General features: G+C 42.1%; 1 pseudogene; it reads left to right on the top strand.

Moving 5' to 3' along the window:
- The first annotated feature begins 19,582 nt into the window (after positions 1-19,582).
- On the top strand, positions 19,583-36,599 carry LOC118663256 (annotated as a pseudogene).
- The last annotated feature ends 35,490 nt before the right edge of the window (positions 36,600-72,089 follow it).

Below are 72,089 nucleotides of genomic sequence, written 5' to 3' on the forward strand. Positions count from 1 at the left end.
GAGAACTCTAAATTTACTTATGTTTCTATAAAAACATCAAAAGAGAACCAATGAATAATATACAACACGACTCAAATTCCTTTTCTTTTCCCCTTAATGCTCTTCCATGCAGCTTCTCACATCCTAAAATCCATAACCGCCCCACGGTCCCAGCTACGATGATATCCTCCCTATGTCCCCATATTCTTCCATGTTAATAGTGAATCAGCACAGTTTCTCTCGCTGTGTTCTTGTTCACTCTCTGGGCCTCTGTGGCCTTATCTTTCTCCTAACTCAACATCAGAGAAGACCTGGGGACCAGGCTAGAACAGCTTCTCCTTTAGTGGGAGGAAGGGGAAGGGGGAGGTACAGAAGACTTAACCATTAAAAATAATTACATCCCTATCACACCAACTTCAATGTAAGCGAATTCAGCAGCTTCGCAGATTTGAGCTACATGTGGCAAAAAAATCAAGGTCTTAACAACGCAACAACTCAATTATTTGATACTTCAGTGATATTGATATTATTACCTTAGTTCCCCAACTCCAATCAATAATGTGACCTATCCCTAAATAGCTTAACTCAACATGAATACCTCACAAATCTTTGTCCCCGGGGTCAGCAAATGACAGTGTACCTCATGTTTTGTGTGGCTCACAAGCAAGAATTGCATTTTACACTTTCACATGGGTGGAAAAATCAGAAGAAGAATGTTTTTGGCAAATGAAAATTAGACATAATTCAAATTTTGGTGTCCATACGTGAAGGCTAACATAGGACAACAGCCACACCCATTCACCCACAGGTTGTCTCTGGGCTGCTGCACCTGGCTGCAGAGGTGACGATTTGGCAGGAAATGGGGTGGTCCACAAAGCCAAAAATATTTACTACATGCCTTTTCACAGACAAAGCTTGCTGGCCCCCCTTATCTCATCACATTCTGGTCTTATTTGGTTTAGGAAGGTACCCTAATGTCTGCTTAATATTTAGACAGCAGAAGGTCATTGTATATATATCATCCAAGAACTTTTTCATCCTATAAAAAATAGAGCACCACAGAATCATTTGCCCTAAAACATGTTACGCCTTCAAGTGGCTAGGTCTCTGAGAAAGTGCAGATTTATAGGAGAAATAGAGCCTTTGGTGCTTTGGATCCTGTTTTCATTTTTATTCAAACACGACCAAGGACTTTTTAAGTGGTTGTTGCTCTCCCAAATTAGTTAGTTGCTAAGCAAGAGTTTACTTGCATGAAGAACTGCCTTTACTACTTCAGTTGGGTCCCTAGTAGCTTACTTTCTGCTCCCCATTGAAGAAGGTATTCAATTATTTTCCATGAAACGGTGTTCTGTTCTCCCCTGGAGATGGCTGCACCACGTGGAGAGGTAACATTTGTGGGAAAGAAAAGGACACATGGAACATCATCCACACTTTTCCAGAAGAAAAGCACTATGTAGCTGTGACTATATTAGAAAAATGAGAGGTTCTCTTGGTGTTCTAAGTATTGAAATGCTCCATCATGGGCATCTTAAACTATTAAGTTATTCCACACCGTTTTATTCACCCGCCTCACTTCTGCTTACTTCTTTTAATTTGAGTTTTGTATAACTCAAGCCCTGTCCTTGTTTCACGTAAAAGCCAAGCTCACTCTCTATGCACAACGTCCCTGTTCTCCTTGTCTCGGTAAGTCACTTGCAAACATTCACTTACTCAGCCTTGCTCTGAGACCTTCAAGGTTATGGAATGCAAAAGCTGTCTTTTATTTGTTTCACAGGCAGCACACTGAGAGCACAGAATGGAAATTTCAATTGTACAGATCTGCCTGTGCTGAGAGGAAGCACACAAAAAAGAAATAGAATTTTTTAAGACATTTAAAAAATGGTATTTTATTAATAGCCTTGTTTACACTACCAAAGCAGTCAGAAATGCACAGGTAAAACTGATTTAAAAACAATAAACAAAATAAGTCATTATAATTAATGTGTTTGGAAAGCTAAACCACTGGTGAGCAGTCAGTTGTTGGTGTTGATGGGGAAATACTTGAAGTTATCAAAGGAAAAGTCTTTTTTTTTTTAGTTGTTTTGTTGCTTAAAGTATTACAAAGAGGATTACATATGTCTCCTTTTTTTCCCACTCTTGACAATCCCCTGGCTTCCCCTACCCACCAGTGTCTTATGTCCATTGGTTATGCTTATATGCATGCATACAAGCCTTTGGTTGATCTCTTACCCCCCAACCCTGCCGCCCCCCAACCCTCCCCGGCCTTCCCGCTGTAGTTTGACAGTCTGTTTGAGGTTGCTCTGACTCTGTATCTATTTTTGTTCATAAGTTTATAATGGTCTTTATTATCCATAAATGAGTGAGATCATGTGGTATTTTTCTTTCATTGACTTGCTTATTTCACTTAGCATAATGCTCTCCAGTTCCGTCCATGCTGTTGCAAATGCTAAGAGTTCCTTCTTTTTTACAGCAGCATAGTATTCCATTGTGTAGATGCACCACAGTTTTCTAATCCAATCATCTACTGATGGGCACTTAGGCTGTTTCCAGATCTTAGCTATGGTGAATTGTGCTGCTATGAACATATGGGTGCATATATCCTTTCTGATTGGTGTTTCTGGTTTCTTGGGATATATTCCTAGAAGTGGGATCACTAGGTCAAAAGGGAATTCCATTTTTAGTTTTTTGAGGAAACTCCATACTGTCTTCCATAGTGGCTGCACCAGCCTGCATTCCCACCAGCAGTGCACAAGTGTTCCTTTTTCTCCACATCCTCTCCAGCAATTGTCATTTGTGGATTTGTTGATGATAGCCATTCTGACAGGTATGAGATGGTACCTCATTGTTGTTTTGATTTGCATTTCTCGGATGATTAGTGATTTTGAGCATATTTTCATATGTCTCTTGGCTTTCTGAATGTCCTCTTTTGAAAAGTGTCTATTTAGGTCCTTTGCCCATTTTTTGACTAGATTGTTCATCTTCCTTTTGTTAAGTTGTATGAGTTCCCTATAAGTGTTGGAGATTAGGCCCTTATCAGATATGACATTGGCAAATATGTTTTCCCATGCAGTGGGATTTCTTGTTGTTTTGTTGATGGTTTCTTTTGCTGTGCAGAAGCTTTTTATTTTGATGTAGTCCCATTTGTTCATTTTCTCTTTAGTTTCAAGTGCCTTAGGAGCTGTATCAGTGAAGAAATTGCTTCGGCATATGTCTGAGATTTTGTTGCCTTTGGATTCTTCTAGTATTTTTATGGTTTCCCGTCGTACATTTAAATCCTTTATCCATTTTGAGTTTATTTTTGTATATGGTGTAAGTTGGTGGTCTAGGTTTATTTTTTTGCATGTATCTGTCCAATTTTCCCAACACCATTTATTGAAGAGACTATCTTGACTCCATTGTATGTTCTTGCCTCCTTTGTCAAATATTAATTGAGCATATTGGTTTGGGCCAATTTCTGGGCTCTCTATTCTATTCCATTGATCTATATGTCTGTTTTTGTGCCAGTACCAGGCAGTTTTGAGAACAGTGGCTTTGTAATACAGCTTGATATCTGGTATTGAGATCCCACCTACTTTGTTCTTTCTCAGGATCGCTGCAGCTATTCGGGGTCTTTTTTTATTCCAGATGAATTTTTGGAGAGTTCGTTCTAGGTCTGTGAAATATGCTGTTGGTATTTTAATGGGAAGTGTGTTGAATTTATAGATTGCTTTGGGTAGTATGGACATTTTAATGATGTTGATTCTACCAATCCAAGAACATGGTATGTTCTTCCATCTGTTTATGTCTTCCTCTATCTCTTTTTTCAACGTCCTGTAGTTTTATTTGATATCCAATACTGTGTAAGGTTAAGGTGTAAACGTGTTGATTTGATACATGTATATGTTGCAGTATGATTACCACCAAAGCATTAGATGACACCTCTATGCCATCACTTAATGACCACTTCTTTTTTTGTGGTTGGAGCAATTAAGATCTAGTCTCTTAGCAACTTTGAAGTTTCTAATACAGTATTGTTGCCTATAATCACTCTTCTCTTGGGACTTATTTATCTACCCATCCCAAGTTTGTACACTTAACATCTTCCCAATCCCCCCACCCCCTTATTCCCCAACCTCTGATAACCACTGATCTACTTTATCCATAGCAGTCACAACATTAAAGATTATATTCCTGAAGTCCTTTATTCATATTTTCTTTTCCAGATGGAAAGTCCTAATCTTTTTTGCATTAATTCAGGGAGGGTACTGTGGCTTCTGACATTTCTTGAGTAGTTGGAACATTGGGGAAATAAAGATTTGGAAACTATTTTTGCATGATGGAGGTCTTAGCTTTAAGAGAAGGCCAATAGGTGCTGTTTGCCTGGTAGTTTGATCAGTACCAGGTTAATATTTATAAAGCCACGTAGTGCAAGCCTTGCTTCTGGGCAGGCCTGGATTCGAATCCTGGTTCTGCCACGGTGTACTCTGGGGAGTAGCTTAACCCTGCCCTTCTTCCAATTCCTCATGTACAAAACGAAGCTATTTGCCCCATAAACGAGGTTTTCATTGGGTAGGATGCGAACAACCCTGGCCATAGCAATTGGTCACTCAACGAATGACAGCCCTGTGGTCCTGGGCTAAAGTGATGTGACCACTCCAGGGGGACAGAGCAGCACACAGCAAACAGGGTGGCCTCTCCTTCCCAAGTGCAGTTCTGAGCAGACTAGTTCAGAAAGCGATGGCTGGATGGCTATAGAGTCCTTGGGGTTTTGCCTAGTTGAGACAGTCTGTGGCCTTTTTACATGAAGAACACTTGGCTTCTTATACAATGCTGGTGCCATGCTCTCTCTCCTTCAGAATGCCACTGGCATTGCCCATAGAGTCTGACACCGACGGTGGAGGACACATCAATGCCAGCCTGGTCTTCTTCCCTTCCCTCCCCTCCCCTATGTAACATATTTTCTTCTTCTGCCCGGATCCCTATATGATTCTTTAGCTGAAATTGAGGTCCTGTAAATTTACCCAAGTGTGTCTTGGTGTTGACCATTCTCTATCACACATTTTTTGCATGATGGAGGTCTCAGTGTTAAATGTTGTATTGAATGATTGAATTCATTCAGCAAATATATATTAAGTACCTACCAAGTGCCAGGCAGTATTCTGGGTGCTGTGGATATGTCAGTGAACAAAACAGACAAAAGCCTTGCCCTTACAGGCATTATATTCTCATGGAGGGAGATGATCAGAAAACATAATATAAAGAATGAGTTATAAAGTGTAAGGAGAGATAATCAGTGTTCTAGAAGGGGGTAAAGCACCTGTAGAATAGAGGTGGGTTGCAACTTTAAATAGGCTGCTTTGGTTAAGGCCTGAATTGGAAGAGACCTATGAGCAGAGTTGAAGGAGGAGGGAGGGTCTAGCAGAAGGAGGCTGGTGTGGTGGGGCCTGCTGAGTGAGAGGGGAGAGGAGAAGTGAGGCTGGAGAATGCCGGGGGGCCAGATCTTGCAGGACCCTGGAAACACGGGGGGCCTTTGGCTGCTCTCTGCGTGACGTGGGAGCCAATGCAGGGTTTTGAGCGAAGAAGAGACCTGACCTGACTTATGCTGTGAGAGGAACATTCTGGCAGCTATATTAAGAACAGACCAGGGTGGAGGAAAATTCTGTTTTTTCCTTCAGAAACACTTTAAAAATATACAAGTCCATCTATCTTTGGTTGCTTTTGTTCAATTTATCCTGGTGTTTTCTTCAGAAATAAGAGTTGCACATATCTTGGACCTCTGGCTCGGTACCTCACATGTACCATCTATCACTTTTACAGATCTCTGCTTCCCAACATTTTGGTAAGAGTTCCTCAAATGTGTTCTCTGTTTACTTATTCAACAGAGAGTTATTAAGTGTTTTGAGTGTGTTAATCACTGTTCCACAACTGAAGGTACAGAGGTGAGCAGATGGCAAAAGCCCCTGCTTCACAGACACTGACAGACTAGGGAGGAGACAGACAGCACACCACATACACAAATAAACACATGTGGTGATTTCATACAGCAACAGTGTTATAAAAAGCATAACAGGGGAGTGTTCGAGAGCGGGTGGAAAGGGGCACTAGCTACTTGGGTCAAAGGAGGTCTCCCTGAAGTGAACTCTGAACTGAGACCTGAGTGATAAAGAGTAACCAGCCAGGTTCCCAGTCAGGCAGAGATCCACATAGAAAGCAGCAAGTGCCAGGACCTGAGAGATGGGAGTGAGCTCCGCATGTCTGAGGAAGGAAGAGAAGGTGGCCCGGAGAGAGCGAGGGAGCAGGTGGGCAGTAAGGTCAGAGCCGTAGGCAAGGAAGGCAATTGGATTTCATATTCCGGGCAGAGAGGCTTTGGAGCAGGACATGGATGTGTCTGATTTACATTGCTCAAAGGCCAGGGTAGGGCAGGATTTCTCAAACAAGACAAAAAGAAAATCACAAAGGAGATATATAAATCTTCTACTGAAACAAAAATTCTATTATCAAAAAAAACATGATTTAAAAAGTGAAGCAACAAACAAGCATAAAACCAGCCAATGATTTGTATCCAGAAGGTATAATTTTTTCCCCCTATAAACCAATAGGAAGGGAAAAAGCCAATAGAAAAATGAATGGAAGTGATGAATGGGAAAATAGAAATCAAACATGTAACATGTGCTCACTATAACTGGTATTCAGATTTAAAGAGTTACAAGTACTATTTCACATTCATCAGATTGGTAAAAATGATTAGATTTACAATGTAAAGTGTTGGAAAGTATATAGAGCAATAGGAGCTCTCACATTGTGGGGGGATGGTGAATTGGTAAAAAGTTTTGGCGAATGGTTTGGTAATATCAAGAAAAGTTAAAGATGCTCATCTCTTTTTTTCAATATATTTTATTGATTTTTTTACAGAGAGAAAGGGAGAGGGATAGAGAGTTAGAAACGTCGATGAGAGAGAAACATCCATCAGCTGCCTCCTGCACACTCCCCACTGGGGACATGCCCGCAACCAAGGTACGTGCCCTTGACCGGAATTGAACCTGGGACCCTTGAGTCCGCAGGCTGACGCTCTATCCACTGAGCCAAACCGGTCAGGGCAAGATGCTCATCTCTTCAACCCAGAAATTTCACCACAGAATGTACACCTTAGATAAATTCTTGCACATGTATGCAAGGAAATGTCTCTGAGACATTTGTAGGAGTTAGCTGATATGATATAGTAGTTCGGGCTGCTATAACAAAGTGCCATAGACTACATGGCTTGTAGAGGACAGGCATTTATTTCTCACAGTTCTGGAAGCTGCAGTCAGAGACCAGGGTGCCAGCATGCTCAGGTTCTGGTGAGAGCCCTGTTCTAGGTTGCAGGCTGCTGACTTGTTGCTATATCTTCACATAGCAGAAGGGACAGGGGAACTCACTGGGGTCTGATTTATAAGAACAATAATCACATTCATGAGGGCTCCACCCTCATGATTCAATCACTTCCCAAAGGCCCCACCTCCAAATACTATCACATTGGGGAGTAGGTTTCAACATATGACTTTTGCCATACGTTGACACAAACATTTATTTAATAGCAGTAAGAACACAAACATTTAATAGCAGTAAGAACACAAACATTTATTTAATAGCAGTAAGTAGCATTGTTTGTAATAACAAAATGAAACAAACTAAATATCAACAGGAAAATGAATAAATTTTTTATATATTCAGAATACCATACACTGGTAAAAATGAGGGAGTATGAATCATAGATATTAAAATGGATTAATCTTACAAACAGTGTGGAGTGAAAGAAAATTGTAGAAAATATTCTTAATATGATACTCATAAATAAATGTTTAAAACACAAAAATTACATATCGTTTAAAAAATTGGACAAAAGGTTAAAAATATATAGAAACACATTTTAATGACAAACAAAATTCAATTAATACTTACCTTTGATAGGAAGGAAATGAAACATAATGAGGGAAGACTACCCAAGGGCTTTCACTAGTTTGTAATACGTTATTTCTTAAACTGCATTGTGAGTATATGGTTATAGAATTGGGTTTTTTTGTCACTGTTGTTTTCACATTACAAAATATTATTATGAAATATTTAAGATTTAGAAACAGGCATTAAAAAGATCCCTTAATCTGCTTATGGAAAATGACAAACAAAAATGAAGGCAGAGCTCCCCAGTGGAGGGTTGACTAAGGCATTGATCCAGACAAAAGATGGTGGAGGTGGAAAAGTCATGTGGTGGTGTCAACCAGACTTGGAGACAAATCCATGGCGTGAGTTGAAGAGAGGAATCAAGTTTGACTCCTGGAATACTGACTTGAGGAATATAATGAATGTAGGGCTATTTGTGAGATGAAGAAGACCATGAAATAAATATGTTTGGGAGTGTGAGGAGGTCATGAAGGTTAGTTCAGAATATATTAATTTGAGATTATTAGACGTCCAAGTCAAAATGTCAAGTTGACAGATATGAGTAAAGCACTCAAGGAAAGTGATATGAATTTGAAGCGCCAATAACAGGTAAATGGCATGAGAATATCTGGAGAAAGAAGGTAGGTAAAATAGACAAAACCCAGGATGTTCCAAGGGGCATTCTGCTATTGGCTGAGGAGTAACTAAGACAGAAACCTCAAAAGGAGTCAAGTGACATCAGAAGCCAAGTGACAGAATGAGTTCAATAAGAAGAGAGGGCTTGTTCCTGCTGAAATCAAGTAAGCTGTGGATGGAAGAGTGTCAGTACAGAAATTGTTGGATATCATAACATCTCTTGTCATGAGCGTTGTAGTTAGGGCAAAATACACATTGGATTAAGCTCACAAGTAAATGGGAGGAAATGGGAATGGATTAGTGAACCTATAAAAATTAGATAAAATACAAATACAACCGAAGCCCTTTTTTATTGTTGACAGTATTACAAATTACCCCCAACCTTCCTTATTTCCCTCCCATCTCAGAGTGAATCACAGTTTTGACGTTGGTAAATATCCTCTCCATCATGTTTATATTTCCACTACATATGCATATGTGCCTAATTAAAATGCTTTATGTTTTTAAAATTTGCACAAATGCTGTCATGTTTGACATGCCAATGGTTTGGGAATGACACAGATGACATAGAGCAAGAGATCTCCAGAAGCAGAGAAAAACAGTAACAGTGGGATGCAGCGTGTCCATCTTCAAGAAGATGAGGCAGGAAAGTCAATGGCATTAGGCAGGTCTGTGGAGAGAGCACAGTGAAGCTCCAGAGACTCAGGCCTTGGGAATGGAGGAGGAAAATAAGCTAGAGCTCTAGAACTCAGAGGAGCTGAGGCAGCTTCCCAGGGCCCCAGTGCTAAGTTTAAGAGTAAGAGGCACAGGGAGATCGCTGGGCTGGGCCAAGATCGACCTCAGTACATATTAGAGCCAGAGCACCCTGGCAGCAGAGTGACTCAGGTGTAGCCCCCCAAGTCTAACCTATAACCTTTTTGGATTTGGACGGGTCCTGGGAAGATGAGGATGGCCTTTCTTTCAGGTGGGAATCCGCAGGTCACAGCTGTGTCCGGGAAGGGATGCCATGGCTGACAGGGGTCAGGTGGAGAATGACTCAGCTTCAGGGCCCCCCAGACCTGCATCCCAATCCTCCATCCTGCCCATGAAAGAAGGCATTTTTGGAGTTGAGAGAAGCAGTAAAAGGAGACAAATGTGAGTAAGAAGAGCAAATACGTTGGTATCTATGATTGAAGATAGCTAAGTAGAAAATGTTGGAAAGCAAATTATTTTTAAAAACAGTTTGCAATGTTTATATATGCTGCCACATCTTGTGGTTGTTTCCAAATATTGTGCATTGGCCAATGTAGATCTAAGTATGAATCAGATGTCAAACTTCTTAAAATATAAAAAGAGGGACATTATGTAGGATCTGTTGACAATTGCACAAATGTAGTGAAATACTGACAAGTTCTTTGTTCATGTCAGCACGCCATGCTGCCTTGCATAGTCATTTCAAGATTTTAATTGACCTTAGAGTAAACTAATAAAAGCTTACTAAAGGAATACCGTCTATGGGTTGTATCAGCCACAGACTTCTTAGAGGTCCTGGCAGCTTCTTTTACCAGCACCCCATAAAGGCTGGAATAGATGCCATATCAAATGGGGAATGTTTGCTGGGGAGTATAATAGGGCTTTTAGCATATGTGAGCCCTTTTGCTTCTTTCTGCAGTTCAGGCATTTCAATGACTTTAAATAATAATAGTAATTATAGTCTATGTCTAGACAGCAACTTTCCCCCTTTGTGTGATGATAGCTATAAAAGTCTTTTGGCTCACAATTTTTCCAGAAATAAGAGGAAATGTTGGTTGCCATGCAGAGGTTCTCGTGTCCCTGGGCGGAGGAGGGGGAGGCAAAGAGGCAGCTTGTCTCCCGATTGGACAGCTGTGTTGGGGTCTGGATGTCCTGTACCAGTGATGTGAGACACTGCCCCTTTACCCACGCACTTCTTTGCATCTGCAAAGTTGCTTAAGATGCTACCAACTGTAGAATGCACTGTTATTTTATGCACCAGCTTAAAAAGTTGCTGTCAGTTCTAATTGAAACAATCTATTGACACTAAAGCACGCCCTGCTTTCAGAGATGTGACCATGTGAAAATGGGAAGAAGTGAAAATGCATCTTAGAGCAGATAAAAAATAGTACTTATGTTATTCTACGGCGCCTCTGGAAGAAAATGGGCAGGGACTTTAGCACAGCATGAGCAATCAAAAACAAAAATAAAAATTGATGGAAAAGGCACATTTCTGTAAAAGCCCATAAGAGCCCCAAGGAAGGAGGACTCACCAGGTGGGTGGAGGAATCTGGAGAAATGCCCTAAGAAGGCTCCAGGGTCAGCACAGGGGCCTGGTGCCTTCCGGTGCACATGGGCAGATAAACCTGCATGAACTGGAAGGGATGCAGTGCTGGGGCTGGGGCTGGCCAGCGTGCCCCTGTTTCTCTTCAGGACCTTCATAGGCTGGGTGGGGCGGGAGCTCAACCACATGGGCTGGTGGCACGGCTTGTCACTTCCTAGGCATGGCGGGGGGGGGGGGGTGCGGGGGAGGCCACATGTTTGAGAACCTTGGATTTATTTGGCTGGATTATTCCCTACTCCAGGAAAAGCTGGGATTCTTGCTTAAGGGCGGGTACAGACCTGGCCATTTGAAGACACATGGAAATCCATCTTCATCTATGCTTATGTGAGATGAGGAAGAAACCAACTAGTCACATTCTGATAAAGGAGGAGCCATAGAGATGTTGGAACAAACCCAAGTGCATCGACAATGATATTAGTAACAGAATTTGGCCAGGAGCAACAGTCTACCCAGGATTCTGATTGCTGAGATAGGACAATGGGAAAGCACTCCACGTTTTGTCCCCCAGCTAGTGGCAGAGTTCATTAGGCAAGGGGGAGTCTTCTCACTCAAGGACAGTGTTCAGAGGTGGTCTGGCTCCCTCAGTGGCTCACCATGCTGTCTAATCCTGGTTAGCTATGATTCGTTTGCACTCATGCTTGTGTGGCGAGAACAGAGATCTACAGACATGGCAAGTATGCCTCTTTCTTGGGGGCAGTGATGACTAGTGGGTTTTCTTAGTAAAATTGGGGTCTGTTGGTAGAATTCAAGAGATACTAAGGGGAGAGGAAGAAGTCTGATATACCTCTCAGTGAAATTCCAAAGGAGTTATTGGAGAAAATGGGGGAAAGGAAATATCTGAAAAATCATTGATGGATAATTTTTCAAAAGCTATAAAGCTGCATATAAATTAGAAGGTGCAATATGTAAACTAATAGAAAAACTAAAATGAAGGGGAAGGGAGAATACTCCCTAACAATGCAAAAGCCAGAAAGGGGGAAAAAAGCAATCTAGAAAGTTAAGACAAACAGAATGTACAAAATAAAATGGTAGCAATGGATTCAACTATATAAGCATTCACCATCGATGAGAATGTACTACGTTTCTGCCAGATTAAGATTTTAAAATCCCCAGCTATAGGTTACTTATAGGTCCATATCTATTAGACAGGCCTTCAGAAAGGTTAATTGAACCAGGGCATTTCACACAGATCTGAACAAAACATAGATGAGGGAAACAATGTGCATGGTTTGGGGAAGTACATTGCACTTTGGTATCACTTTGCAGGAAGTGCAGAGGGATGTCTGAGAACTGGTTTTGCAGTCAGAGTACCCTAGTGTGCCAGGTTTTAATGAGTAAACCTTGTTACATTGGAATTACGTTTCCCAGAAGACTCTCTTTATCCTAGAGACCTAGACTATGGCTTTGAATTTTTAGATACCCTATCTTTTCTGTAGTCCTGTGTTAATATTCTCCACTAACTTGCATTAATAGCTGAGCAGCGTGAGCTCTCAGGTTTCTAATTCCTAGACAGCACTGTGTTCTGCCTGAGATTTCTGCTCCCCACAAAGGACCTGGGCAAGCAAGCCTCCCACCACCAGAGAGAAGGAGGGAAAGATGTGCAACTTCCCAAGATTAAGCCTGGAGTTTAAGGCAAATGGTTAGCCCACTGATTTCCTTTGATCTTTCAGCCTAGGAAGGTAACCTCAATGCTCAAGGGCTCCTTCATGCTACTCATATCATTGGCAATCTTATTCCGGAAGTCTGTCTGCGTATTTCATCTGTCTGGCCCCAGGTACTCACCTCCACATGCAACTCCTGAAGCTGTTACCCTAGCTTTCTTCTTTTATTTACTCACCTTTGTTTTCTCCCTCAAGTTTGGGCAAGAGGTAAACTGGTTAAAGGGGTAAACTCCAAATACCTCATAATTTTTCTTAAGGAGACAGCATTTCTCCAACTGCCAAACAACAATTCAATCAATTTTGGTTGGGAATCTACTGTGTAGAAAACAACATACCAGATGTTGCTGATTGAAAGATAAACGAGACGCTAGCCTCTGTTGTTGAGGCCCTGGAGCCTAGTGGATGAGATAAATAAGTAAACACATGATTTCACCATCATCCTGTTATCCTAACAGTAAAGCAGACACAGGCATTCCTGACACTGCAGGGTCAGGGAAGGTTTCTGGGAGAAATCATCCTGAGAAGGATTCTGAGGGATGAGTAGGAATTAATTGGAGATGAAGGGCATTTCACACAGATCTGAACAAAACACAGATGAGGAAAACAATGTGCCTGGTTTGCGGAAGTGCCTGCACTTTGGTATCACTTTGCACGAAGCCCAGAGGAAGTGTCTGAGAACTGGTTATGAAGCCCTTGAATGTCTTGAGAATGTAGAAAGTTGGGGTAAAATAACCAAGAGCTGGCAATTGAAGAGAGATTCTCTTCTGAGGATGTTGAGGTGTCCTGAGTCCTTCAGACACCCTTCAAAAGGACACGAGGTGCTTGCTCCTCACTTCAAACCCAGAGGGCAATGCTACATTGGAACCCTCTAGAGAACTTGCATGACAGTGGAACTTGAATGTTTAGTCCACTGGTTTCTGACTCAGGCCTGAAAAACCCAAAGGATGAGAGACTGGCTGGCCAGCTGCCATGAGAGCAGAGCCAAGTGGTGTGAGTTCACTGGCTCTGTCCCTATGTGGCTGCAAGTCCAGAGTTTGTCAGGGTTGGGGGGGCTCATGAGAGTTTTCCTGGGGTCAGTTGTGGGGAGAAAGAGAGAGAGAGAGAGAGAGAGAGAGAGAGAGAGAGAGAGAGAGAGAGAGAGAGATTGAGAGACAGAGAGAGCACTAAATTGGGTTTGTCAGTTTCAGATCCTGTCCTGAGTGCTTCCTGGAGAGGTGACGTCAGGCCAGCAGAGAAGCTGACGATGGCTGAGAGATTCCCCAGCAATGCTGGGGGAGGAGACAGGTTCTCTGAAGAACCCATAAAAATGCCCCATGAAAAAGAGTCAAGCCAGAGCAGCAAGGATACCGGCCCATCCTAGTAGTCATCAGATAAGACCTCTTTTGCAACTTTCTTTATGGCCTTTTTGGCACAGTGGCTGTGTGCTCTCATTAGCACGAGGCCTGGGCAAGGCGATGGCTCACTACTAAGTGAAGGTGAAAACAAACATCAAACCCCAAACAACAGACCCTTTATCCCCAAATGAAAACCCCTGGGCTCTATCTCCATGAGGTTCCATTAGTTCTTTCTCAGGGAGTCAGTGCTCTGAGCCTGGGAAGGAGCTGCATGGACTCCTGGGAAAAGAATGAGAAAGGGCCATAGCCATAGCCTGCAGAGAGCCAGGCGGGGGCCCCATAGTTTGAGTGGTGATTTTGAGGTCAGAAAGGTTTGGCTTCAGATCTGAACTCTGCTGCCTCCTGCCTGAGAAGTGCTTGGCAAGCTACTTTAATCTCTCTGAACCTTGGTTTCCCCTACTGTAGGGGTTGTATTAGATAGCTTCCTCTGAGAGCTGACTGTAGCCAGGTGTTATGCTGCAATATAAGTATTATCACTGCTCTCATTTCACAAGGAGGGTCTGAGGCACAGGGAAGGTCAATAGCTGTCCTAGTCACTACTTCTCTGACTTGGTTACTGGACAGGGACTGGGCCTGGAGCAGGTCTGCCTCAGGCCGGCCTGTGGTGTGTGGGTTCTCAACTTTGTGCAGGAAGGACTTCACAATACGAGTCCAGGTGATTTTGAGGGTATGCTTGTTAAAGTTGGAGACAGTGAAATAAGGGATGGATTTAGGGTAGAAGGAGCAATAGGAGAGCGCCTAGGCGGTGCTGCCTTGGCTCCTAGAAATGATAGAGGAGAGAAGTGAGCCACGTGGGGCTGCTGGTAGCTCACTGGGCAGTCAGAGAAAAAGAGGGCCTTGGAAATAGGATTGGGTTAGCTCCAGACAAGGTGACACTGCCTGATGCTCCCCTGGTTGTAAGTCTCATGGGGACCCTTAGAGTTTAGGAAGAAGTAAAAAGTTCATGCCTGAGAAGGGGCATGGGTGTGCTCTAGCGCATGCCCACCCCAGGTCTTTGTCATGAGGGTTTTTATCTTTCTTCTGTGGGTGAGAATCTTATGGAGGGTTTCAATAGAATATTCATTAGATGTGTTTTTAATATGTTGATGCATCAAAATGAGCATATAGGGGAGTTTGGGATTATTATTTGGTCTGCTTTACTGTTTTACTTTTATCTTGGGTCTTTTTGGCTCTAATTAGATTTTTTTGTTATTTATTCCCCTGGCTTCATCTGCCCTTAGGTTTGGCTAGCACAAATGGCATTAACTGGATCTCTGCCCTCTATCTCCCTGAGCAGGGTGATTTAAGCTATACAGTCTCTGGTTAGGAAGGAGAGGTATAAACCATTTGCTCTCAAGTGTCCTTAGTTAGGGAAGATAACGTTTTGTGATTCACTAGCTGGCTTTAAGTTGTTCAAATTGTTTGGCCTTGTTTAATTATTTTGTCTCAGTTTCCCCATTCTACTTGCCCAGGAATTTTCTTAGTCCTTACTATCCTGCCTCATCCAGTCTGTGCTTTGGAAAAGTATAGCACCCACCACATAGGGCGGCAGTGAAACGGATACCAGCAGGTAACCGAGAGAGGGTGGCTATGACCCATACCACAAGCTGTCCCCACCCCCACCAGTGGCCAGTCCCTTCTTCTGACCGGTGGCGGTGTTTGAGGGAAGCAAGGAGCTGTTAGCACTGGACGTCAGAAGAGCGTCCTCTTGATTATCTGAAATGAATCAAAGGTGCCACTGAGCTATGGCGTGCAGTGTAGATTCCACTTACACTGCTGAAAAACGACGCATTGAGAAGCTGCTCACAGTCACATTCTCTCCTGTATGGATAAGGAGTTATTAATTTCCTTATCCTGTCTGGTACTCGCACACTGGATGTAGCTACTTCGGCCCTATAGAAAGCATCTTTGAGAGGCAGGTATTTCCTTCTTCTGATATAAGCTGACACTCTATTTTGTCTTTAAAAATTATTTTCCTGGTGAGTCGCTCTTAAGAGTATGATGTGAAATGAAGCCAGGCAGCAGCGAGACTGGCAGCCCAGATATCTGTGGAGAATTAACTTGTCAAAATACAGTCCAATTATTAGATACACTCCTTTGTTTCCCTCTTTTGTCTTTGAGTCATTGCAAATTTAGACCAAATCAGGAAACATGAAAGGGAGATGACGGGTGATATAAAGCCAAGTTGGGAACGAAAAAGTCTATCTTATTCATTGATAAACATTTGAAACTCTATTTTTTTTTTTTACTAAATAGCTAAAATAAAAGTCACTTTTATTTTGGGTGTATGTTCTGTGTAAGAACATGTGTAAGAACAAAATAAAATAATACAAATACATAGAAAGACTATGACACTCAACTATAGTGTAGTGTTTGTTCTTTGGGTGGTTTTGACAACACACAAAGGGAGGGATATTTCCTGAATTTAAAAAACTATAACTGCCCAGCTGGCATGGCTCAGTGATTGAGTGTTGACCTATGCACCAGGAGATCATGGTCAGGGCACATGCCTGGGTTGCAGGCTCTTTACCCTGTATGGGGTATGCAGGAGGCAGCTGATCAATGATTATCTCTCATCATTGATGTTTCTTTTTTTTCTTTTTTTATTAATAAATCTTTATTGTTCAGATTATTACAGATGTTCCTCTTTTTCCCCCCATATCTCCCCTCTACCTGGTTCCCATCTCACCCCATGCCCTTACCCCCTGCCACTGTCCTCATCCATAGGTGTAAGATTTTTGTCCAATCTCTTCCCGCACCCCCCACACCCCCTTCCCCCTAAGAATTGTCAGTCCACTCCCTTTCTATGCCCCTGCTTCTATTATATTCACCAGTTTATTCTGACTTAATTTTTAGGTTCACTTGTTGATAGGTATTTATTTGTTGTCACTTTGTTGTTCATAATTTTTATCTTTACCTTTTTCTTCTTCATCCTCTTCTTAAAGAATATCCTTTAACATTTCATATATTCCTGGTTTGGTGGTGATGAACTCCTTTAGCTTTTTCTTGTCTGTGAAGCTCTTTATCTGACCTTCAATTCTACATGATAGCTTTGCTAGGTAGAGTAATCTTGGTTGTAGGTTCTTGCTATTCATCACTTTGAATATTTCTTGCCACTCCCTTCTGGCCTGCATGGTTTCTGTTGAGAAATCAGCTGACAGTCATATGGATACTCCCTTGTAGGTTACTAACTGTTTTTCTCTTGATGCTTTTAAGATTCTCTCTTTGTCTTTAGCCCTTGGAATTTTAATTATGATGTGTCTTGGTGTGGTCCTCTTTGGATTCCTCTTGTTTGGGGTTCTCTTCGCTTCCTGGACTTGTAAGTCTATTTCTTTCATCAGGCAGGGGAAGTTTTCTGTCATGATTTCTTCTAACAGGCTTTCAGTATCTTGCTCTCTCTCTTCTTCTGGCACCCTGATAATTTGGATGTTGGTACATTTGAAGTTGTCCCAGAGGCTCCTTACACTATCTTCATATTTTTGGATTCTTTTTTCGTTTTGCTTTTCCAGATGTGTGGTTTTTGCTTCTTCGTATTTCAAATCTTTGACTTGATTCTTGGGATCCTCTAGTCTGCTGTTGGATCTCTGTATTTTATTTTTAATTTCAGTCAGTGTGTGTTTAATTTCTGACTGGTCCTTTCCATTTTTTTTGGCATTCTCATTAAGATCCTTGAAGGTCTCACTAAGTTCCTCAGAGGTTCATAGAAGATTCTTGAGTAACCTTATAGCTGTGGTTTTGAACTCTATGTCCTCCATTAGTTTTCTTTTCTCCATTTCTTTCATATGTGACATGTTTCTTTGTCTCTGCATTTTTGGCTGACTGTGAGGACCCGTTGTGTCTATAGTGAAAGAGCTGCTTTGCTGGAGACATCCTTATGGGGCAGGACTTGCTTCAGTGGGGCTTTGGTGCTCACTAAGTCTGCTTCTTGAGTGTGTCCCTTATGGATGTGAGGAGTTGAAATCTGGTATCTGACCAGGAGTACCCTGGCTCCTGGATCTCCAAATCAACCACCCAGCAGGAGCTACAGTGATATCAACAGATTTCTCCTCTTTGTTTGGGATTTGGAAGTTTTGGAGCTCTCTGACCCAGCTGCAGTTTGTTGGGTTAGGCTGCAAAAGTGCAGGTGATTCCTTTGTGCCACTGGCACAGCTTGGGTGGGAATGTAAATTGAGTGGGGCGGGGTCTCAGAGAATCACCAGGATGGAGCAAACAGCAATGGTTGTCATCAGTGTCTCCTCAATTCCTCTCATCTCCGTGACTCCAACTCTGTGTCACTGCGTCCCAAAGTGCCGCACCCCCACAGTAACAATGATCCCTGCAAGCAGCTCTGTGAGAAGGCCACCCTCGCTTTCCAACCCGCTGCAAGTCAGTCCAGTTTCTCCCCGTAGGAGTCTGGGACCTCAGAATCTCGCCTTAAATGAGCTCAGTGCATTTGAGAGCTTGTATCCCCTTCCGATTGAAAAAAACCACGCACCCAGGTGCAGCCGTCTCCCGTGTGCCTTTGTACCTCTGTTCTTGGCGCCTCTGCACCTCCTACTCAGTCTCAATGCGCTTCTTTCTTTCCTTCTAGTTGTTGAACTTCCACTCGGCCAGCTTTCCTGTGGTTCTGGATGATAACTGTTTCGTGTTATAGTTGTAGTTTCAATGTTGTTGTGGGAGGCAGCACGCACAGGTTTATACCTTATGCTGCCATCTTGGTTCTCCTCATCATTGATGTTTCTATCTATCTCTCTCCCTCCCTCTTCCTTCCTCTCTGAAATCAATAAAAATATACTTAAAAAATTATAACCAAGTATGTTCATATGATTATATTTTCAAATAAACAATTAGATGATTCAGTTTGATTTCTGTGAGCTTAAGAACTTTTCCACCAGCTTTTAGATGTTCATTCTTGTAAGTCGAACATCATTTATTCTTTACATATTCCTATCAATATATTCTGCTAAAATTTTTATTGAGGTATAATTGACATATAAAGCAACTCTTTAACTCTTGCTGCACATGTACATTGATCACGCTTGAGCCCTGCCTCCAGCCCCCTGATGGAGTCTCAGTGCTCAGCCAAACCAAGCTGCCCCTCTCCATAATGTGTGTGCATTTCCCAGCTCTGGGCTGGAGTCCAGCTCACTGACTGGGCCCCTGGTAAATGCATTTGGCCAGAGGGACCTGTGCTCAGCAATGTCACCACAGAATGTGAATGACTGTAATTTCCCAAACTAGAAGCCAAGCTGTTCACTAAATTCCCCAGAGAAAATCACATTTACTCAACCACATGTCTTTCATCTGACAAAATATATATCACCAATTTCATCTAATTACTTAAATATTTATCACTTGTTGAATTTGAATAATTTAAAACCAGCCCTAACAAAATGATACCATCCTCCAATAAGTTTATTATTAGTATTATATAAACAGAAGAAAAAAAATGGAATATGCTGCAATCATGAAGATCATCACAACCACATAGTTTTAGAAACTGTGTCTGGGGTGTTTTGTTTTTTTGGTTTTCAAACCCTTTGGTATTTAAACCCTTTGTCCAAAATTCAAGTCCCTGCTCTATTTCCTGGAGGCATGGACATGTACTTCCTCAGCCCTGCTTCCCTGGAGTGAGAAAACTGGTCAGCATCCAAACAAAATATAAAATAATAAGGATTTTAGATCAAAAAATAATATGCACCGTCCTGATTGTGTTAAAGATGTCGACTGTGAAGGTGCTAACAGGAGGCAACAGCACTGGAGAGTCCCTCCTCCTTGCAAGTTGCCTGCAGAAGCCACGTGTCCCAGCCTTGGCTTCTCAGTTGCCCCAAAAACCAACAACAAAGATTCGTCTGCATTGCAAAGCTGACAAGCAAGTGAGCTCCAGCAAAGAAGGCTTCCTTCCGTGATCCAGTTTTTGCTTACTCTTCCTTTCAAACCATAGACTAGGAAGCAAAATGTTTCCGCACATACCTCCCAGGAGGAGCATTCTCCTTCCTTCCCGCCCGAGCACGGGCCCCTGAGTATCACCTTATTTTATCACCACCTGTTTGGACAAAATGTGTTCCGCTTCTCCGTGGCAGGACCTTTCCCCACATGCCGCAGATGAGCACCCGAGACTGCTCTGTGCACCTAGGTTCTTTCAGAGCAGACAGAGTAATGAGCCTTGTACAGATTTGGGAGAACAGTCCCCTTTTGCCCAGTGGGAGACTGAGGACCTGTTTATAACTGACATCCGTGAGGAGCATTTTTCATTATGGAACAAGCAGCTGACATTGCGCTACTGGTGTTTGCCCAGGGAAATAAGAAGGTAAAAAGGAAGAGACTATCACATCAGATGGACGATACAATTCTGCTCGCACTTTTATCTCTTGGCAAAAATGTACTGCTGAAAGCCCTCTCCGTGCTGTTTTAGAAACTCTGAATAATGGCATATCTGGGAATGTTGGTACCATTTTCTGTGGTTGAATCCAGTCTGTATTATTTTTCAATCTATTCACGCTGACTTTGTGTCCCACTTCATTCCTGCAAAGTGTTCCAAAACTTGTATTTATTTCTCTCATTTCTAAAACACAGTTTGAATGTCTTTGTAGGAGCTTTAGTATTTAGAGTCTGGTTGAAGCAAAATGAAACTGCATCATGCTGGCTAGAGTTCAGCATTTAACATTTTAGAAAAAGTCTTTAGAGAGAGCACAGCTGAAATAGACAGGAATCTACATTCATATGGCCGCCAAAGGACCAGAGCGAGCTGGAGGGTCAGGAGGGCCCCATGTGCTGCCTGGGCCTCAGAAGAAATACTGATGATCCACAGGAACAGGGCCCCCAGAGAGAAAAGCTTTCTGGGAGCTACTGTTCCAGAGTTTTTCACTGGTGTATAAAGGGACAAGAGAAGCTGCTCACCAACAGGGACATTGCTACAGCGAACCCAGCTTCAGGAGGCTGCTTACCATGGTCTCTGCTGCTCCTTGTGGCCTGGTGCACATGCTGTGTGGTGGGAGGGAGCGTGGAGATGGCTCCAGCCCAGACCCGGCCTGCAGTGCTGGAACAGAGCAAGCAATAGACGTCTAGGGTCTTAGAAAGGAAAATGGTGCCTATGTGGTCCACGCTAGTGAAACGCCAGGATGCCTGGCACACGTAACAGAGCAATGGAACAGTGAAGGGCACTCCGGCCAGGTGCCCCAGCTGTTGCAGGCTGCCCGTTTGCCTGCTGCCTGCCCACCACTGGGCAGGAGGTGAGCTCACAGCTCTGAGAAGGCTAATGAGGAGTGGGCCTCCCTGCTGCTGTGCTGTCGCACAGGCCTGTGGCTGCCACGCTGAGGAAGGGCACAGAGGCCACAGGCTGATGACACAGATAACATTCAGCTCCCACACACGTCTGCAGGGAGCAGGTGAGACAGGAGCAAACATCGCCCACCAACAGAACGAAACACAGGGGCTGCTGGGGGAAGATGCCCGGCTCCCCAGTGGGGATGACACAGGACAGGCAAGGACATTTTTACTGATGTGCTCAAGAAGAGATTTGACAATTCTTGGCAAGTAACTAAATATTAAAGAAAGTGGATTTAAATATCAATTATTTTAAAAGGTAAAATTAGCTGACCTCTTAGGGAGGAATTGAGATGAGATAGGAAGATGCCCACTTATTTAGAGAATATGCTGGAAAATATTTCAAAGAACTGTTGTGTTTTTGTTTCCAGTAATAACAGCTCCAACAAAAGCAATGTAGACCATGAATAGAAATAATCATTGTATGTAGTAATCCAGCCGCAGGAGAAATGTTGAAAGCTCATAGTCCCATTTCTTTTCTTTTTTGGGTGCAATTTAGATTTTCCTATAAAAGAGAAACAACAGGGATTGTGGTAAAAACTGTTTTTCTCTCCTCTTTTTACAAACATTTAATCCATAATTAGAATTTTTGATCCATGCTAATGAAGTGATACAGATGCAGGGATATTTGAAAATCACAACTAATTCATAAATATTATCTTGCCAAGAATTTCAGCCTCTCCCCCACTAGAACTTTCTACATAGAGCACTGGAAGTAAGCAAACCCATTTTGGGTTTGGATGGGTTAGCTTTTTGGTGCCTAATTTCCGCTGAACTGATGCAGAGGCACATTCAGCAGGGTCATGGCTGGAGGCAGGCTCAGCTGGGGATTGTTCGGGGTGTTGAAGTGTTTGCTGGGCCTAACTAGAAGCTGAAGCCTAGCGCCAGTTGCTGGGAAACCTGGGAGCATGGAGCTGTAGGCAAGTCTAGAGAGGTCGGCAACATTCTAATTAAACACTTATTTCCAAAGGAGGTTGTAATCAAAGGGGAAGTAGGGCAGTGGCCTTAAGAGTTCTGACATAAGGCTCAGTGTGCACGGGTGTATTGACCATGTTTTCTAATTTATTCTTTTTTTTTTTTTTTTAAATATATTTTTTATTGATTAAGATATTACATATGTGTCCTTGTCCCCACGTTACCCTCTACCCCCCACCCCCCCCACCCCCGCTCATGCCCTCACCCCCCCGTTGTCCATGTCCATTGGTTAGGCCTATATGCTTGCATATAAGTCCTTTGGTTGATCTTTCCCCCTTACCCCCACCCTCCCCTACCTTCCCTCCAAGTCCCGACAGTCCAATCAATGCCTCTCCGTCTCTGGATCAGTCCTTGTTCATCAGCTTATGTTGTTCATTATATTCCACAAATGAGTGAGATCCTGTGGTATTTATCCGCTCTCAAGTTCCATCCATGCTGTGGCAAATGGAAAGAGTTCCTTTTTCTTCTTCCTCTTCTTAAAGAATACCTTTCAGCATTTCATATAATGCTGGTTTGGTGGTGATGAACTCCTTTAGCTTTTTCTTATCCGTGAAGCTCTTTATCTGACCTTCTATTCTGAATGATAGCTTTGCTGGATAAAGTAATCTTGGTTGCAGGTTCTTGCTATTCATCACTTTGAATATTTCTTGCCACTCTCTTCTGGCCTGCATGGTTTCTGTTGAGAAATCAGCTGACAGTCGTATGGGTACTCCCTTGTAGGTAACTGACTGTCTTTCTCTTGCTGCTTTTAAGATTCTCTCTTTATCTTTTGCTCTTGGCATTTTAATTATGATGTGTCTTGGTGTGGTCCTCCTTGGATTCCTTTTGTTTGGGGTTCTCTGCGCTTCCTGGGCTTGTAAGTCCATTTCTTTCACCAGGTAGGGGAAGTTTTCTGTCATTATTTCTTCAAAAAGGTTTTCAATATCTTGCCCTCTCTCTCCTTCTGGTACCCCTATAATTCTGATGTTGGTACGCTTGAAGTTGTCCCAGAGGTTCCTTACACTATCTTCATATTTTTGGAATCTCTTTTCTTTTTTCTTTTTCGGTTGGGTATTTTTTGTTTCTTTGTATTTCAAATCTTTGACTTGATTCTTGGGATCCTCTTTTCTGCTGCTGGATCTCTGTAAATTATTCTTTATTTCAGTCAGTGTATGCTTAATTTCTAGTTGGTCCTTTTTCATGTCCTCCATGGTCTCCCTATACTTATTGAGGGATTCATTAAATTTATCGGCGGTTTCCATAAAATTCTTGAAAAACCTTATAACCGTGGCCTTAAACTCTATATCCAATTGTTTGCTTTCCTCCATTTCTGCCATTTGTGACCTGTTTCTTTGTCTCCGCATTTTGGCTGCTTCCCTGTGTTGATAGAGTGGCCCTGTGCGCCAGGTGTCCTGTAGGGCCCAGTAGCTCAGCCTCCCCAGTTACCTGGGGTGGACACTCTTGGTGCACTCTTGGTGCCTTGGTTGTTGTAGAATCACTGGGAGGAATTGACCTCCAGGCCAATTGGCTGTGAGAATCAGCTGTGTCTAAAGTGGGAGAACTTCTGTGCTGAAGACACCCTTCTGGGGCAAGACTTGCTTCAGTGGGGCTTTGGTGCTCACTGAGTCTGCTCCCTGAGTGTGTCCCTTATGGATCTGAGGAGTTGCAGTCTGGATGGACCCCCTCTGACCACTGGGTACAGTGGCTCCTGGATCTAAGGAGGTGCTAATTCAGCCTCTGCCTGAGGCCACACAGCAGGAGCCACAAAGAGGCTCAGCTGTGAAGCAATGCAAGCCGCTGCGGGGCCTTGGGCCTTCTCTTGGAAGTTCCAGGTCTGCCTGGTTCGGCTGCAGTTAGGTACATTCACATGCAAAAGCCTCTGCTGCAGCCTGGGTGGGGCGGGGTCTCAGGGAGTCAGAGGGCGGAGAAAGCGGCCATGGCCGATTCTCCGCCCGGAGTCGCGCGTCTCAGTGTTCCGGTAACGGCTGCAAGCACCTCTGAGGGAAAGCCGCCCTCAAGTTCGCTCGCTGCCGGACAGACCAGCTTCTCCTCGTATGAGACCTGGGTCCCCAGAGACTTCCCGGAACCGGAGTTCAGAGCCGTCGGGAGTTTGTGATTCAAAAAGACAGCCGCGTCCTCAGGCGCCACCCCCTTTCCTCGCACGCGCGCGCCGCCGTACCTCTGCACTTCACCTCCGCAGCGCCTCTGGCTCTCAGCGTGCTTTTCTTTCCTTCTAGTTGTGGAATTTACACTCAGCCAGCCTTCCTGTTGTTCTGTATGATGTTTGCTCAGTCCTTTGCGGTAATTTTCAATTGTTGTGTGAGGCGATAATTTCCCGGTGTTTACCTATGCCGCCATCTTAGTTGCTCCGATCCTAATTTATTCTTAATGCTCTGCCATTTGGGGCCTTGATCCTGGAGGGGCTGCCTTTTCCTGGGCTGACCCATTCCTAGAGCTAGCAAACAATGCCCCGGCAAGCACACCTTTGCGTTATAAACTATGCAATCCAGAGTCCATATCCTCAGCTATCTCTTTCATCAAACTCTCACCAGTACAATACACCAAGCCAGTGTTCCCTCTTCCCTAAATCACTCAGGGTTAAGTACAAAACAACTAAGGACCACCCTATAGCTCAGGACCCACCAACATTATTTACACTATTCAAAGCTAAATTCACTCCATGTACCTACCCTGCCTTGCCCCCTTTGCCTGAGAAAACCCTAATAAGGGCTTTGGGACATGCTCTTTTTCCTCCTCTCCTGTTTCCTGATGGGCCCTGGTGCTTCCCCCGGTGGCCCTGCGTGGCTTGGTGTGAGTCTTGATTCTAGGAACCTGTGAGTATAAATATCTTTCTTCATGCCAACCATTTCCATGTCTGCTGTCTTATTATACCTGGTTAAAACAAATCCCAGTACAGGTTTAACAACAGGGTTACTGACCCTGTGAGACTGAGTGGTGGCCCATGACCTTCCTTTTCCTGAGCAATGTCTGTGGAGAGGGTTAGGTTTGCACACCCCTGAGCTGCAGCTCCAGGCATGAGGGTTGGGGGCTGGGACAACTAGGAATATTCATGTAATTCTGCTTCAGAGGGTCTGATATCAGAACTGATGAACACAGGACTTGGGAAATCCAGCCATGGGCGGAACAACTGGTAGAGCCATGGTAAGAAGAGAGCTCTCACTCTAAAATGTACTTACTTTTTGATGCAACAATTCTAATTCTGGAAATTTGTTATCAGAAAATAACAAGATATGCAAAAATATCCTTGGAAATCTTTTTATATTGTACATTATTTATAAAAAAAGAAATCATCCTAAATAGGAAGATTTAAGTATATAATGATACAGTCATAGGATGCATCACTTAGCAGTCATCCGGCATAGTGTTTCGTGGCATCTAAGATATCATTAATTTTAAAAATCAGTTAATAAAGCAGCATTATGATATAAATAAAATAGACATTGACATGTACGCAGAGATTAAAAACTGGGGTTATCTCTGGGTCATGCCATTACATTTGTTGTATGTGCATGTTTATTTTTCTGCATTTTCCAAATTCTATACAGTGAACATGTATTAATAATTTAACTTAGTGATTCTCTGGCATACAGGCTGGGTTGATCCTAGAGCAGGATAGAGAAACCCTGAGAGGCCAAGAGATTCCTGTAGAGAGAATATGGATAAGGAGGGCTTTGTAAATAGTCAGGGTTCAATCAGCCCTAGGCAGTTTGGCCTCAGCACAAAGCTTTGCAGAAGTTTATTTCCAAGCACCAACTGCTAGTGTATCTGAGTTTCTGATACTGAGCACCCTGGCTCTGAGATGCGGCCTCGTGTCTCCAGGTGACAGGAGGCTCCCCAGCCACAGGGGTGTTATTAGTTAGACCTGGGCAAGGACGGTGATGCTGCGGTGATGCTCCAGTTGGTGTAGAGAACTCATAATTAGCAACAGCAGGAACCCAAAAGAGAAAGGAGGAGAAATAACCTGCCAGCAAAAGCGAAGAATAATTTCCTCATGAGACCATCAATCCCTTAATAACCAAGGGATGATAGTAATTACATTAAATACACATAAGAAGAATGAATGCAAAGACTACGATCACAATACAATAATGTGCCAAAAGGATAAACACAAGAGCATACAGTAGTTCATCCCTCTACAAGGAAAGGAAATCAATATTGATCAATTCATTTTAAGATTGCTGTTTTTATTAGGAAGCCATTATTTCTCAAAGTAAGGATGAGGGTAGCAGCACCTGTCACTTTTCAACCCCTCAGGACGCTCAGCGGAAAAACTGGGAAACTCACGTGCATTTGAAATAAACGCTCAGAAAATACTTGTTGCATATAATTAAGATCTGGGCCGAAACCGGTTTGGCTCAGTGGATAGAGCGTCGGCTTGCGGACTGAAGGGTCCCAGGTTCGATTCCGGTCAAGGGCACGTACCTGGGTTGCGGGCACATCCCCAGTGGGAGATGTGCAGGAGGCAGCTGATCGATGTTTCTCTCTCATCGATGTTTCTAACTCTCTGTCTCTCTCCCTTCCTCTCTGTAAAAAATCAATAAAATATATTTTAAAAAAATAAAAAAATAATTAAGATCTGGTAGTATTTTTATAATTATAAAAAATTATAATTAAAATGCGCATCCCCCAAATTTTAAGCCTGCAATATTCACAAGGCAGCCTCTTTCTGACAGATAACCTGTGACAATTTCATAATAGAGGGTTCAGAAACCTCATTAGACCTCACGCGTGGTGCAGCTGAAGCACTCAACGGTTTCCGAGGGTTTGTCAAAATCTAATTAGGCAAACCACAGGCATCTGCAAATGTGGAGCTTTTGCTCCAGACGGGTGGAATCTCAGGGTGCCCCAGAGCTTTCACGGGGTCGATTTTCTCTCAGTGTCAGTGACTCGAACACTCACCTAGGATGGTCTTTTTGCTCTTGCAGGAGAAAGTATTGCCCAATGCATGTATTCACTGATGTATAACTCCCAAGTTTGGTGATATCCCTATGTGCGCTACCAAATGTCCATGGGGGTTGGGACACCCAAAGTCCATTTTTGATCTACAAAATGGGTTCATGATCCTGGGCTCTTGCAAGATATGTCTATAGAATTGGCTGAAGGTCCCAAGCAGACAATACATCTGTTCCGCATGGAGCTAAATCTCACTGCTCCACCCCATGCATGCTCCTCCATGGAAGCAGTGAGTTGGCCACTCTGACAGCATCAGTAGTGAGCCCTTCAATGGATGTTAAACCTGCAAGCTGGTGAAGAAAATGGTAATGGGAGAAGGCAGATGAGATCTGGACAGTATCTCTGAAAGAAAAATGTCCTGTCAAGGAAACCATGGCAATGTGCTATAGTGGAAAAAACACATGCTTTGGAATCTGGCAGATCTGAGCCGGGGCTCTGGATATATACCTTTGTGATCTTTAACATGCTATTTAGGATCTCTAAGCATTAGTTTCTCTTCCGCTGCACTTCTGTGTCCTGGTGCTCTGGATCTGTGGTCAGTAGGGGTGCCACTGTCCCTCAGGAGTCCTGTTTCAACCCAAACTTCTTTCTCTTCGCTTCTCTCTGCTAACCATGGGCCAGGGTCTTCATCGTTCATCCTGCATAGCACAGCACACACAAGAGGATGTGAGCTTCATAGTCACAAAGCGTGTAAACATGAAACTTTACTTCTCTGTAACTGAACCTGGTTCTTGATCTCCTATTTTTGCTGATGGCAGAGGACTTGTTATTGCCAATTGAATTATAAACTATGTTACTAAGTACTTCTTGCTCTATTTTGGGTAAATAGTTCAGGATGTTTACCTTTCCTTTCTCATTATCTCTCCCCATGGGTAATCCAGGAATCAACTAGGCATCCGTGGAAGGGAGCATCTATCTCTCTTTATCTGGCTCAGTTCAATATTGTCTCTACTGCTGATTTTCATTGAATTCAACCATGTTCATCTACTTCTGAATGTCCCATGTCCCTGCAGTGCTTTGTGCTTTATCTGTCACCCGGTGTCCTCTTAGCCCTGTCTGTAACCACAAGGCCTCTTCAAGGCCCCCTGCCCATCAGTCCTTCCCTGGCCTTCTTTGGGGCTTGGAATGCTTTTAGATGGGCATCCCCTAATAGCTTTTGACAAAGAACCTCTCCCCTAAAATCTCAGTGGCTTACAATAATATAGGTTCATTCCCACATTACACATCCATCCGCTGTGGCTTTGCTCAATGACCTGTTATTATAGGGAATCCAGGTAGAAGCAGCAGCTTCTAAGGGAACAAATATTTGGAACAAATAATACAATCTACTGTGCTCACTCACCACTCAGGATTTGGGAGAGACTTGGCACAGAGAAGAGGTAGATGTTCAGTTTCTCTCTGCTAAAAACACCCTACTCCCATTTCTACAAGCCGCCTCCCTTTCTTGGTAGGCTGATAAACGGGTGGTCCTTTACTTCCAGACCAGCTGCTCAGCTGATTTCTCAGGCTCTACCTCTGTGCCCCTCCCCACCTTAGAGGGTTGGACATTATCTTTTCCCCTGGAGTTTCGGCCAGGGGTTTCAGAGAGTAGGGACCTTCCTTGGTCACTCATGAACATATGTGCTCTGGTCATGATTCCTCTAGAACTTTTCTCCCCATCAAATCCTTGAACTTTTTCTTCTTTTGGGTGAGAACACTGGGAAGATGTCACCATGGGTTTTGTCCCACTCATCCCAGACTTTGGGGTTCACAAACCCTTCTCTCCCTCTAAAAACCTAACTCTTGCAATAGAAATCATCAGCTTTCAGCATCTTGATTGTCAGTTTAAAAAAACAACACTATATTCAAACACTCAGTTGACATCTTTGTTCTTGGTATGTCTGCCCTTCCCTGAAGCAGTGGGGATCACTGATGTAATGGGTAGAGGGTCTATACAACAGAAGATGATGTGGGGGAAACAGTTCAGATTTTTTTCAGAATATTATCCTGCCACACTTTTGATCAGGCTTTATTAAAAAACAACAGAAGAGAATGAAATTAAGAGAATAACTTAAACCAGACTCCAACTTCCTCTGCCCTCACTGCCTAGTCATAGTCTCCCTGCCTCTCCTCACCACCTAAAGTGTCCCACACATCCGCTCACCTCATCACAACATCAGAATGCTCCTGGCACCAGAGATGAAGACTTTTGTATTTTCCTTTTAGTCCGGTGTTTACTTCTCCAATCCACATTTTCTGCCCTGGGATGGGATAGGCCCCTTTCAGGGTAAATGACAGCAAGACCATCAATTCTGTTAGGTGGAAACCCTTCAACCTCCCCTCCCCACCTCCTCACCCCGTTGTTCTGCCCCTGTGGTGCTAACAACACACTCACACTAATCTGATAAAAAGTCTGGCTTCAAAGCCTGGGTTGTTAAGTCTTAAATAAGTAGCAACACATACAAGACATCCACAGCCCAGTCGACTTTGGCTGCACAAAGGCTCAGACTAGTTTCTTTTTAGTTTTTCCCCATCAGCATTTCAATAACCCTCAGAATCTAGCCTCACCTAGAGGTGTTTTGTTATTATTTTAAAAAGCTTCATAGCCACCTCTGGACCAAGTCCACCTACTGTCACCCCAGTCATCTATCTTGCCTCATCTGCTGTACTCATCCAAAAGGTCTTGTCTTCTTAAAAATTAAGTTGTAGTTGTGGTGCTGTCGTGACTGTTTTCAGTGTACTGTGTGTGATGACCTCTTTGTAAGTGCCCTCGTCTATGAACACTGAAATTTGTAAAGGCCCCTAACTATTCTTCATAAAACCATGGTAGAGAACATTTTTTTTCTCTCTTCTGAGAAAAAAAAAGCAACTAAGATATAATTAGTGGAAAATTAGCCAAGCAAGTGACCTCTGGGGCTGAGCATAATTTTTCTGTCCTCACGGGTTCCCAATAGCAATTGAATAAGAATTATTCTAATTATCATTCTGGAGAGGCCATAGCCCTTGGACGAGGAACCAGAAGATGACATCTGATGCCTGGACTGCTACTGATGCCCTGCGTGCCACTTCCCTGGAAGCTAACAATAGATGAGATTGTTTTTGACTCTCACCCAAGGGTTTCATGAGGAATAACAATCACCTTTATAATGGGGTGATGGCATTGGCATGCTCAGCCACAAGTGGTTGATCCTCAACTACCAGTTCCTCTTCCTTTATACCCATTTTACAGAGTCATGTGAGCCTTCAGTTCTTAATCACAAGTGAGATGTAACTCATCTATAATTCTTTACAGATTCATGTCAGAGTACTTTTATTCTACTCAAATTTAATATTATTGTTTTACTGAAAATCCAATGAAAGCTTTTGGAAGGGACAAAAAAAAATAGTCATTCATTGTTAGCTTATTTTATTACATCTAGAGAGACTTCTTTTTGGAACACCAATAACTGATTTTGAATACGTCTGCTCTACTGGACCGTATAGAGGAAATTAATGTCAAGTATGACAGCCAATCCCTGGGCCATTTCCGTTTTTAATATTCTCCAAGTGTAATCATTTTTCAAGATTCTATTCATAAAGAAGATTTTAGAGTGCTGATGTCCATGTAATTCTTATAGACGAGTGATCTTTAAAGTGTCACTCAGCAGTCTCTCATCTGTTCCTGTAGCTTTCTTGTGACACAGGTAGAGGTATCTTTCCTGTCACCCAGGTAGGCCACACCGAGCTGATTCGCAGATAATATAAGGTTTAATGAAGGGCCAGACCTTAACTAGAACTCAGCTCTTTGAATTATAGTCCAATTACTTTATCACACATGCTGAAAAGCGCATCAGGTTTGGTGTCAGATTGGCTTTAGACCTGGATTCACACATGTGACTGCTTATTTCACTGGGTAGCTGTGCACTAAGTGAGCACATGAGTGTAATAACATCACACAAATGTGGGCTCGTGTTCACTTGTGAATCTAGAGAGCCTGGTCACATGGAGGGAATGGAAAACTTCCTTCCACATGGGAGATGATGTCATAGTTTTAATGTGGTGTTTCTACTTCAGTGGTTCCCAGCTGGGAGGGGTGATTTCTGGAGGCAGTTCTGATTGTCACAAATGGAGGGGACTAAGTGCTACTGGCATCTAGTGAGTAGAGGCTGGCATGCCACCGAATATCCTGCAGTTCACAGGACAGCCCACAGCAAAGAATTTTCCAGCCTCTAAGTCAATAGCCAACGTTGAGAACTATTGCTCTAGAGTAGGGCTTCTTAATCTGACAATATAAGCTGTGAGGATCCCGGAACCCACCCTGGTCTACTTGGGACAAGTGTGCCTGTTTCTGGGAAGGGGTCATGACTTTTCAGTTATTAGTTTTCATAGAGGTCTGTAATTTCAGCATGGCCACCATCCTTGTCCTACCTGTGCCTTAACACCCAGTGAAACTGCTGCTTTCACAAAGTTTTGAGTCTTCAAATATTTTGGGGGAGCAGAAATGACATATCACATAAATAAATAAACAAACCATAATGTTGTTTTGACCTCAACTAAGTAATGAAAGAGACAAAGAAAGATGCATTGGAAGACCTAGTAGATGATGGGCCACCATTGCTGGGACCAGGCAGAACGTGGGTAGTGCTGGGAGGAGAACATCATTTTCTTCTGTGTGCTTCACAATTCCCTGAGAAGTTTACTTACGTTGACTCACTTGAGATTATTCTATGCCCACTGTATAGCTTATTCACCTCAGATCCAGGTCTGAGTCTCTTCCTAGAAGAATTTGGAAACTCTAGTGGAATCTAACTGTCCCATTCAGACATCCTGGCTAAGTGACCACCAGGCACATGTTCTCATAGTGTGAAAAATTCAACACCTTGTTAGAGCAATGATTCATGACTGTATTATAACCATTGACGTGAGCCTGATGAAGCTATGAACTCTCTTCTAAGAAAATTGCTCGTGTGCCTCAAACACACCTGATATTGACTTTTCAAAATGACAAGGGTTCCTATTCTCTTTGATACACAAATGATGACATCTTGATTGGAGCACAGACACAATTCTCTGTCCCTGGGCCATGTAATATTTATTTCATAAGGTCTTGAATCAACGTTAGTCCTCCTCTAGCTTAACTTTCTAAATTACTCTCCTCAATTTTTTGGCAGTCATGGGAAATAAGCTAGAGGAGATAGTTGAGACCGACTTTCAGACAGAATACTTTATTTTAATGGCTATGAACTGCTAAATTGTAATACATTTTTCTTCTCTAATCTCTATGCATTGAACATGTCCAAAATACAAATAGTTATTGCTGGTGTTATTGCCCAGTTCATATTGTTTCCAGCGGAGCATGAATTCTATGGGAGAAAATAACCTGTTCGTCTTTATATCTTGACCATTACTCAAAAAAGTCCTGGAGGTAGATTATAATCCTTACCTTCTATTTCCTTCTGGATTATTTTGCTCTAAATCCAAACCTCATTTCCAGAACATAATGAAGTTTACTGCAAATCAGACAGTTATAAACTTTTTAAAAAGACAGTCTTAATGTGAAGGTAATTCTTTAAGAAAAAATAAAAAAGCTAACCATACCCTCATATGGAAAATGGGTAAAATCAAGAAGCACTAATGCGTTATAGAATTTATCACCTGTGGCTCACATGGTCCAATTCTATCATAGCGGAAAGTAATCACATTGTTTTATCACCACTCTGCTGCCTGTATGGTCTCAGCCCAGCTCCTAATTCAAGTGCCTGTGTTACAAAAGCTATTGTGAGTGGCCATTGGCTCAGGAGGGAGCAGTCGGGAAGCTGAGCTCTCTCCCTTTCTCTGAGTGAGCACTTCAGGCCAGGGCTTTGTCTCATTAGTTGTAACAGAGTATGGCTCAAGCCACACAGTTCCCTTGTAAGTGTAAACTGAAGAAACTTGTTTCTCCAGAGGTTTCAATACAGAATCTATCTTCGGAGCCAAATTCATTCACAGACTCAGAAAGGAAAGCAAGTCATCTTTCATTAGTGTGAGTTGGTAATCCAGGTAAAAGTAAGGGCTCCCCACAGCATGAGAAATATGGCCACAGCCTGAAGTGTATCATTAGTTGTCTTTTACAGCCTAACTTCTTCAGATTGATCAATTTGAACTGTGCTGGAGACTCAGACAAAGACAGTTAAAGGAGCAGAGAACTGACATTCTGAAAGTAATATTTCCAAAATATCAGAGCATTTGCAGTAAACATTATGGAAGCAGGGAAACCAGTCTGATCATGAGCCATGTGGAACAGAATAAGATTAGTCATGTTTTAACTAGAGGCCCGGTGCACGAAATTCGTGCATGGGTAGGGTCCCTAGGCCTAGTCAGTGCTCAGGACCAGTCTGTGGGGCAACCATCAGGGCAATCGGGGGAGTGGGGGGCGCTAGCACCCGCCTTGGCTGGTCTGGGGCCTGCGGGCTAGGGCAGCTCCTGCATTGAGCATCTGCCCCATGGTGGTCAGTGCGCATCATAGCAACCAGTCATGCCAGTCATTCTGCCATTTGGTCGATTTGCATATTAGGCTTTTATTATATAGAATATAAAATAAATATGTAGTATTGCCTTTCTGAGATGAGAGTTAGTGTACATATGATTAAGTGTACCTGTACTGCAAGCAGACCAGTGGGGTTTGAATTCTGGGTCTTTCACCTATGGATGTGTGATCTAGAGCAAATTACTCCTCTCTGACTAGTGTTCTCATCTATGCACTGGGGTATACTCAGTATCTGTGTTATTCTAATTGTTGAAATTTAAATGAAATAATATATATAAAGTATTAGAACCTATGAACAGTGCTTGAAACAATCAATCAACGAGTATTTACTGTGTGCCAATTATGGGCAAGGTGCTGTTCTTGGCACTTGGGCAACAGCAATGGATCAAAGAGACAAAAATTACAAACACATACACATCCTGAAAATTCACAGAGGTCATATTTCACAGCAAACACTCAATAATTAGTTAGCGGTGTGAAAAGTCTAACTGACTGTTTTCATCACAAATGGAACATGCATTCCGGAAAGCCCAAATCCTGTTTATCCAGGCACATTGCTCAGAGAATAAGCCACCTGAGGAGATTTTTCCTGGTTTTCTAATGAACCCCTCTCTGTCTTGATATTTTTAATATTGCTTAAAATATGGCCTCCCCTGTAGCCAAGGAGCTGAGATTGTGCACAGAGCTTCTTAGCCATCTCACTCAGCGCAGAGCCCAGCTCCTCAGGGCAGCGAGGCCCTGCCAGCATGGCGATCTGCTCTGATTACTGTCGTTGTAGCAGGTACAAGTTTTTGGCTTCAGTGTGACACTTGAGCCCATCTGTCTTGATAGCCACAGCCCCTGTTGACCTTTAGCGTGTCCTCACCCCCTACTTAGTGTGTGGAAGCTGTGAATAAAGGCATTGTTTGCGCTTCTGTTTGTCTGACTTGGAGCATGCTGGCTGGTGCAGGCTCAGCCCATTGTCTGTCTCCAACAAATCACAGAGGTAAGAGGTGTTAGTTAAAGAGACCCGACACCTGAGGCATTGCCATCCCTCGTCCCCTGGGTAATGGACCGAGCAAAGTTGCTGACCTCTCTTTCACTACCGTTAATTTTTTCCACATTTAAGATTGCATGTACAACTCTGCAAATTAGCAGAGGCTTATAAACTCAGGATTTGAAAAAAATTGAGCTGATCTAAGATGAATTGATGGACAAGTAAGGGCTTAACTAAAAATTTAGAACACATTCCACAGCTCTGGAGGGATATTTCTGCCTACCATCAGGTAAAACTGTTAAACGAAGATGATAGATAGATAGATAGATAGATAGATAGATAGATAAAAAGATGTAGATGTATCTATATCTTGTATAAAAGATAGTTTTAAGCCACCTGTGAAGTATAGCAATATTACAGTATAGGATATATTACATCACATTATATCTGTATCTATACACATATATACATTATACATATATCTATACATATAGGGTGTCCCCAAAATGTATAAACACAATATTTAGTAAAATACATTTTATTTTCAAAATTGAGCCATCAGCTGTTAAAGTGTGTATACATTTTTTGGGACACCCTGTATACATGTATATACACATCTGTGTGAGTTACTGAAATGATGCACAACTTTGCTACATGAGCACAATCTGTATTAATATGAGCTTTTTAAAAATGAAATCTATGTGGCTAGCTTTTGAGGATGATGTATTCATGGTAACTTGGAAATGAGATAGAAATAAATAAAATTATAGATTTGTAGAGCTGAGATGCAAATCAAATAATTATCAGGAGAGCCGAGTGGTAGCGGGTCTGGTGAGGTTTCACACACCTGAAGAGAATGTCAGGACGCAGCATGTACAAGCTAAGCAGCAGCCCCAGCCAGAGTGATTCCCCCCCCCCCCCCCCCAAGAAGCCCAGATAATTCAGGCCAAGATGAGAAGAGTGGCCCAGGATGTCAAAAAAAAAGAAAAAAAGAAAAAAAAAGAAAAGAGAAGGTCTCCAGGAAGCATCAGTATGAGATCAGGAATTGTTGGCCACCTGTATTTTCAGTCCTTGCATTATCACTGAAACACCCACAAAGAAATAGGACAAGTGACTTCTTTTGTAATTTTTAAATTACAGATTTAAAAATCTTTGTATTAATCCTTCACCTTTTCCTGAGTTAGGCTGGGGATGTTCAAAGGATGTTTGGCTCATCATGTTAAATAAAGAGCCCCAAGACGTTCACAACAAACATTTTGAAGTACTGCGTTCTGACTGGGAACCACAGGTGAGGTCCGTGGTTCTGGGCCGATTTTAGAGGTATGTGAAGTATGCACACTTCACAGGGAAACGTTTTATCCTGTGCAAGACTTTTTGTTGGGTTTATGTTGACACAAAGAGATATAAATAAAAACATGCTTCAACCCATTGGAATGACCTCATGATTTATTGCTTCCAAACTTGAGGAAATCTATGCTCCTAAGCTCCAAGAGTTTGCCTATGTCACAGATGGTGCTGCCAGGGAAGAGGTTATGTTAAGGATGAAACTCAGCAAAGGCCTTAAAATGGGGACTTTGTCCTGTAACAATCATCTCTTGGCTAAATCTCTTCCTCCAGGCTGATGCTCTTAAAGATGCCCCTAAGGTTCTTCTGCCTCAGTATTCATTAGAGTTCCAGGGCGGAATCCTGGCTGCGACTGCCTCGGGCAATGTTTCCTCACTGAGGTCCATAAGAAAGCCTCAGGTTCGGAGAGGGACAGCGTTTCTGAATGAATAGATTGGATGGTGTAGTAAAAAGTACACCATCCAATGAGTCCAGGGAGCTGGAGATTTTTAAGAAGATTTCTGTGGAAGACAGACACAGTATCCAGACTCATGCACATGATCCGGCTATGCTGGGTGAAGTAACTTACGTAAATACCTTCAGGAAGGGGGCACAGTTGCCGCCAGCGTGCAATGAAGGCATTATGACACCACCAAAGGGCGCTGAAAGGTCACCAGGGAACACTGAGGACGTTAACTAGACATTCAAGGAGTCACTGGTGATTGGGTAGAATTTCCTAAAAATGAACTACTAACGTTTTACAGAAAAAAAATTGTGCTGGCTTCCTAGCCAATTCAGAAATTCCACTGCCATTCTTTGATTTTATTTTTTTAAATCCAACACTTAAAATTGGCACTCTGGGAGATTTATTTCATTCCTATGTTAGCGGTTTAAAGAAACTGCAGGACTTGTTTACAGAGATGAATTCATTCCCAAGGTGACTAGATAGAAGCCAGCCATGATTTACACCATAATTTTTTTTTTTATTTGGTGTTACAACATCTGGATAAACCAGAAATTTTATCATTTAAGTTTTAGACTAGATAAGTGCTACTTTAAAGGGTGCATTAAGTGATATAGTACTTTGAAACTAGCTTTTAGATTCTCAAAATTCATATCGTCTTGCGTAGTGCAATTTAGTTCCTGAAAATAAAATTTAAACTTGTTTACAACGGTTTAGTTTTGTAATAAAGTGGCTAATTTATCTGCAGCTGCTGTAGCAAGCTATTATAAAACTTGAATTTTCACAAATGGTGAACTTTAATCTGTTTTTCAACTAGTTTATTTGCTTTGCCATACATAACATTTTTAACCAGGAAGACTTAGAAAAACATGGTGTTTAAACTGTGCTCTAAACAGTGGAAATACTAAAGAAATTTATGAACAGGATAAAGTCAATGGCTCTTATGTGGGGCTTTGACATACAGGTTACTTTATAATCATTTTTTGTGCATTACAATTTGGTGAAAAATCTGAGTACCCTTTCAAAATATTTACATGAGAAAGTCATTTTATTGCTCTAAGGTAGCCCTAAGAATTTTTTTTTTAATTTAGTGTGACTAAAGCTTTATTTGTTTGCAACATTTTTAAGCTCCTTTTTAAATTCCTACATGAGTTAAGGATATTGTGAAAATGACAAAGCTTTAACACCTGACCTAAACTTCTAATAAGGTGGAAAAGTATTAAATATATGCTAACTCCTAGCAATCTATTTTAAAAAAAAGTAAACTTCACATAAGAGCTTCCTCTAGCCCTGGCTGGTGTTTGTCAGTGGTTAGAGTGCCAACTGTCAGGTTCAAATCCAGGTCAAGGGTACTTACCTGGGTTGTAGGTTAATTCCCCACCCCATGTGGGGAGGCAACGAGTCCATGTGTCTCTCTCACATCAGTGTTTCTCTTTCTCTCTTTCCCTCTTCCACGCTCTCTGAAAAGCAATTGAAAAAATATCCTCAGGAGAAGATTAACAACAACAAAAAGAGCTTGCTCTATATAGACTAGCTAATTCTACATAAATATTTTTAAAAAATGAAATTTCAGCCTCAGAGTGGATTTCATTAGAAAGCAAATTATACTAGGTTATTAGTTTATTCTCTTTTTTAAAAAAAATATATTTTATTGATTTTTTACAGAGAGGAAGAGAGAGGGATAGAGAGTCAGAAACATAGATCAGCTGCCTCCCGCACACCCCCCACTGGGGATGTGCCCGCAACCAAGGTACATGCCCTTGACCGGAATCGAACCCGGGGTCCCCCAGTCCGCAGGCTCTATCCATTGAGCAAAACTGGCTAGGGCTGTTAGTTTATTCTCTTACTAAACATGACATGAAGTCTTCTGTATAGTTTTTGTTTTTAAATTGTTTCAGTATTTTAGCTGGAAACACCACTAAATGTGCATACATGTGTTATATATAAACTTCATCTTTTAATACGGTTTATATTTAACCTATTGTTTAAAAATAAAAGTTAAAGAATTTTAACTAAATGCTTAAAAGTAAAGTTTTGCCATTGCTTGAGGGGGAAATGATCACTTTGTTTCAGGTTCAGAAATTACTCCCATGTTCCAAAATTATGTTAGAAAATATTCAACATTGTCCCTGGCTGGTGTGGCTCAGTTGATTGAAGCATCGTCCCATACACTGAAAGGTTGCAAGTTCGGTCCCCTGTCAGGGCACGTGCTTAGGTTTCAGGCTCAATCTCCAGTCAGGTCTCATTCTGGAGGCAACTGATCAGTGTTTATCTCTCTCCCCTACCCTTCCTCTCTCTCTAAAATAAAATTTAAAAACTCTTAACAAAGGAAAATATTCAACTTTGTTTGCAGTTAAAATATATCTTCTCATTGTCTTAGTTTGCTGAGTGGGCAAAATAAAATAAAAAACAAAAAAACATTATGTCATTTAGATTTGGTTTATACAGAGACCAAAAAAACTCATGTGACTTCTTTTGGTTCCATTACAAATGCCAAAAATCCACAAAGTCTATTATAATGAAAAGAGTCAAGTTGTAAAATGGACTTACTTGGTCTTCATTTGCAGTATCATTGGTTAATCATAAAAAGGGAGGAAATGATGTAATCCACACACTGGGTCAGAAACCCCCAAAGAGCTGAGTTGAATATTTGCAAGATTCAAGACTCCATAGTTAGAAACTGTGTAAGAGTTAGAAGAAATTGTAGAATTATCTTTGTAAAAGCAGAAAAGTGCTTTTGAAGTTTGACTTGCCCCTCCTCTGAATATTGTTCTTATGAAAAGAAAAGTAGATGTTATAACCTTAATTATAACTTTAATTATAACTCAACTTGAAATGCTCCTACAATTACCTGTATGGGTAATCTGTTTGGAATAGATATTCAGAAAGGGCTCAAATTTTTTCTGCTTTTGTTTCTAGTTGCTAAGTGTTAAAAATTATAATTTTTCATATTAATTGGTTTCAAAGTCTTCTTAAATAAAGGTGACTCAGCACTGGAGTTAAAATATTATAGTCTCACCTGGCCAGTGTGTCTCAGTAGTTAGAGCATCAGGTACTGAAGGGTCTCAGGTTCTATTCCTGGTCAAGGGTACGTACTGGAGTTGTAGATTCTATGGCCGGCTCTGGTTGGGGCATGTGAAGGAGGCAGCCAATTCATGTGTCTCTCTCACCTCTCTCTCTCTCTCTCTCTCTCTCTCTCTCTCTCTCTCTCTCTCTCTCTTTCTTTCCCTCTTCTCTCCCTTTCAATCTCTCTAAAAATCAATGGGGAAAAAAATCAATGGGCGAGGATTAACAACAACAACAAAAATTATAGTCTTAAAGGAAAAGTAAACATAATACTTCCTCCAAGAAAATAGCATTTTTCTAAGTATAGAGACATTAATGTTGTTTGCCTTTTATGTATTGTTCTCTTTGTTCTCAAAGTAATGTAACATGATAGAATTATTAAAATGAAGGTTAAAAAGAGTCAAGAAAGACAATTGAACTATAGTTGTGCCAGACAATTGAGGGAAAGGATCATTTTTGCAAGAGATATGGAGTGTAATAAAATATTTCTTTTACATATTTTTGGCTCTCTGTTTTTGTTCCAATTGCCTAACTTGACTTATAACCACCCACAATCACTTATTTATGGCTCAGCATGGATTTGTAGACCTGGGAGAGTCTTTAGACATCAGTTAGTCCTGCTTTCTCACTTTACCTGAGAAGTGAGAGAGATTGGGAAAGCAGAATCACTTACCTGAAACCACACAGGAAAAAACCACCTGACTCAGTCCAATGTTTTCCCAAACCCACCCAATACGCACACTTACACTAACTCTTCTAGCTACCAAATGTGCGTTGTCCAATATACCAGAGGGGAGAGATAGGATGTACCTGGTCTTCCCATTGTGCCTCTTTTCTCAAATGCTCAGCCCTATCTGTCCTATCTGTCCCTATTTGCCATTAGGAAAATGAAAACGACAAAGTATACCTTTGTGAATTAGTACTTGTAAATGACATAGGTACTGGAAGGTCTATCAAAATAACCTGAAAAGGTCTTCACCTCTGTGGCCATCTTTTACTCATCACCAGAAGTAGAAACAAACAAATCTCTGGCTTAAAAAATTCTGGGAAAAACAGGTGAGTGAGGGGTAGTCGCCTGTGGCTGCGGGTAGAGGGAGGGATGCGCTACAGGCAGGAGGAAACTTTGGAGGGGATGAAAATATTCTGTATCTTAGTTGTGGTGGTGGTTTCTCAGATGTATATAATTGTCAAAACTCATAGAATTGTACATTTTACATGGAGTCAGTTTTTATACATAAATATTTTCTCCATAAAATTGAGTTTAAGAAAACTATGTCAGGAATCCTATGATAAAAATGTCTAAAATATTATTTCTCTTGATATCTAATGAGTAAAAAAGACTCTATTCTTGTATTATAAGATTATCATAAGGTACTTTTAAGAAAGCGAAACTACCTACCTATAAAATATGGGTAATCAAAGATTTCTGAGTATCAACACAATTTGAAATATAAGATTATGTAAAAAAAAAAAAAAAAAAAAAAAAAAAAAAGGTGAATTTCTTCTCTTCCTCACCCAGGAAAGGTCTGGAAACTAAACTCCTTGGATGTGAGAAGGAAGAAGCCCTATCTTTTTACCTTTTTGCTGACCGGGGTGTCCACCTCAGTTTACAGGCAAAGAAGAAATACCTTTTAAAAGCTGACTACTTTCTTTACTTACTTTCCATTTGACCTAATATCTAAAAATATACAGCTATGCAATAGGCTCCCTTTCTCCGTCACAGCAGATAATAAATCTACAATTCTGGTCAACTCTCTTAAGTCTACCAATTAACTTCTATCTTTAAGCAGGCCATTTCACATTGCCTCTGCCAGAGTCTCCAGGGAGAATGTCTAAATGCAGTGCCCTATTTTCATGCAACTTAATGCTCTTAAACCTGATACTATCTCTTGGATCTTGAATGAGGGCTGGTGTAGGAGGCACAGAGTCAGAGCAGCTGAAAAGGCCTAAATACTTCTGTAATGCCACGGGAAGTAGATGGTGCTATCTCTGCCCTATGAGAAAATGAAAGAATTAGAGGTTTAGTGCATTAACTGGGCGAAATGTTGCACAGCATATTGTTAAGTAAGACCAATTAGGCCCGTTGCCAATGAAGTTGAATCTTTAAATAACAGGGCAGAATGCCCTCTGGGGAAGAGACTGTCTACGTGCAGAAATAGCCCTGGGAAGGGCAAGGAAGAGGGTCTCGCTCACCTGACACATTCCTATGAGAGTCCCCACACCTCATGCTCTGGCTTCCTCAGCTCTTCTGTTGGCCAGAGAGGCCTTCCCTTCTGTCCTGCCTCAGTTTTCATTTTTTTTTATTTTTCCTATAGAGGCTTCCCTATTTGTAAATGTGACTCACAAGAATTCAGGATGATAAGTAATTAATGATCAGAAATTCGGAAAACAAGCTAGATATTTCTCTCTCTGAAGCCCTTCCCCTAAGGTTATTGACTCTTTGCAGAGTGGTTTTATTTTCTCCTTTGATCTGGTATCTTTGCGATGAAGCCTGGAGGACACAGCATGGCTTTGGAGTCAAAAGACCTGGTTACGAGAAAAAGTACCACCATACTAGTGGGATGACCGAGGAAAAGAGGATATCCGCTTTGCTTTTAATAATAAGATGGTGTGTTCTTAACCCACATTGTATAAAAACAGAATTTTGAAGTATAGGTTTGGTTTTTAAGAAACCATTAATTCCAAACTAAACAATAACAGCTCTTTATAATTCAGTGACATCTGAGTTGACAACACTTAGAATCAGAAGCTAAAATATAGAAGTGGAAAGAGGGATGAAGATGTCGTAGGAGGAACATCAGACATGTAACCCGGAGGAAAAGAAAAGAAGTGGGAAACAGTGCACATCCCCGCAAAGGGAAAGCGACTATGCGTGAGGCGTGTGTAGAAAAAGACCTGGTTTAAGTAAACAAGGATGCCGCACATGAAAAATAAAAGTGTGTGGTTGACCCAGGGCCACAGTGAAGCCTGGAGTGCTGGGCCAGTGGCACTACGTGTAAAATTCATGAGTGGGGAACAAATTGGCTGAATGTTTGGGATTTAAACAGTTTGCTTTACAATTGAAAAACCAAACCAAAACATATTCAGTGATTGTAGTAAATAGGTCCCAGTGGACACGAAACACATGAACAATGGAGAGATGCGGTGGGAAGACTCAGAAAGCAGCGGCTCAGGCTAATGAGCGTGGTTTTCCTCAGCGAGCCTGTGTGCTCAGGGATGCAGTTTCATAGTCACTGCCTATACTATAGTCACATGTTCTGCCGCAAGGACTACAGTAGTTAACATTTGTGGAATGCTTACTATGTGCCCAGCACTGGACTAAGTGCTTTCTATGCAAACCTCCTGAGCATCCAAAGATAGAGACAGGGTTTGATTCCCATTTCAGGAAGGAAGACCTTGAATGGGCAGTGGTCAGGTAACGTGCACAAGTCACACAACAGGCAGGCGTTAGGGGTGTGAGCCCGTGCCTCTCACTCTAGTCGCTGGGCTCTTCACTTCTCTCCAGCTTTTCACATCCACACTGGGAATGGTAAGGCCAGTCTCCTCTTACTCACATGGGGGGGGTGCTGGGAGACGTTTGTAAAAGGAGATATGTGGAAATGCAATGTAAAACATAAACTATCTGACCAACATGCATCACAGGCTGACTAGTGCTAATTATATGGCAACTGACAACAAGTTCAAACCTTTTTGGAGATTCGAACACATTATCATTTCAAAACATTAATTAAAATATTTCCATAGATTTGTATGGGCCTAAGGTAGCTTATTTAAATCAAACAAATAATTAACATTGATAAACTGTGAACAGTTACCAGTGTGAATAGATCTCAAAGATATACTGTTGAGCACACACACACCTACACCTACACATACACACCAAAAAAAAAAAAAAATGAGTTGTGAAATGAAATTAAAAAAATGAGTTGAGGGTGTTTTGAAAAATGTATACATATTTTAACAGCTGATAGCTCAATTTTGAAAATAAAATGTATTTTAATAAACATTGTCTTTGTAATTATTCAAAGTGTGCATATATATTTTGGCGGGACACCCTATATTATTTTTTAACCATTTGTTCAAATTTTCAAAATTTTGAAACACATAGTGGTACTATGTATTGCATATAAATAAATACTCATTTAATAAAATTATAAAATCATGGATCATATTGAAAATCATATACCACCAGCCACTCTAACAGATAAGCCCTGATATTTAATGGCTTTAATGTAATAAATGCTTATTTATTCTCATTTACATCACAGTCTAATATAGGTGTTCCTGATTTTACATGGCCACTCAAGGAACCTGGCTATTTCCATTGTGTGGACCTTGGGCCCTCTCTCTTCAGGTGGCAGATGTCATGTACAAGGCATATCTACAAGTCATGTACAAGGCATATCTACAAGTCCCTACTTGGGCACAGAAGTGACATAGTTCCACCCCCATTCCAGGGGTCAGCATTTGTCCACACCTAAATGCACAAATGTCTGGGAACTGTAGTTTCACGTTGGGTCTGAGGAGAAAGAACTGATTTTGGTGAATGGCCATGGGGAAGGGGTTGAGAGTACACAGTAACTTCTGGATAGTTGCTATGTGTAGTCAGGAAAAGAGGAAAACTAAAGTAAATATGTAAAATTTGATATTTTTATGGCTGGGTGAAAACTACGTATTATATCACCATTCATACTTTTCTTCATGTTTAAATGTTTTACAGTTTTAAAAAGAAAAATGTGGTGCAAATGGGAAACTTTTCTTAATGCTCCATATTAAACTGCCTGTCTTTAACCAAAACAGAGTTGGCAAGCTAAGGTCCGCAAGCTAAGTTTTTACATTTTTCAAGAATTGTAAAAACAAAAAAATAAATAAATAAACAAGAAGGAGAAGAATATATAACAGAGACTGTGTATGGTCCACAAAGCCTAAATTATTTACTATCTGGCCTGCAATAAATAAATAAATAAGCAAATAAATAAGTAAATAAATAAGAGGTCAACCACTGTGCTAGAACAAAAGAAAATATGATTTATGTCTGAAAAACATAAGTTAAAACTCACATATGCCAGGCACTATGCTCACACATGAATTTTTTTAAATAACAAAAAATTTATAACAGTACTATTGCATGGGTAAATAGGAATTTGAAGTATAGAGAGCTAAAGTAATTTGCACAAAGCCACACAGCTATTAAATGAAATCTTGTGGAATTGAACCTCTGGCAGTCTGATCCCAGAGTGTAATAGTCTTCACTCCCATACCATTCTTTCTTCCTAGTTTACATTTTAACCTTTCATATTTATAAGTATTTTCTCTATCTTAATAATGAACTGATGAAATTACAGTTTATATTTAAAGTCACATGTTTGCATTGTATTTGACATTTAACCATACATATGAATACAAACATATATAGAAGGCATCTTCAGGATAATAAAGAGAGCATTACAAAATACTTGTTATTAAAGTGGTGTCAGTTTACTGGTTTGGGAACTGCTGCCGTGGAGTGGGAAAGAGAACGGAGTCTGCCACTCCAGGAAACGCTAAGAATTACAGGATGGGAAAAGGAGGAGAGTGTAGTAACAAGGATATCAAGGGAGCAGAGATTTGCAAGGCACAAGGTATCCTAGTTGGTTCCCTAGAAACAGCCTGAGGTGGAGTTTCTTTGGAAGGTTTATTGAGAAAGTCCTCTTAAGAAAAACCTATAAAAATGTGAGGGGCAAAGGAATGAGCAGGGGAAGAGGATAAGTGAAGATGGGGGTTTAGTTGGCCTCTGGCTGTAGTCTGACCCATGGGGCACTCTGGAGCATAACCAGCCCCACAGCATTGAGGCAGGTGTCACCTGTGAGCTCCCATCAGCTGAAGGTTGTTCTCTGGGGAGAGGCTGTGCTGTGAGCCCTTAGCAGTCAATTCTTGAAGCACCTAGAAGATGGATATATGCCCTGATGAAGGGGGTTTGGAGGGCATGAACAACATTACTGTGGCTTCTGCTGCAGTCCCAACCCCTGGGAAGGTCTAGACTGCAGAGTGTTCACCAGATTAATCAAACACAAGCTTACCCCAAGCCTTGGCAAGAATGAGCAAGCTCTCCAGCAGTTGGGAGGGAGTCTTGATTGAACTGGGTTGAAGGACGGAGGTGGGGACAGCAAGTTTCAATCACTCTTTTGAAAAACTTGGATTGAAAAGAGAATCTGAAAAATCAGCTAGAGGCAGATGTGAAGATAAATCTATTAAGTTATAAATACCTCCCAAGACTCTTCTGAGCTTATTCTCTACCTCTAAGTCTCCATGTCTTATCCCAGCTCTGGCCACATGTGACTGGATCAGAAATGAGTTGGTGTTTAATCTATATAAGCCTGGCAATAGACTGGCAAAAGAGTCTTGCTGATGGCAGTGATGAATGGTCAAACCGATCGGATCTTTCATTTGAGGGAAACGGAATGTGAGGCTCACTTTGTCGAAGCAGAGAGGGGGCAGCTGAGTCATGAGCTGGCACCAGAGTTGCTCCTGGGCCATCAGCACCGCGCTGTGTGGAATCATTAGAGCTCCTGCCGCTCACCAATGAGCCATAACCTTGCAGTTCTGAGGGCAGGGGCACCGCTGAGGCCCTTCCCTCTGTCTGTGGCAGCTTATACTAAATCCTCATTAACTAATATATCCAAGTGATCCTGTTTTTCTGACAATCTCAAGAGCCCACCCCAAGGCAGGTGGTATGGTGGTGAAGTTGGGGGGGGGGGGGGGCGGAGAGGAGGGACAAAGAAGGGCCTTGCTTTGTATTGTGTCTGATCTAAGATGTCATCCGCTGTAAGGCACACCACTGTTTATGTTCCAAGAAAGAAGAAAAAATGTTCAGTGGAATTATAAAGGGCCTTCCTTGTTAGAAACACCCTGATTTTAGAAATGTTAAATGTGAAAAAAATGTAAGTCTTAGGATTGATGAAATACACTATATTCAGAAAGGGAGAGTGTGAGATGTTTCTAGATTGAGTGGAGGAAACTATTGGGCAGACAGAAAAATGAAGATACCTCAGGAGGGAGAGTGGGATGATAATGGAGCTAGGTTTGGGCAGAGCGGGAGGAACCAGCTCAAGGACACAGAGGAAAGCTTCATCCTCATGAACTGGACGGTGGGCCATGCTCAAGCACATAAAAATACATATGTCAGCGAGAGAAGCGATGGTGAGAAAGCTCAGGCCTTGGGCCTCACTTTCCTCAGTTATTAGGTGGCAATTTTGTGTTTCATTTGGAATTATTTCAGGACGTTTTTTATGAGTTCCTTTATAAGCTCAGGCTTTTGTTTCTGGGTGTTAACTGCATTTTACCAATAGTTTTAAGAGCTGGCTGAGAGCATAAGGGTGCAGAATTTAGTGTTTAATAAAAGGACAAATAAGCTCCAATACAAGAGGGCTACTTCTGGGATCATGCTACACTTCAGCAGAACTGCAGACAACTCTTTTCTTATGAGATTGCCAAGTGATGCCTTCACAGATTAGGATGCTAGTGAACATACTGCAAGCTTGGAAGTACAATCCAGAGAAGCCTGTGTGCGTGTAAGGTGTTCATCACCAAAGGCCCATGTTTATCTACAAAGGCCTGCAAGCTCAGGTGAAGCCATCACTGGACTTACAGATGAGACAGTGGGCCCAGCAGGTGACATTCTACCCAGAGTCACGCAGGTGTGTGGAAGCAGGACTTCAGAGCTTCTCCACCTGCAATGGGGAGGTGCCTCCGCACCACTCTCTTATTCACTTGGCAGTTTTATAAATTCTCTCTCCACATTAAATGTTTTCATTTGTTTTGGAACAAGTTTAGTGTGTTCACGGTTTGCTTTTCACAAAGACAACCATTTCACTAACATTCAACTCCAGCCGAAGAGATTCTTGAGCTTGGGATTTGGCACTCAGTGCCATGATGCTGCATGGTTTCCATATGTCCTCCATGGACATAAGCTCATCAAGGGCAAAGGTTGTTCTGTGCAGTTTTTAACTGTGTTCTGTGTAGGGTCTTCACTCAGGCCCCACCCGTGCTTAGACCTAACTGAGTGTTGCTTTCTACAAGGCTGAGCACTCAGATGTCCCGCCATCTCAGGTGTGGCCAGCCTTCCCAGGCAGCTTTGGGGGACCTCAGAATTGGACAAGGATGAGCTTCCCTCCATGTTCTCCACCGGCTGTACCCACTGCTCAGGTTACTCGATCGGGTGCTGTTACATGGACCTCTCTTTGTTCATGCTAATCTCTCAAGCTGGAGGCATTTCTACCTGTCAACCTTTTCAAATGCATCTCCAGCCACAGAACTGCGGTTAGTGTCTAGCTCCAACCCTTTCCAGCTGGGGCCTAGGGCAAGTGACTTTACCCCTCCGTGCCTCACACTCAGTATTTGTTTTTTATCACATGGTTTGATTTTTGATAGCCATTAGGCAAATAATCAGGTGCATCAATTGAGTCTAGATATATATTTAGAGGTAAAAGGGTTACGCCTTTCTTTAAATGCTATTCCTTTGTAAATTTTAACATATGTAATAACTGTGTTTCACAACCAGAAAGTACTAGTTTCCACAGCAGAGACAGCCAGAAGGAGCATTGGAGGGGATCTAAGGAGGGGGTTGCAACCTGGGTCCCTTAGAGCCCTGGATCTGAGGCCAGGACTCAGGGCTTGTTGGTTGCCTGGGATTTCAGTGTCGTGGCTGTGGTCTCAGCTAGGCTCTCCCACCTTTCTGGATGCCGCAAGCATCTCAGGCACCATAATTGACTCTCTGGGGAATGGCCCTTCTTGTCATAAAGCCCTCGTGTTCTTGTATGCCTATGTATTTCATCAACATTCCAATTGCTTTACCCAGGGGCCTGGCTTGAATGTGCACTGTAAAATGTTGTTTGCTTACTTAACTTATTAACCTCATCCTGTAAGCTTCTGTCCGACCTCTCCAGCAGGGGCCTTCTGTGGCCTGGTTGAATGCATAGTGGATCAAGGTTCTGTGATCTGGAGGACCTCCAAAACCCCTTTTGGTGAAAGTGCCATTCTTGAACCGGAGACTAAGCTGAAATGACCAGGACATGGGTGCAGGGGCATCAGCAGCGATGGCTCAGTGTAGGGTGGGCCCTGTTAAACTACACCATGCCAGTGTCCAGTGGACCACAGGGAGACATATGACCATTATTCTACCCAGACAGTAGGAATTCAGTTACATTTACTTTTCTAAAATTAATGCAGCTGGGTTGAGAGTTTTAGTAAATGTTAAGTATGTGTAATTAATGGCAAATATTTTGCTCAGAGACTCTCAACAGATCATTTGCAATTAATCAGTTGATTCTGAAGGTTAATCAAATAAAATAGCCACATTTTCCTAGTCTATATCCTCAAAGCACACACACTTGCACACACTCATGGGCACACTTTCATGGGTACACACTGGCATATCACACATGAAGTCCTAAAGGGAATAATGCTTGCCAACTTTGCCACTTCAAATGTTTCTTGAAATTGTAGTTATTTCCACCTTCTCCATTCCCTCTTACCAAACTCCCCGTGTTCTCCTCTTATCAAACATCAAATCTTATATAATAAAAGGCTAATATGCAAATTGACTGAACAGCAGAACAACTGGTCACTATGATGCATGCTGACCATGAGGGGGCAGACGCTCAATGCAGGAGCTGGCCCCTGGTGGTCAGTGCGCTCCAACAGGGGGAACGCAGCTCAGCCAAAAGTCAGGCTCATGGCTGGCAAGCACAGCAGCGGTGGTGGTGGTGGTGACAGGAGCCTCTCCCACCTCTGTGGCAGTGGTACATCCCCCCAAGGGCTCTCGGACTGCAAGAGGGTGCAGGACTGGCTGAAGGACCCGCTCCTAAGTGCACAAATTTTGTGCATCGAGCCTCTAGTATAAATATATTTGAAAATGCAGTTTTATGTTACTCATAACTTGCACATCCTATCAGTATGTGTCAGGCCTCAGTGCAGAGATGTCTTTGGTCCTGACACACAGTGTTCTTGTCTAGGCTAAAAGCAGGCTGTGTGGAGGTGGAGAGGATGAAAAGCACCATTGAATCTGTTTGGATGATTAAAACAATAGGATCCATCTTAAGCCAACAGTTCTTGCTGACCCATGGACATGACCATAAACTCATAGTCCTAAAATTATTTTACAAATATGTTAGACTCAAAAAGAAAAATGACTAAATTAGTCTTTTTACTTTAATAAATGTTAAAGTCTCTTTTAAAGTAGCATCATACATTTTAGTAAATGTTGTGTCCTTCCCTATTGTAAGGCAACTGTAAAATAAAACAGAGTGGTAGCAAAACCTATGGGGACCCTTAAGGAGAGCCTCAGAGCTCTGGCTGTGGGGGTTGGCAGATCTGGGAAGAGCTGGCTCACAGCAGCAGAATAATAAACCCCACTCTCCCTCTCTGCTTTCACCTTCAGCTTGGTCCCTGAAGCAACTGAATTCATGTGCTGCTTACAAACTGAGTGCTCTCAGACATCCAATCATATTTAAGGTTTCTGAAAAACTCCTTAGAGTTTGTGGTTGGTTTTAAAAAGTGGACTTTTAAACTAAGCAGGAAAATAATTTTCTTTGGAGCTTTGAAAGCTTTGAAATAAAATATAAATACTTGGGCTTTGAACTAAATATCTGTGACGAAAATGACAACTACAAAGCTCTCCATCCTTATCTGATTGTTCTGGAAAATTTTGCAAGCATTGTCAACAATTTTTACCTTATATAATAGCCTTTCAGTATAATTTCACCTCTTTTAATATTGAAGCCAAAATAAAAATTAAAATAGCAATAAAATAAGATAAAAATATGAATAATAAAATGTCAATAAGTACTGTACATACTGATCAATAATTACTTTAAATGTAAATAGATTAAATGCTCTAAAAGACATCAGGTGGCCAAATGAGTAAGAAAAAAAGACCCATATATTTATATATATATGTATATATATATATATATGTGTGTATATATATATACATATATATATACACACACATATATATATATATAAAACCCTAATATGCAAATAGATTGAATTGTGGAACAACCAAACTCAACAACCAGTCACTATGATGTGCGCTGACCACCAGGGGGTGCAAGCGGGACATGGTGGGCATCAGCAGCAGGTGTCAGAGCGTGGAACATGGCAGGCACTGACCATGTCGGGATGGTGGAGCAGGTGAGCGGGGGCGCCAGACCAAGGTGGGGTGCTGGTGGCTGTCATTGGGGTGAACCCCTGGTGGTTACTGAAAATTCTTTGCTCCCAAGCACTGCAGTGCCACCAGGCACCTGCTGCTGCCGGTGCCCCGCACTGGCCCCAATCACTCGGCACTGTCAGTGGGTGGGAGCAGTGGCTGCCTGCCCTGATTGCCCCTCAGGGCTTCTCCACCTCCCCCTGCTCCTGAGGTGCGATTGGGGCCAGCAGTCGCCCCTCGCACCCGCTGCCGGCGACGGCCCCGCTTGTACTCACTGCCAGTGCCGACCCCACTTGCACCCGCTGCTGGTGCCGGCCCCAATCGCTCCACACGGTCCGCTGGTGTGAGCAGGGCTGGTGCTGTCAGCACGTGGGAGCCTCGGCAGGAGGGGCTGCCTGCAGACAGGGCACTGGGGGCCACCGTGGGCCACCGTGGAAGGGGCTGGGCGGGGTGTGGAGGATGGGCTGAGACCCACCTCTGTGCCCACCACAGCCTTGCGGATTCATGCACTGGGCCCCTAGTTCTTTTATAAGAGATCCACTTCAGGTTGAAAGTGAGATGTTAGAGAGGTGGAGTTAGATGTTAGATGTTAGAGCTGGGGGTGGTTACCAAAGAGCAGGGGCCTTATAGGCTATCATAAGTACTATTTTTTTTCTCATAGTGAATTGGGATACTTCAGAGTACAGAGAGCAGAAATGGTGTGATTTGATTTGATCTTTAAAAGGGCCCTCCTGGTCATAGTGCTGAATATAAATATGGGTGCGTGTGTGTGCAATTTTGGAAACACAGGGACCAACCTAAAGGAAGGGTATTGCAATAATCCAGGTGAGAAACAATGGTGTCCGGACCAGTGTAGTAGAGGAAGAGGTGGCGAGAAGTGGGACAATGCGAGATGGAATTGGGAGTTTCCTAGAAGCTCTTCCTGTTGGGAACTGGTGTACTCCCTTTGGGACTTCCTTCGGTCTTCACAGGAGAAACCGGGGATGGTACTCAATGCAGAAACACACAGGCCGGCCGGAGAGGACTAGGGAGAAGGAGCTCTCAGGTTCTATTAAAGAGTGCATTTCAATATTTATAAGGCCAGCAAATGAATCCATTTTTCAACCCTGAGTCCTACACGCTGATCAAGACAGAGTGGCTACTGCACCCGCCCTCTCAGCCTCCTCCTCATGCACTTGTGCAGGTCCAAGTTACAGCAGCCCTTCCTGAGAGGGGCTGCCTATCCTCCCATCCAAGTGCCATGGCCACTCATTTCACCAGATACTGTCACATTACCTGCCCCCAGACTATGTATTTTTTATCTTCTAATTCTAAGCAATCTTTGCGAAGGCTCCTGTCTGAGGATTCCCTCAGCATTTTTTCGTGTACCGTAAATCACTGCATCTCTACGCTGCCTGACGGTTTCTAATAAGAACTTCCCCGAGGCTTCAAGAGGACTCTCCCAGGGAGAAGTCAGCGTCTGCTCATCTTCTGTCTTCCCAGAGTCTCAGGGACACCAGGTTTGCTGTAAAGGGGGGCATGTCTTGTTCTTTCTGTATCAACCAAAAATGATAGGATGAAAGGGCTTGGAAATGCCACAAGCACAATTCTGGTAGTTGCATCCCTGAGAGTTTACAAGGTGAAGAGACAAACCTTTCTAAGCCTGTGGGCTCAGGTGGGGAGTGTTTCTGCAGAGGGCATGTGGATGTGTGAACCCCCTCTTTGTAATATAAAAAAATGTGCTCTGTATGGAGTCTGGGTGATGTTGTATTTCCCCCGGGAACTGTTTCTAGGGGTAGATGCTCTGTTTTTCTTTATTCTTCTCTGCTCTCGCCTTCTCTCCTCCTTCACCCCTTGCCACTTCCCTCACTCTTCCTTCTTCTTTCTCCTTCTTTTCACCAGATATTTCCCGAATGCCTCCAAGGTACCAGCCACCCTGCCAAGCTCGTTAGATGCAATAGTGAATAAAACATCAAAATAAAAGCATTCGTGCAGTGAAAAACCTTGTCAAGAGGACAAAAAGACAAGCTATAGACCTGAAGAAAACATTTGGAAACCACTTACTGGCAAAGGACTCAGAATGCATAAAGAACACTCAAATTTTCCCAGTGAAAAAGCAAGCAGTCCAGTTAGAAAATGGGCAAAGGTATAAACTGACATTTCACCAAAGAAACTATCCAGATGGTATGTTCAACATCACTATTAGGGAAATGCAAATTAAAGCTATGATGAGATGTCCCTATATCTACTCAATCATGTAAAAAAAGAGTGACAATCCCAAATGCTGGTGAGGATGCAGAGAAACTGCTTCTCTCGTGTATTGCTGGTGGGGATGTAAACTGGTACTGCCCCTCTGAAGAATTTGGCAATTTCTTATTTTATTTTATTTTGTTTTGTATCCTTATTGTTGAAAGTGTTACATAGGTTCTCCTTCCCCCCCATTAACCTCTTCCACCTGCTCTCGTCCCCCCACTTCCAGCCCCCGCCAGGCCCTCACCACCCATTGTCTGTGCCCATGGGTTTTGCATATGTGCATACAAGTTCATTGGTTGATCTCTTCCTACCCACCCTCCCCTGCCTTCCCTCTAAGGCTCAACAGTCTGTTCAAGCTTCTGTGTTTCTGGGTCTGTTTTTGGTCATCAGTTTATTTGGTTCATTAGATTCCACATATGAGTGAGATCATGTGATACTTGTCTTTCTCTGACTGACTTATTTCTCTCAGCATAATGCTCTCCAGGTCCCTCCCTGCTGTTGTAATTGGTAAGAGCTCTTTCTTTTTTATTGCCACATAGTATTTCATTGTGTAGATGTACCACAGTTTTTTTATCCACTCATCTGTTAATGTGCACTTAGGCTGTTTCAAGTCTTAGCTTTTGTAAATTGTGCTGCTGTGAACATATATTGGCAATTTCTTTAAAAACTAAACATATTTAGCATAAGAACCAGAAATCTAATTTCTGATCATTTATCCCAGAGAAATGAAAATGTATATCCACACACACACAAACTATTTCTTGAATATTCCTAGTATCTTTATCTGCAATAAAGACTACAGATTTGGAAATAACCCGCATTTTCTTCAATGAGTGACTGGCAAAACAAACTGTGGTACAGCCATACCCATGGCACACTACTCAGCAATAAAAAGGAACAACTTGCAAACACAATTTGGGTGGAACTCGAGGGAATTATGCCGAGTGGGAAAAAAGCCAGTCTCAAAAGGCTACATGCTATTATTCCATGTATATAACATTCTTGAGATGACCATATCACAGAGATGGGAATAGAGAACTGATCTAAGTTGGAAACAAGGCTGGGGGTGTTGACTATCAAAATAGAGTATGAGGGCCTGACTGGTGTGGCTTAGTTGGAGCATCATCCCATACATCAAAAGGTGGCAGGTTCGATTCCTGGTCAGGACACCTACCCAGGTAATGGGTTCCATCCCTGCTTGGGACATATGAGGGAAGCAGTTGATTGTTTCTCTCTCTCTCTCCCTTTCTCTTTCTAAAATCAATTAAAATTTTTAAATAGAGTCTGAGGAATCTTTGTGGTGATGAAATTGTTCTATATCTCAATTTTTGTAGTCGTTGCACGAATCTGCATGTGATAAAATCACATAGAACTTTGTACACACACTCAAATAAGTGCACGCAAAATTGGAGAACTCTGAATAAGGTCTGTGAGTTGTATCAATGTTAATTTCCTGGTTTTGATATCATCCTATAATTATGTTACTATTGCTATTGCCATTGGAAGAATGGTGTCAAGTGTACACAGGACCTCTCTGTACTATTTTCACAACTTCTTGTAAATCTAGAATTATTTCAAAACAAAACGTTAAAAAAATACTAAGCAAAAATAATGAAATAAAGTAACTCACTCCCCAATACTCTGCCCTCAATATGACTTAGTTTTTTATTTAATCATCTTTTGTTTGTATGTGTGTGTAAAAATGATTATATTTGCAAAAAGGGCTTATAATGTTCATAGTATATTGCTATCAATTTTTAAATTTAAAAATATGTCATAAATAGGTTTCCATGTTTTAAATTGTTTTCTGTAATATTCTTTAATGTCTTATTGGTATTAAATAAATGAAAATAGCCCATTCATTTGCCAACTTCCTTAAATAGCAGAAGCTTCTTTCTTTAAAACTGGGATTATGGAGAAATAAAGGTGGGCTGCTCCTTGTAGAGTTCAGAGCAGGAGGCTCAGTGACATTTCCTGGGGCCTCCCCAGTCATTCACTGTGCTATCAGGATCCCTGACCCATCTCCAGCAGATCTTAAGGCTCTGCAGGTGGAAAATTGTGTCTATTTTTAAAAAGACAATGACGAAAATGCTATATCAAATATGTTCAATGATAAGTTTTTCATTGTACTCAACTCTGTTCCTAGCCTTTATCGGATGTGGTAATTACCTCAGCTTCATATTTTGACTTTGTAAGAAAATGAAAAACATAAATATTTGAGAGGTTTGCATTAGTGATAAAACAGAGTGAGGAGGATGGGCTACTTGACCTTTCCCATGCCTCCCAGAACTTTTCATTTACAATTCCTACTTTCCTAAGGAGTGTCATGATAGACCCAGGCCATCTGTTTTGACAGCTAAGGTGGTTCTCAACCTTCTGGCCCTTTAAATACAGTTCCTCATGTTGTGACCCAACCATAAAATTGTTTTTGTTGCTACTTCATAACTCTAATGTTGCTACTGTTATGAATCGTAATGTAAATATCTGATATGCAGGATGGTCTTAGGCAACCCCTGTGAAAGGGTCGTTTGACTGCCAAAGGAGTCACGACCCACAGGTTGAGAACCTCTGGTTTATACAGTCATATATTTTCATCTATAGAAATTAGTTATTGGCATACCACTCCTAGCAAGGGTGAATTTTTCTTACTGAAATTGAAAATATGTCAAGACCTCCAAAATCTTTCCGGCATTAATTAACCTAAGCATGCCCTATATGGTTTGTGCTAGTATAGATAATATGTAAATATTGCACAATGTCTTTAAAAGTTTAAGCACTTAATAATAATAGTCAACTCTGATATATAGATTCAGCTACATATCATACTAAAAATTATATGTATACTGCCACTTCCTAAGAAAACAATTAATGTTCCATATCCAGTAACACATACTTCTGCCAAAATTGAATGAAAGTCAATGTTACCTCAGTGAGACATGCCTTTGGCAATTCACCCCATTTGTAGAAGTCTCGAGTGCCAAATTTGTTGCTAATCAGGTTTTCTATCTTAATTGACAGTCCTGGTAGAGTGCCATGCTTTTATTTTCTTGTGATATTTAATATTATGATTCAGAACTTCAGAGAAAGTGGATTATCCCTTTGCCAGTGTACAATGGAAAAAGGCAACCAGATTATTGATGTCCCTCATTTTCTGGGAAAACAATCCTATATAATAAAAGCCTAATATGCAAATTGTCCCCTCTAATGGCAGTTCGATCAGGGGGTGGGACTGGCTGGCCAACTGCCCTTGGCCCCTCCCCCCGGCCAGTCGGACCCCACCCATGCACGAATTCATACACCAGGCCTCTAGTTATTGATATAAATCTTAAAACTTGTTCCCAGCCCGACTGGCGTGGCTCAGTGGTTGAGTGTTGGCCTTTGAACCAGGAAGTCACGGTTTCTTTCCCAGTCAGGGCACAAGCTCAGGTTGTGGGCTCAATCCCCAGGGTGGGGCATGCTAGAGGCAGCTGATCAATAGTTCTCATCTGTGAGAACTATCTCTCTCTCTCTCTCTCTCTCTCTCTCTCTCTCTCTCTCTCTCTCTCTCTCTCCCTCTCCTTTTCTCTCTGAAATCTATAAAAATATATCTCAAAAAAATAACCCATTCCCAAAGGACTCTAACAATTAGGCAAATTTTAGGGTAATCACAGCAATCATCACCCTCCCTACTCGAACTTATTGGAACTATTAGTCACTGTGAAAAGCTCAAGTACCTTGCCACCTGCACTAAAATGCAGTTCCATGGGGGTCCCAGAGTTCCAGGATGGGCACAAAGGCATTTCAACTTCATTAGTGTTTCTTGTGAATTTCCATGAATCGTGTTCCATTTCAAAGACTATCACAAATGTTTTCTGAGAAACAGCCATAATGCAATGAACAAAACTGAAGCTTTGATGCAGCATCTTTCTGTGAGATCTTGACTGGTGAAAGCAGTGAACTCGGAAAGGAGACTGAGCAAAGAGATAGCATACACGTGGCTGGGCTTGGATGGAATTGCAGTTGCTTCTTCTGTGCACATCATGCTTTTTTTTTTTCTGTGAAAATGCTGGAAAAAGACACTGTACCCTTCTGTATGAAGCTTATTCATGTGGTGTTGGAAGTCTACCTCTTAATGCATAGGGACCTTCATTTTCCCATAAGGCAGACAGTAATGGGGCCATTTTCCATTTGAGAGATATGGGTTCCTAGGGTATAGTTTCATTCATAAGCAAGATTCATGCTGGGTAATCTGGTTTACACAAACCAAGCTTGGATTTGCTTGTTGGGGGCCAGGCCATATCGTATGAATGTGATTCAGATTGTTGCCTCCTTCTTCTGAGCTCCCCATGATCTACAATACCTGGTTATCAATTTACAACCAGCACATCATGTATTCTGAGCAGTTCACACTGGCTGCAACACAAAGCACATACTTATTAATGACATAAATCAAGAGTTTCTGAGCCTGAATAAAGCTTAATCTGTAATCCATACCAGGAAGAAAAAAAAAGGAGAATTGGGAAGCAGGGCTGGCTATCCCTATGATAAACACTAATAACTCCCTTCCCTGAACACTGGCCATAGATTGTGGATTCTGTTTCCATGGCAAGAAAGGGCACAGAGGAAAGTCCACCTGCTTTAAATCAGGACCTCAGGGAACTCTAGATGTTGCAACTTTCTTTTTCTTAATTATGATATATTTTCATAATGGATAGGAGGCTTGGAAAAAAGAGTTGTGAAGAGCATAAAAGATAACACAGGAGCCTTTTCTACAACTAAATCTTTTTGTCTGCCAGATATTTTCTGGTGATAGCTCTCTACAAGAGACAGGCATGACCCAGGTGAGACAATTTGGCTTGAAAATGGCTGCTTCCTGGGCAGTCAATGGGTTATTTAAAAGTTAAATGACTTGTAAGGCCCAAGTGAATCAACTAGGATTTGGATGCCAAATGCTCACGCAAGGGAGGTGATACATGTTCACTGGGAATCTGAAAAGCACCTAGGTTCTTGGAGGTGGTGGGGGATTCATTAAAAGAGGAAAGCCATTGCCCATGTTACTGCCTGTAGACCCTGTGCTGGGTGAGTTTTGAGTGAGCTGCAGTCCCGGGCTGATGAGTCCCAGGCCCCAGAAGACCTCCCAGAGAATCTGCCAGCAGCCCCCCGTGTGGGTCACGGGGCCCAGGCCTGCTTCCTTCACACCTGAGCACTGGACAGGCAACTCTCAGAGATGATCTTTGCCTGCAGTAGGAGCACATTCTATCTTCCCATCAGACCCAGAATCCCATCATGCCTGGGAGGTCTACCCCACCTACTTTGCACATTAAGTTCGGAACATGAAAAAAAATAGGTATCCTCCAGGCACTGCTTGACAGCTGATGAGTAAATTGTCTTTATTTATAAGAGAAGATCAGGGGACACGTCATTGTGACTGGCATAGAACAACTGCAAGGTCAGAAGAATAAGCTGCCTGAATAAAAGCGTCCCAGTTCCGGGAACGTAATTCCCAAGATGGTGATCTGTCAGGGATTGGAGAGGATAAGCGTGTTAAGTGCGGAGGGTGTGTGTGCCTGTGCACGTCCTCCTCCTAAACCACTTGCTTAAGGAACTCCCTGGGAGACTATTTAGCATTTCTCAATGTAGTCAAATGCTGAATCCACAGTTTCCCCACCTCCCTCTCTCACCTTTACCACACGCTGGGAAGTAACTCACGCTTTGCTTATTGGAAGAAGCAGTAAAATGTTTACTGAATGTCATCACATTCAGGTCTTTCTCTTCCCACATGTATTTGTTCATAAGATGCAACAAGCCATTTAATCAGGATCATACTCTTCTAGTTTATGTCCTATATTTATAGATTTACATTTCTTCCTTTCACTTTCCTTCATTTACAATGCAATGCCCAAATTAAACAGGGGATGGGGCAGTCTCGTTCACTTCATACAAAGCAGATTGTTGTCTCCCATCCAGTTACTAGTAAACACATCAGATCAGCATCAGCTAAAAGAACAAGCTTTAAGCTGGTCACTCTTGCACTGGGAAAACAGAGGCCAGTGGGAGCGCTTCCACCTACTCCCACCACATCTTCAGGTCTGTGCCCACCCACTCCTCCTTCCCTGTCACTACCATTGAGCAGCCCAGGATCCTATCAAAAGCCAGGCCTTCCTCTTGTTCCCGGCTTGTCTTCTCATAGGCACCTCACCAGGTTGTTCCTTCTGTTCCTTAGATGACACACAAAAAATTTTTCCTCAAAAATTTTTTTCCTCCATCTAAAAAAAAAAAGAATATTTGAGACAGGATAGAAAGAAGATAGGGAAATCTTCCAACAAGTGGAATGAGGACGTAGGGACAAACATCACAGACCCATAAGGCCAAGTCCTCGCACCAGAGCCCCCACCTCCATGCATGATCCAAGGGAAACACATTATGGTGGTGGTCACAGAAGGAAACAACAAGAACTGGCTAAAACCAGATCAATCCAAAATGGAGGAAAATTTGACCTTAAAAAAAAGGCCCCAAAGCTCATTGTACCATCATTATAATGAAAACTGACATCACAAGTAAAAGGGAGGCTGAGGGGACGAGCACCATGACACTTTCGGAATGAACAATCTTGGGAACAAGACCCCCTTCCAACCAGAAGGCAGAGACAGAAGTGGGCGCCACAAAGTTCAGGAGCAACCCACCTTGGGAAGCACATCATATCCCAAGAACTGACTGACTGTTGTGCACAACTCACTGGCATTTGCCTGCGTCCACTCGGACGTGAACTTCACTTCTTTCACAGCAGCAGCCTGCAAGACTTGCAACCAGGGAGCAGCGGCAGCTTGCCCAGGCTCACCCCCTGATTCCGTTTCCAGGAACCCAAGTCCTGGCTTCTACTTCTCCACCTAAATAAAACTTGCTTTCACTCTCATTCAGATTTGTTCGTGAATTCTATCCTGCACAAAGTCCTGTTAGGTTGGGAACATGGTGAAAAACTCAGCTGAGCCCTGGCCAGTATGGTTCAGTTAATTAGAGCATCGTCCCATGTACCAAAGGGTCACCGGTTCAATTCCTGGTCAGAACACATACCAAGGCTGTGGCTTTTTCCTGTCAGGATGATCAGGGTGCATGTGGGAAGCAAGTGATCCATGTTTCTCTCTCACATCAATGTTTCTCTTTCTCTCTCTCTCTCTCTCTCTCTCTCTCTCTCTCTCTCTCTCTCCAATAAAAAACATATCCTCCAGTGAGGATTAAAAAAAAAAGCAAACAAGAGAAATAACAAAACCAGCTGGTTCAGCCTCCTGCGACATATTCACCTCACTCCAGGTTCATCTCCATGCTCCCTTTAGGGCAAAACACCTCAAAGGAGTGACTGCTACACTGTCCTACTTCCTCCCTCCTATTTTCTCTTAAATCTCATTCATTTGAACTTTGGTCCCTAGCCCTACACCAAAAATGACTCTTGCAAAGGTCTCCAATGACCCAAGTGTTGTTTACTTGGCCTGTCAGTAGCGTCTGGCACAGTTTCCTTCCTTCTGGAAATTATTCACTTGACTTTCTAGATAACACATTCTGCTGGTTTCCCTTCAAATTCTCTGCTGGCTTTTTTTCTTCCTTTTATCGGTTTTCTTTGCTGGTTCTTTTCCATCTTGCTGACCTCCGGATTAAAGGGCCCAGGGCTCCAATCTCATCTATGCTCATGACTTTAAATACTGTTACAATAACAGTCCTTTATTTTCTGGATGCCGATTCTTTGATATTTGGGGCCTTGCTGGCCCTGGAGGGACTTGCCTGCCAGAGCCAGATAATTCCTAGAGATAGTAAACAACTTGCCTGCCTGTGAGCATGCCTTTCAGATGCAAACCAACCACTTCAGAGCCACCAAGTATCTGCCCTCATCATCCCTAATCTGCCCATTGCCAGATATATAGCTAGGCCCCAGAGCTTGTGGAAATTAGTCCAATCAGCCAGTCCTTCAACAAGCCTGTTTACCCTGCCTTGCCCATTCCTTCCCATGGAAACCATAGGGAAGGCTCTTGCCCATGATTTCCTTCTCTGTCAGTCGGCCTGCCCATCTCATTGTGGCACTTCCCTGTGTGGCCCTACAGGCCATGCCTCTTGTTTCTAGGGAACTGAGAGTATAATAAACGTTTTTCTTCATGATAGCCATTCCCATATCCCTAATTAAAACAAGTTCCAGTTACCCTTAAAACATCTATAATCAACACTCACACACACACACACACACACACACACACACACACACACACACATACACACTCCAAACTTAGGTCTCTATTCCAAACTTTTCCTGTAACTCCTGATTCATATATTCATCTACCTTCTAAATATCTCCTCTAGATGTCAAATAGTACCTCACATTTAACACATGCAGACCCTAATCTTCTATTAATCCTCTCAAGCCTGCCCCTCTCATAGTCTTCCCCATATCAGTTAAGGACAACTCAAGCCTCCTGACACTCAAGCCAAAAACTGTAATGTCATTGTTAACTCCTCTTTTTCTCTTGAATCTCATATTTAATCCATCAATAAATTCTTTTGGCACTATCTTCAGGTGATATTTAAGACCTATTCTTTTGCAATCATGACAAAATAAAACTCACTGCTACTATATCAGTCTTTAGCTCTAAAACAGTACTGTCTTTGTTCAATAAATGTATTGAATGACTGACACAGTAAATGAATTCTACTTATTTTTTTATCTGACTAGAGGCCTGGTGCACAAAATTTGTGCAGGGGGAGACTTGGGGGAGGGATGTCCCTCAGCCCGGCCTGCACCCTCTCCCATCTGTGACATCCCTCTCACAATCCAGGATGGCTGGCTCCTAACTGCTTCCCTACCTGCCAGCCTGATTGACACCTAACTGCTCCCCTGCAGGCCTGATCACCCCCAATTGCCCTTCCTGAAAGCCCAATTGCCCACAACTGCCCTCCCCTGCTGGCCTGATTGTCCTCCTCTTTGCTGTGTGGAGTCGCGGGACCCTCAGGCCTCATGATGTAGAGCAGCCACTGGGCCCCACCTACACTGGGTGCATGGCCACCTTGTGGTGGCCACCGTGTGGTGGCCATCTTGTGGCAGCCATCTTGTGATGACATCACGCATGAGGGCGCGAGGACCACCTAGGCTTTTATAAGTATAGATTAATGAATTAATGTATACCTTACATTTTTACAAATAGGGAAATATAACACTTTATTTCAATCTTCTTAGACTTGAGGAAAGATGAAAATATGTTGCCTCAATATAAGTGCAGCCATTAAGATCAAGATGAGATTGCTTCAAGTCTCTGTAAAAGTTCAAAAACTTTCCCGAGGTTTCCAGGGTTGTCTAAGAAACCTGATTTTTATAATCACCTAGGAGTCTGGCTTTCATGGGAATGAGAAATTTATGGGTTGCCTTGCCATCGTATACCCTTGACTCTCCTGCAACATGGAAGTTGACACTTGACTCATTTTCCACTTTCACGAATAATTTTGAGTGTAGCACAATTTACTGGATAATTGTGTCTCACAAAGAAGGGAATTACAATTCAGAAACACAACAGTTTCAAACCGAACTCCACAAGTCATTAGTCACTCAACACTGGGGACTTTTCAATGGCCAACGCACTCCATACAGTCCTTAGTATCACACTGTTTCTTTCCCTGCTCTCCCACCTCATTCCTCCTAGATTGTTACTCTACTCTCTCCTCCTTAAAAATTCTTCTCATTCTTTCAAGAAGCAGAAAATATGGGCCTTCCATGTCACAAGATTTTCCTCGTAAGAGAATAGTTGTGGGTTTGTTTGTTTGTTTCTATTCTGAATTACTTTATGAGAAATTTTAGATATATAAAAACTATAAGGAATAGGACAGTTACCAGCCACATATCATACAGTCTAGATATAATAGTTGCTAATATTTTGTCATATTTGCTCAGTTGACTTTTTTGTGAAACCTTTATAAAGTGATGTGGAGATATTATGGCACTTTGTACCTTTAGCATGATCTACAAAAAATAAGGACAGTCTTGTATATAACCACAATGCGTCACCCACCTCTAACATATTAACAATATTTCTTAATAGCACCAAATGCCTAGTTCATTTTCCAATTTCTCCACTTGCTCCCAAACAGGTGTGTTTTGAAGTAGCAATTTTATTTATTTATTTACTCAGTTAAACCTGTATCTTTAAAACAGCATGTTATTGCTATGAAATATTTTAATAAGGCTGCATGCTTTTCCTAAACATTACTCTTTCTACGAAGTGGAGATACGTACCAGTAGCCAAATGCTCTTTATTAAATTACCTGTTGTAGTGAACCCATACCATTAAAGTGGGGTCTCCGTTTTACACAGCTGGTTAATGGAAGAAGATGTATGAGCTCATTTGTTAAGTTGGGGTCTCTAAACAAAAACAAATGAGAGGAAAAGCAATGGAGACAGTGAGTAATGGGAACAGTTTCCAGACCATAGACACTGGGGCTTCAGTAGGAAATACGTACAGCCAGAGGAGACTTTCTGGGGTCCCCATGTCTGTTACCTAGCAACAAGCCCATTACACAAGCACACTGAAGTCCAGTTAGCAGGGCTCAGGGAGAGCAGGTAGGTAAGAGGACCAAATTTCTTATTTAATACTATATTAATAACTCAGGTCTACAGCAGTCTTTGGCAGGGGTGATTACCTGAAGAAATTGTATCTGTAAATGCTTTCCCTGGGTTAAACTCCTAAAGAAAGAAGATAGCTATAGCTTAATTTACTGTGCACATGGCATTACTTATTTGTCCATATATCCATCAGATCAGAGTTAAATATACTATATAAAAAAGAAAATCATCCGAATTCAAATTTAGTTTTGACTCATAGTCTAAGGCTCTAAGACCCATCCAAATTCATCCCTAATGGCAAGTGAAATGTGTGTCATGGATTTACTGTTATTATTTTTATTATTTTTTGCTTTTAAGTAAATTACTGCATTTTTCAGGTTTGCCCCTTCTCCTATTAGGGTGTTGCTAAAAGCTGACAGGGGAGCTTCTCTGCCATCTGTTTTGCCTAAAATTTGTCAGGTTAAATGTTTCTTCAAAGTATAGTGTTTTAATAATGTAATTATGTCAATAGTCAATAACAATACCATCCTTTTAAAAAATGCTCAAAATAATGCTTCTCATTTATCAGTAAGTTCGAGCTAAGATTCACACTCACCAAAGTTAGAACAGCAACCCAATCTTATGATCCCTGCTCTAGCATTCTATCAATTAAGCTGTGTTTTTAAATGTTCTGTATGTGTGTTTTTAAGTTTTTAAATTGTGGTAAAATACACATAAAAATTTACCATTTTAAACTGTACAATACAATAGTGTTAAGTACTTTCACATTATTGTACACTCAATGTTTAGAGCTTCTTCATATTCCCAAACTGAAACTCTGTACCCATTAAATAACAACTCCCCATTCCCTCCTCCCTCTAGCCCTGCGAACCACCATTCTGCTTTCTGACTCTATGAATTTGACTTTGGTATCTCATATAAGTGTAATTACACAGTATTCATCGTTTTGTGATTGGTTTACTTCACTTAGCATAATGCCTTCCAGTTTCTTTTATGTTGTAGCCTGTGTTAGAATGCCATTCCTTTTTAAGACTGAGTTATATTCAATTGCAGTATACAGCACATTTTGTTTATCTATTCACTAGCCAATGGGCACTTGGATTACTTCCACCTTTTCAGTACTGTGAATAATGCTATGAACACAGTGTATAAATATCTCTTCAAGACTCTGTTTTCAATTCTTTTGAGTATATAACCAGAAGTAAAATTGCTGGATCATATGATAGTACTGTTTCATATTTAAGGAACCCCCATACTGCTTTCTGTAATGGCTATACCACCAGCAGTGCACAAGGGTTGCAATTTCTCCACATGCTCGCTAGCACTTGTTATTTTTTGTTTGTTCATTTTTTTGTTTTTGTTTTTAGAGTAGCCACTCTAATGTGTGTAAGGTGACATCTCATGGTGGTTTTGATTTGTATTTACTTAATGATTAGTGATGTTGAACATCTTTTCATGTGCTTATTGGCTATATGTATATCTTCTTCGTAGAAATGTCTATTCAAGTTCTTTGTCTATTTTTAAATCACTTTGTTTTTGTTATTGGATTGTAGGAAACATTAATGTATCATAAATATGATTCACAAATATTTCTCCTATTCTGTGGATTACCCTTTCACTCTTGTGTTTTTAAATTGTGGCAAAATACACATAAAAATTTACCATTTTAAACTGTACAATACAATAGTGTTAAGTACATTCAGTCTAGAGAAAAATTCAGATGTATTGTGTTAGTAAATCAAGGAAAATGGCAAGCATCTGAATATAGAAATGATTGGAAAGTGGTGGGAGAGGCAAAGTTTACAGAGTAAAAGGAAAATTGACAAAAGGGGGGAAGTAGGAGATAGGGGGGAGGGGGGAAAACCCAAACATGTTTTCCATCTGCTCTGCTGCTCTGCATTTGACCTCTCTGCTTGGAAGCCAAAAAAAGGAAGAGGAAAAAACACAGATAACTGAACAGCTCTAATACCACCATAGGTGGCCGTCCCAGGCCCCTCACGGGAACTTCTGAATCACTCCTGTAGCACTTCAAGTCTTCTGAAAATCACTGCTTAATAATTACACTCTGACTTTTGTGTCTCATCACATTCCACACAAATTGACAGTGTCAAAATCAGCGTGTGTTTTAGACTCTAGGTTTATTAAGTGGTTGCTTGAAGTTTTCTTAGGAAATGGGAGGTAGCCAAGGCTAGCATTTCGGCTCTATCTTACAACTACATTACTTTCTATATTTTGCTACCTTTCTTTTTTCCCCCCTTTCTGGGCTAGAAGATGACAAAAATGAGCTTTATGCCCGTACTCTTTGAATATTCTTTACCCCAAAATAGCGAATTATAGCAAAGCAAAATGCTTTCTTGTTTTCAAATTTGCAGGCATCCTACCATCGAGGGAAGTCCATTTTATCAGCCTGACACCAAAGGTCCACAGAAGCACATCACCAACTGCGCGGGTGCTGGCACAGGATGAAAGCTGAGGGCCCTATCTGGTATTCCTACAGTCCCTCAGCCCTCAGAGACACACACACCTCTTGGCCTGCTTCTCATCTGGTCTCCGGAGGGTGGGAGAGTAACAGCCAGGACCACAAAGGGTGCACAGCCCCTCCGGATCTGTGCGAGGCTGTTAGTCCCTTATTCAGCCCAGGGACAGGGATAAACTTTGTGGAAATTGCCCTGAGATATTAAATGTCCACAAAGAGCAGATGGGAGATCTGCTTCTCAGAGGTCTTGTTCCAAAGGCCCCCTCCACTCCCAGCGGCTGGGGTCCGCCCCGCTTCCCGCGGAAGCAGGAGAGGCTGAGTGGGTGTTGCTTCTGTTCCAGTCTGAGGTTTTGGCTCAGACTCTAAGAAAGAGGGAAGCTGCCTGGGTGGAGAAGTCCTGTTCATAGTTCCACTGCTGGGGAGGGCTGCTCTTGTCATGCACGGGAACTCTCTCCTCATCTGTAAAATGGGTGAGGAGGCTGGCCTCTGATGAATGTTGGAGATGCAATGTGTGTGGGTAGGGCTTTCAAATAAAAAACAAAAGATGTGATTTGAGCATAAATCATTGTTATTATTTCTCCCCCACACAGCCAGTGCTCTATTGTTCCTCTTCAGAAGCTGTTGCTGCTGAGCCCACAACGCCCACACCACCAAGCGCTGGCTTCTGTGTTGTTCAGTGGGTGGCTGCCCTTACAGCACAGGACAGCCTTGTTAGCTGCTCTGACATCTTTGCTCATTAATTAAATGAAAACTTTAAAATACACACCAAGATGGTGATTTCCCATGAACACTTGAAACTTTCTGCTTTAAATGAAAGCAAAAGTCCTCTTTTACCTTCTGTCCCAATACAAAGCATGCACACCAGTCGTTTCACCTGCCTTTAAGGAACCCAAGCTGGGGGGAGGCGAGGTGCCCCTGGGCAGGGACACAGCGGTGCTGCAGTTTCTGAGGCTGGAAGGCTGCCAGGTACTCGGGACCACAGACCTCGGGGATTGACAAGGGGATGGGAGGCTCTTTACTGCTCTTTCTCTTACACGGCCTCCACAAATATTTCCTTTTTATTATTCTTTTTGCTGTTTTCAGATTTAGTTTATGGATGCAGTTAATGCTGTATCTGGGTGTCAAGGGAATTACTATCCTTGTTAAGATTCTGGACACTTGGGGAGATTTTCTTGGGCTTTTTCTCCCCTGAAGTAAGCACATCAAGTGGATGGTGAAAGGTTTATTCTTTTTCCTGGATGCCCTGGTGTGCATTTGTTGGGAGTGACTTTTAAGCACCAAAGAGAGCTTTCCTTCAAACATGTAATGTGCTTCAATGTTGGCTGAGAAAGGTGATCATCCCGGTCTGTAGTTATGGGGGAAAGTACCCTGCTTTTTAAGATTGATGAAGGAGCAACAAAGGCAAAGCCAACAGAGGCCCACCACGTGGGGTGCACCCACTCTCAGAGCACATCAGCTGCTGAGCCCTGCCCCTGTCCCATCTGTCCCAGAGCGGTAGGTCTCTGCTTGGCAGAGTGATTAGCTGTGGGTTACTCACTGTGAGATTACTCACTTATTACTCACTCTGGGGCCCTCAGAGTGTGTGGGGTCAGGTGTGGGGATCAAAATCTGGATTCCTGAGAGAAAGTGATCCAGTCGTCCCTTTGAAGAGGTGCTTTGGAGGGAAGAGGTCCTTACTGAGAATCAAGGTCCCAATGGCTGCTCTCTGTGCCCTTGATAACAATATTTCATAGCGTCATGTGAACAGAGCCAGGATGTGTGTGTGTGTGTGTGTGTGTGTGTGTGTGTGTGTGTGTGTAACTTCTCAGCCAAAACGCTTTCCTGCACTTCTAAACCATATATCTAACGGTTTATGGCTCATCTCTACTTGGATGTCCATAAGCACCTTTAGCACAACATCTACAAAACCCATCCTGTATTGTTTCCCTCCAAATCCATTCTTTCTTTTTTCTTATTTAAGAAAACCATCTGCTAGTCTTCTCAAACCAGATGCATTGATGTTCACCTTACCTCCTTCATTTTTCTTTGTCCCAGTTCAGTTCCATTAAATTGCCAAGTCATTCTTAGACTCACATACAAATATTTTTTTTCAGATCCTTCTGTTCTGCTTTATTCCAATTGCCATCTCCTTGCCTTAGGCTACCATTCTCTGTTAATCTGGCCCATCCAACCCATTCCCCTGGTGCAATGAAGACTGGCATTTAAACATGATACCACCTTCACTGGCTCCATATACGCCCCCCCCCCCTCCCGCCATATAAGGGCCAGGCTGTGTAACATAACTCAGAAGGCCCTTCGTGATCTGATTCCTCTCACTATCCCCTGGCACCTCCAATAGCCTGGCCGTATTGAACTACTTGCAGTTCCTAAAACCACACCTGCTCTTACTGGGCCTCTGCATGTTTTCCTCCTACCCAGAGCAATCTTCCCCTCTTCACACCCAATTCTATTTTCGCCTTCCATTCTTTGCTTGGATGTTACGCCTTTTGAGAAGCTCTTTCTGCTCAAAGATTGGGCCAAATAACCTTCCATACACTGCGCATACAGTGCCCACACAGAACTCCTGAACCAGAGATAAAGCCAATCAGAAGGTAATGGATAGAGGGCAAGACCTCCTACAAGGGAAGACTTTTCTAAAACCCTTCTCACCACAGCTGATCCCCCATCCTGAAGGGACCCGAGGAGTCTTTGTTCTCAAACTAGTACCTACTTTTCACCACGCGCCAGCATCCCAGCATCACAGTGCCGTGCTATGCTGTATGGCCTGCTGAACCATGAGTCCCCTAGACAAGGCGATGAGCTCTGCAGTTTGTTCTTTTTTTATTATTATTTTCAGCTATTATTGTTTCAAGCACCTACTCAGCATTTACATATTTGTTCTAGATTTAAAAAAGAGTATTTTTACACCCAGTTCAATGGTTTTGACTATATGATGGTTTCCTTTCTTCAATTCTACTTTAGTTAAAACTTTACGTTTGTCTCTCCAAGGCAGTACATCATGTAGACCCACCGTTTTGTACACTATGCAAAACTATGGTTCACTTTACCCAACTGAAAACTAGTTTGCTGATGCGGTTGGAGCAGTAGCAGCAACAACAACAGTGATAGGCAACATAATTGAGCACTTGCTGTATGCTAGGCACCGTCCTGAGCTTACATTTTTTATTTTACTTAATTATCACCAGAATCCTACGGTGGAGGTAGTATTAACATGTTCATTCCAAAGATAATGTAACCAAGTGTAGAGAAGTGAAGTTTATTTCATAATTAAAATTTGGAAGAGTCAGGATACATATCCAGGCAGACAGACTTTAAAATTAAGCCTTTGAATCAGTAACTATGTATGCATTCTAGGGTTGAAATTGAATTAAAATGTGATATTGTGAATGTTTTCTCCTTGTAGTTTTTTCCAGTGAGAACCAAATAGTCCCATTGGATTTATATCATTAATAATACATAGGAGTGACTGAATTTTATTTTTTAATCAGTTTGACATGTTTATTAATATGTTTTATGTAGCCATTTGGCCTATACCAATCTTTAGCTCCTGTTCCTTCTCTACAGCAGGAATAGTCTCTGAGTCAGGGCTGTCCCTGGGGTCCAGCAGCTCACTTTTTGCCATCACATGGCTGAACCTGTTAGTCACCAATAAAAGGTTCTTTCTCAGGAAGCCAAACAGAGGTGGTAAAATTTTCCAAACTTTGGATGTATGCCTGAACGGAAGCGAATAAGTTCCATTCAGACCTCAAACTAAAGCCAAGAGCTCTCTCCATGTAGCATGAGGTACTGCCCGAATCTCCTCTCTCCCTAACTGCAAGTGGATGTTAGGGATTCCTTCCTTTCAGGGAAATGTTCGCTTTCCTCTGAGGATCTGCCTCTGGAGAGGCCGTTGTGTCTTATGAACAAAGACCCTTTTAGGATGGGACGGTCAGCATGGTAGGAAGGAAAACCCTCACTTGTAGGAGATCCCTCACTCTTTCTAGCCATGGCCCTTTGATTTTCCTTTTAGAGTGCTGTGCAGACATTATAAATATAGGCTACTGAGTGTGAAGATTAGGAGAACTTCACCTCTGTTTACTACAGACATGCTGGCAGAGAGAAGCATTAGCTCAAAAAGTTAAACGTAAGTTGGGGCCTGAAGCAGTGCCCAGAGACACCTGCCTGAAACACTGAGGATCAGGGTACAGGGAAGATGAGCAGAGTGACCCCATGGGAAGGAGAGGGACAGATTATATCAGTCTTCTGGCTGCCATTGTCCACATCAGAATTATACTCCTTTGAGTGCATAGGGGCTTTGAGAAGGCCACTCCGAGATGGAGCTGCTCCACCAAGGCTTCGACGTAGGGGCTGATGAGGAGTCCTGCTGCCTGTCCATATCTTCTCCTGAGCTGACAGACTTATCAGAGATGCCCTGCCTCCTATATCAATTCCTTCCTTCACCAATTTCAGGATGTTCACCAGTGGGCCTGGCTCAAATAGGAATTAATAGGCTAATTGCTGGTGCTTTAAATGCCAAAGTGCTGAGCCAACATTTCTACCAGGGAAAGATGGCTCTCAGATAAGGCCTTTGAGTTCCCATGAGCATATGTGTTTACTGTGTCCAGATAAGTCAACACATTTATTGGGCACCTACCCTGTGCCCCAAACTGGACTAAATTAACTCTGTTTGGCTGCAGCAATGCATACGTTTGCCTTTATCCGAGGGAGAACAGAATGACAGAGGGGAGAGAAGGCAGTCATCTTGACAAGTGGGAGTTCTGACAAATTCTTCCAGTATATACACTTGTCTCACTCATTGGTAAAGCTTCTTCCTTCAGTGTATTTTTATTAAAAAACATTACTTCTGCCGCCTCCACAGATTAGCCAGATGAGCCTAATAGAGCAATGCAAATGGGTAGTATGAAGCCTCGGATGAGACGATGGGAAAAGTGGGCAGACCCTGAACATGTAGCTGGAAGAAATTTACTTATTTATTTCTTTTTTTAAAAAAAATATTTTATTGGTTTTTTACAGAGAGGAAGGGAGAGGGATAGAGAGCCAGAAATATCGACGAGAGAGAAACATCGATCAGCTGCCCCCTGCACACTCCCCACTGGGGATGTGCCTGCAACCAAGGTACATGCCCTTGACCCGAATCGAACCTGGGACCCCTGAGTCCACAGGCTGACGCTCTATCCACTGAGCCAAACTGGTCAGGGCTCTTAATTGTCAACACACGTAGTTTTTAATATGTGTATGGTCTCTGTAAAACACTAAGCAGTTACTGATTAGCCCATAACAGCCCTCTGAAGTGGTATTATTATTATCCCCATTTGATGGATAAGAAAATGGGGATACAGAGAGGTTCAGTAATTGCCCAAGGTTACACATATGTGAATTTTATTTGTCCAACAACATGGGGCAAGTTGACTTACCAACATTTACAAATTGGAATATTTTGTACAAAAATATCCAGATTTTGGAGGGATTGAGCAAAAAAAAAAAATAATAAAAAAGGAGAGAAAGAACTCATGGACAGGACATGGACAACAGTGTGGTGATTGTGGCGGGTAAGAGAGAGGGAAGAGATGGAAGAGAGTATAGGGGGATAAATGGTGATGGAAAAATAAAATAAAGAAAAAATATCCAGATTTGTGGTGTTTATTTCAAAATTAAAAGATATGATGACACTGGGCCTTATGACAAGCAGAATTGAGCCATAAAATGTCAACATTTATTAGAAATATGCATAAAATATCATATCTGTTTTGTAGATTCTGCAAAGTCCCCACTCCTGTCTGTAGGCACTCTGAAAAACAATGTTTCTGAAAGATTCACTCTGAGATAAAAATGAGAGAGTGTTCTAATCTTCTGGTGAGATTAGGCAATATTACCATTCAATAAATTCTGAGACAAAGGATCAAACACAGTTCCAGACCAAAGGTGCCACTCCCAAGATGTTGAGATTGCAAGATTCTCAAGTCCTATTCATGAAAGAACAGAAATGCATGAAAAAATGTACTCATTCCATCTCTAAGAAATTATTTCTAAGAGCCCTGATGATCAGGATAACGATATAATCTACTATCTAAACCAGAACATTTATAAGTATAAAGATGATTGTTCCATTTCTCAGTTTATTGCACCTCATCTCCAAATCCACTCTCCATTGCTTGCTCCACTGTAATACAGATAAACTCTATGAATATTTCTCCT

The sequence above is a fragment of the Myotis myotis genome, unplaced genomic scaffold (assembly GCF_014108235.1).
Source record: "Myotis myotis isolate mMyoMyo1 unplaced genomic scaffold, mMyoMyo1.p scaffold_m19_p_9, whole genome shotgun sequence".
NCBI classification, from domain to species: domain Eukaryota; kingdom Metazoa; phylum Chordata; class Mammalia; order Chiroptera; family Vespertilionidae; genus Myotis; species Myotis myotis.